General features: G+C 42.8%; 5 protein-coding genes across 6 annotated transcripts in view; 1 reads left to right on the top strand and 4 right to left on the bottom strand.

The window, feature by feature from the left end:
• The window catches only part of LOC109711098 (heat stress transcription factor A-1-like), a 12,744-nt gene extending 10,163 nt beyond the window's left edge, over nucleotides 1-2,581 (bottom strand). Inside the window, exon 1 of one of the 2 annotated variants that reach the window (XM_020233998.1) lies at nucleotides 1,998-2,581. In XM_020233998.1, coding sequence (XP_020089587.1) covers nucleotides 1,998-2,261 — 264 coding nt within the window. In that variant the 5' untranslated portion in view covers nucleotides 2,262-2,581. The remainder of the gene's footprint in view (nucleotides 1-1,997) is intronic. The other variant, XM_020233999.1, reaches the window with a different exon arrangement.
• On the bottom strand, nucleotides 28,554-30,011 carry LOC109710696. Its single transcript, XM_020233432.1, has 3 exons — nucleotides 29,327-30,011; nucleotides 29,039-29,221; nucleotides 28,554-28,912 (listed from the first exon to the last, which is right to left on the bottom strand). Exons 1-3 carry the CDS (start codon nucleotides 30,009-30,011, stop codon nucleotides 28,554-28,556), a joined length of 1,227 nt encoding a protein of 408 aa, XP_020089021.1.
• LOC109709850 (germin-like protein 9-3) lies at nucleotides 59,311-60,727 on the bottom strand. The gene has a single exon (XM_020232200.1). It carries the CDS (start codon nucleotides 60,169-60,171, stop codon nucleotides 59,536-59,538), a length of 636 nt encoding a protein of 211 aa, XP_020087789.1. The 5' UTR covers nucleotides 60,172-60,727; the 3' UTR covers nucleotides 59,311-59,535.
• LOC109709849 (pentatricopeptide repeat-containing protein At4g21065-like) lies at nucleotides 59,962-62,718 on the bottom strand. Its single transcript, XM_020232199.1, has 2 exons — nucleotides 60,734-62,718; nucleotides 59,962-60,092 (listed from the first exon to the last, which is right to left on the bottom strand). Exon 1 carries the CDS (start codon nucleotides 62,685-62,687, stop codon nucleotides 60,810-60,812), a length of 1,878 nt encoding a protein of 625 aa, XP_020087788.1. The 5' UTR covers nucleotides 62,688-62,718; the 3' UTR covers nucleotides 59,962-60,092; nucleotides 60,734-60,809.
• On the top strand, nucleotides 65,387-67,983 carry LOC109710695. The gene is made up of 5 exons (XM_020233431.1): nucleotides 65,387-65,600; nucleotides 66,479-66,570; nucleotides 66,644-66,952; nucleotides 67,066-67,510; nucleotides 67,718-67,983. The coding sequence occupies exons 1-5, from the start codon at nucleotides 65,387-65,389 to the stop codon at nucleotides 67,981-67,983; spliced, it is 1,326 nt and encodes a 441-aa protein (XP_020089020.1).

Genomic DNA, 72,089 nt, shown 5'->3' with positions numbered 1-72,089 from the left:
TCTCGTGTGCGGCATGGTGCTGCGTGCTACGGTACAGAGAGGGTTCCGAGACCCCCCCGTACCGTGCCACCTTCTGCCCCGTGTCGTACGGCATGAGGCGGCACTTTAAACCTTGGTTAGGACTGAATCACTAACTTTCAAGAACTTCAATGATCTACAATAATTAAAAATAGTACCTAGTAGCCTATAATGCAACACTAGAAATGGTAATTAAGCATATTAATAATCTAGTTATTAGAAAGTAATGATTTGAAGCCTGGCAGAGCCACTATAGAGAAGTTAAACAGTGTTATGGCTTGTTGACAACTACAAAGATGTTGCAAGGAACATGAGAGATATCCAGACTACATAACGAGTTACGGGGTAGAGAAGGCATATTAAAGAGTTATAAAACTAGAGAGAAACTTCGGAGAATGTTTCATTTCTATATAGCATTTGTTTAAGTGAAAACACAATACAAACGAAAAAAAAGTTAGGACATGGAGAAAAAACCTTAAATCGCGAGATTACAGGATATATAAAAGTAAAATTAAATACAAAGAGAGCATGTTCTAGTAAGACCTAAAAAGGTATGAAAATTCAAAAAGAATGATAAGCAAGAATTTTCCAAAACATGCTTCAGCATCTTAAATCAGTTAGAAAGACAGGTAGATCGCCGAGAATATAGAATATCAGAATATGGTTATATGAAGGCGTGATCAGAACACTATGAGCTGGAAGCATCTCTCCAAAATTCAATGATAAATTCTATATGATGGTTGTATGACCTACAATGGTCTATGATACTAAATACAAAACATAAAATGCCATATCCATTGGATGGGGCTTCTTCCTATGCCTATGAAGACCATTAGACCTAGAAAAGTAGAAATAAGGAAACAAGCATTTGCAAAGACGGGAATGAGAATTTTCAAAGAGGATAAGAAAAAGACTAAATGACATAGAAGGGTGTGAATACGAAAGACTTACCAGCAAAAGATCAAGGAGAGCAGATAAAACATGATAAATTAGATGATTAACAAAAATTTATTTGATAGACCCACTTGGTTTCCTAAAGCATTCATACAGCGAATCACTCTTAGCGCTAGAATAAAGTTAGGTTGTGGGGAGTTGGTATTTCAGGCCTATAAAGCACCCCTCACACCGCCAAAATTCCAATCCTTCCGCCCCTAGCCCTCTATTAACCATGACATACTTCCTAGTTACTGATCTAACTTGTTCGAGAGGCCCATGAAGAAATCAAACATCACTTTCAATAGAACTTCAAGAAAAATAAATAAACTTCAAAGGAAACTTAACTGAAGACATAAATTTGCAGTCAGTTACACGCCAATGGTCTAAAGTTTTAATTATCATTTAAACTGAATAGTATAGCACCCTTTCCCCAATGACAAGATGGCTTGAAAATAAATAAGAAACCTCATCTACTCACAGTAAGATAATTCTGACTTCTGGCTTATACCGCAAATTAGAAATTTCAGTTCCCATTTCCTTACCAACCATTCACATCAACGTCTGTCCAACAATTCAAATAACAAGAAGCACAAAAGCAGGAGTTCAAAGGTCAAACAATAGTCACTCCAAATTGCTATCGGGTTCCATCCTTGTATTGCGACCGGAATATGCATATGAGGTAGAGGTCATGAAAAGCGCGTTTTCAGTCTTTCTAGCTTCACATATCTGTTGCCCAGTTCATTTAGCTATAACTTCTTTTCCAATTGGCATACTTATACATGCAGTTAATATTACCGCCAAAAAAAAATAAAAAGAAAAAAAGACCACACCAACACAATCTAAGTAATAGCCCTTAATTCACCGTTCAGTCCATAATACAAACCAGCGCACAATCGATATTCAAATCATCAACCTTGTTCTAAATTGCAAACAACGGAACCAGATAAAAACCATCAAATAAGCTAAAAATATTCTGAAACAACCTAACACGGGTAAGAGAAACAGCGGGAAGGGATTCGGTAAGAGGGGGCGTGAGCGCGTACGTAGGTGTTGAGCTGTCGAACGAAGCTGGAGAAGTTATTGTGCTTGAAGTACTTGGGAAGGAGGTCCCGGGCGAACTCGGGGGTGTTCCACACCACGAAGCTGTTGTTTTCGCGGCCCCACGACACGATCGCGTCCGTCGCCGGGTCGTCCACCATGTCGTACGTCTTGCTCAGGAACGGCGGCGGAGCGTTCCCGTTCAGGCTCGGGTTCGGCCCCGCCGCCGCCGACGCCGACGCCGCCGCTCCTCCTCCACCGCGGCCCATCCCGCCGCCCCGGTCGCGAGAGTAATAAGGGCTAGGGTTTTAGGGGGTTGAAGCCGATCTGGATATCTAAGAAGGGATCGGAGGGATTAGGGTTGAGATCATGCGATTCGAGGGCTTTTTTCCCCCGTTTTCTCTCTAGGTGTTTTTGTCAATCAATTTTCTCTTTTAACTTCCGAATTGGACAGATCGGTCTCTTGTTGGAGAACGACGCCGAGAAGAAGGGTTTCATGGATTGCGAGAACGTTGCGCCCCTTCCGGCTAAATGACGCCGAAAGCGTCGGGGGGTAGACAGCAGGGAAAAGTACCCTCGGGGATGGAAAAATATCGAAAGCACCCTTATTCAGCCGGATATAAGTTTTGCGGTGTTGGATGGCTCATTCGATATTTTCTTCAAGTCTAGGGGTTTCTTTGTGTTGGGAAAGTGGGCTTCAGCCCGGTGGACGTCAGATGGCCGAGGGAGTGAAATTACTTTGCTGACCATGAACCGCTATTCACGGCGTCGGATTTTTGGCGGTGAGGTTCGACACAATGAAAGGGGTATTGAAGTCATCTTACAAGGGCATCGCGAGGAATGTGCTCGTGGTACTCATCGTATGCTTCCCATTCCGGACGCGAAGTGTTCGTTAGCAAAATAAGCCGGACGCGCCATAAGCAGCGGTTTACCTAAAAAGAGTAATTTTAGAAAATGTATGCAGACCCTTTACCATTGCATTTTTCTTAATAAATAAACTCTTGAATCTTATTTTGTTTTGGCCAATTTGCACAAAAAATTTACAAGTTTTGACCTTTTGTAAAACTGAACCGCATTTTTAGATTTTACAAATTCGGTCCGAATTTTCAGCGAACTGTCTAAAATACCCTTATACCTTTTTCTCTCTCCTTTTTTTTCTAGCGTTCTTTTCTTTTCTCTCTGAAGAAGGCGGCGGAGGCGGAGGCGGAGGCGGAAGCGGAAACGGCCTGCCTAGCCTCTGCCCCTCACGCCTTTACCCTCGCCCGCGCACCCCGCCCTCCTCGCCTCCGATCCCGCTAAGGCCGACCCTCCTCCACCACCTCCGTAGCCCTCCGCAACGATAACGAGGACAGTACCGCGTCCTCTTCCTCCTCCTTCGCTCTCCACCTCTACTGCAGCAGATTTTTTACTCGCCAAACAAACCCACCATCCCCACCGCCGCCGCAGGCGACGAAGAGGAAGTGCATCTCGGGGCCAAGAAGCAAGCCGGCGAGGGAGGGGAAGAAAAATAGATACATTCCGACGAGAGCGGTAGCTACGATAGAGGGCCAAGGAGAGGTAGTGACAAAACAAAATTATAGAGAAAAAAAAAGAATAATAATAAATAATAAAAAATTCCTATAGAAAGTACCAAAAATCATCGAAGAATGAAAAAGAAAATGAAATTGCACTGTTAAAATAAAGTTATACTGTTTTAAAAAAAATTTACATTATTTTAAATAAAAATTGCACGGTTTGAGACAGAAATTACACTTTTTGGGATGAGAGTTACACTCTTTAGACAAAAGTTGCACTTTTTGGATAAAATTTACACTATTTTTTTACTATTCTTCTTTCTCCTCCTACTTCCACCACTTCTTCACTTCCTCTATCGAAAAAATAACGAAAAAAACATAGAAAGAGTTGCATTTCTCTTTCTCTTCTTCTTCCTTCTCCACCTTCCACCGCTTCTTCACTTCCTCTATTGGAAAAAGAACGAAAAAATAGAGAAAGAGATGATTAAATCAAATATTGAGATAAAAGTGCCAATAACTGTCGAATTGTAAATTACCTTTTGATAGAATAAATCCACCCAACACCATAACAATAAATCCACCCAACACCATTACCTCTAGATGGACCTACTTCTTGCAAGAAGTCAATGACGCCTACACAATCTTGTATATATATATATATGTATGTATATATATATATATGTATGTATAATTATATATGTACTGTTATATAATATATATCTCATGTTATTATATATATAATATATCTTATACTACTATATATATGCTTAAAACAAGGGAATCAAACATTAGGGGAAATTCAACCATTCCGGAGAGCACCACCGCACATGTCTTCTACCATGCTAGGATTTCCAATCAGCCAATTCAATTTTCCGATGACGATTCGTCCGACCAAAGCCCTTAGGAACAAATTTCGCGCAAATCTCTCAATCGGACGCCAGTAACCCTCAACGTATATTCAAAACGAGTTTGTCCTCGCATCGACATTATCCTTCGAATTAAGATCTTCTCTACAGGTCAATTGGTTTCAATCCCTTATAGACAAATAGCCCTAAATATCCAGCCTAGTTTCCCTAATCTCCCAAGAATACTAAAAAAATTTTCTATGTAAACCTCTACTCAATCTTGTTTAGAATGTATCTCAGAAACCCCAAATACACTATTGTTATAGGTTTAATACAAACCCTAACTCCAAATCACAAACCTCACCTTGACCACATAGCTCTCCAGCTAAAGTCCACCATTAGAGAGCTCCAAGCTTCCTCTTCGAGTATTCAAGCTCAATCTCCAATTTTTCTCTCAATTAATTCTCTTTTCGGTGTGGCGCTCGAGTGGTATTACAGGAGAAGGGAGAGATGTGAGCTATAGAGAAAGAGAGAAAGAGAGAGAGAGAGAAGCTCTCTCCAAGCTTCTCTCGGGTTGGATAAAATCAGGGAGAGAGAGTGTGTGGGTTTACATATATAGGCCCCCAAAACACTATTACAATTATCAGTTCAATAGTTCAAAATCTATTCCTTTTCGCCAGAGCCCTTCTAAATGTCCGTTTGCGCTCAAATTTAACAGTTAGGCTCGATTTTACTTAATAAGAAGAACGATATCCTAACTTCTCAGTTTCGACCACTTTTGATCATCGAAAGCTCTACCGACCCAAAATCTCTAGCAGATAGCAGTCGAATTTTATTTTTCATTTTTCAGGTGTCGGAATGACATAAAATTTTAAATCTAGCCTCATAAAAATAATTCCGACATACTCCCACGTTCTCATAATTTTCTGACACTGTGAATTTTTTGCTAAAATGACAGCCCCGTTCCTTACAGAAAATTCTAAATTTTCTGTTTCCGTTCTGATTTCAGCACAAGTCGTTTTCGGCTTATATTTTACTTCTTTAAATCCAATAAAAGTAGTATCTTACACTATTTTTTTATTTACACTTACTTTTATATTAAAATCCGGTACGTTTAACCTAGTGCAGTGCGGTCGCCGGACTCCGCCGACTTTCCCATCAGATCTAATCCAGGCATAAGTAGAAGAAGATAGACAGATAAACAATCGTACATAACTATAAAAGATACTATGCCTCGCTGTAACAAGAAACTACGATGGAACATAATATCAGGATGTCATGATGCATGTCATGTCCGATGGCCATAACCCATCTCTTGGCTAGTACTCCATAGCATGTTAGCTGAATTCACCCAACAAATCCTTATTCAGTTCGGGCAGCTAATTCTCATACAACTCTCCGATGGGACGTCTGCGCGGGAAGCATTGATCCTGCTATTCGCCTAGTTGATGACCAACTCCGAAAGTCTCTCACCGCTCCTGAGGTGAGCGACTACCTTCAAGCACTATCACAATACATGTGCGGTATGATCAGATCCTCGTAACAGTTGAGGTACCATGCCAACTAATGCAATAAACATGCGTGTGTTACCGATTCTCGGTAGCATTCAATGTTCCTAGGTGCTATTCAATATTTTAGTATAATGTCATCATGTTTACTACATTGTCAATTGCTTCACATCTTAGTTATTACATTATAAATGTAACATACCACATCCCTCGTAAATCGTGCCGAGTTTCTTCAAAACGAGCGGGACGCGGAGTGGATCGAGTGGGTATAGGTCCTAAGTGCATTGGAGCCTATATATGGTACAAAGGGACCCGAGAGAGAGTGAATTCAAAATCTCGCTAAGTCCCAGATTTTGTGCTCTCGGAGACCAGGTCCCTGAAGGAGAGACCGGTCCCCGTACGCGTAGCCTGCCAGGAATCCTGAGGCATCCTGGTCCCTGGCTGTGAGACCGGTCCTCAGGAGACCGGTCCCTGAAGGAGAGATCGGTCCCTCGCTGCGCAGCCAGCCAAAAACCGAAAAATTTGGCTAAGTCCTGGAAACCCATCGTTTGGGAACCGGTCCCTGGTCGGGGAGACCAGTCCCCGACAGCGAAAATCGCCCAGTCTGGGCAGTGCACTATGAAACAAGTGGAGGGGCTTAAGTGCAATTGTCACAACACTTTATATAGTTGTCCCCCTCTCTCCCACAACCATTTCTCTCCCCCTCTCTCATTTTCTCTCTTTCTCTCTCTAAAACTCTTGCACTAGAGCTTGGAGAAGAAGAAGAAGAAGAAGAAGCAGGGAGAAGGTGGATTTGGAGGCTTTGGTGGATTCTACAAGCTCTCCTACAAGAAGGATCTTGGAGGAGCTTGGGCTAGAGGTGAGTTTTTGGTATAAATGAGTCTAGGGTTTGGTTTTGATCCCTAAAGATTTGGAGTTTTGGGTTGCTCCTTAGAGGTTTTGGGAACCCTCTTTAAAGAGCCTTGAACTCCAATGGAACCTATGAGAGCTCAAGGTGCTCTCATGGTGGTGAACCCTTGGAAGTTGGGTTAGAAGCCCTAGGATTGGTTCCAAAAGCTTGGAAACCTTATTAGAATGCTTCCTAAATGATTCTAAGCTACCTTTTGCTTAGCAATGAGATCAATCCAAGGGGAAACCTTAAATGGCATTGTTAGAGTTTGGAAATTGGGGCTTTTGCCCTAGGGTTTTTCGTGGACAAATTGACCTCGTAGAAACCTAATTGGAGGTGTTCTAAACGCGTGGGACAACTTCGTTTGACGTAACGAAAATGTTAGAGTATGGGTTATATACAATGGGCCTAATTTGGCTCTATTTTAGGGTTGTGGATCGCGGAGTAGCGATCGGTTGAGCGTGGAAATCATCGGAATAGCTTTCTTATACCTCACAAGGTGGGGGGTGCACGCCGGAATCGTTGGATTCCCTTCTATGTCTATTTTCCTTTTATTGAGCATATATATATGTAACCATTCATGCATAGTAGGGTAGATACATGTGAAACTTGGTTCGATTTCATTTATATGCTTATAACGTAGTTTAACATAGAGAATGGTAGAACCAAAAATGGAACATGTGTGGTAGGACCCTCAAGTTGTGTGAATATGAGGTTTGGACTTGGACAATAGAAAACAAAGAGGACATTGACATAGAAATAAGATTGGCATTGAGAGATGAACTGTTAAACATAGTTTAACCAATTATGGCATCATCACAGGTATAGCCTAGAGGTGGCCAAAATGAATAGGTAAAGACCTATCATGACACCGGCATTGTGACTAGTGGCTATGAATCCTCAAGTGAGGATTGGATCGATACTCACGATACGTCTTGGCTTGAGGGAAGGTCGCTCCCCCTCGGGCGGTGCGCTCCGGAGTTGGTCACCACTGGGCGTGGTAAAGTCCCCCCAGAGGACGGTCCCTTAGGGAGGTTTGAGTCCCCCGTTATTAAGGGATTTTGGGTTGTGAGTTATTCGGGTTAACAAGGTTAACCGGTAAGATTGGGTAATGAGCCAAAGCTTATTTATGATTTGAGCATGCATGCATTTCTATTATAGCATTGAGTATATGTATCCACTGACATTCTTCTGCAGGCATAGTATTAGATGCATTAGTACTGGTTACTTTTCTTTCCTTGAAATACTTATGCCTGGATGGACCTAGTGGGTAAGTCGGCGGGGTCAGATGCCGAACCCACTGGGAACTTTGTTTAGTTCTCACACCACTAACCCTACAGGTCCTAGCACGAGCGGGGCGGCGGAGGACCGAGGCAAGGGTCTAGCGCCGTAGGAAGCGGCCACCAGAGATATTTTGCATTTTGTCGTCATTCCTATATCTACATGTATCAACTTCTTTTGTTGACTTATAGATGTAAAGTTGTAAACAATCATGTAATTGGTGGATGGCTAAATGTAAAAAGATATGATGGATGAATGGAATGTAATAGTTTTACTTACTTGTATTTGGTTTAAATTTAATCAAATATCATGTATGTTGTATATTTAGCTTAGAGCTTTCGCCTCCGTTATTGCTTGCCCTCGTACAAGCCTTGTATTATATATGCAAATCCCTTGTTGATTGCTTATTTATACATGTTGTTAGAGCCTTGGGCGGACAGGGGAGGCTCTGTCCGTTTGGCGTCTGTTGACGTGACCCGAACTCGACCAAATTGGCGGGGATTGGGGCGTGATAATAAAGTTCTCATGTGTGCAAGGTTCCATTCTTAATTCATGTACATTTTTACATTAAAAGCATGCAAGAAGTTCCAACATATTGCCATTTAACCCTACAATGCATCATTCTATACATACGCATACATGATCAATATGGTGACAAAGACATAAAGAGAAATTCGACTATTTCTATAACACACTGAACTTTAGCAAATTGTAAGATTCGGGTGTTTGATTAGTGTTTTGAGCTTTTCCAAGTTTTCTAGAGGGTCGTTGACTATGTTCCGACCCATTACTCGCGTCTTAAGAAGTGAGGATAAGTACTTATGTCACGCCCAGGGACCCAGCCGAAGCCCGCCCGGTGCGTGTCCAGACCCGCCATATGCCTACAACATATAAGGCGTCTACAACAATGCGATAATTAAAGCAACGATAATAAGCATCTAGAGATATCAGAGCAAGATTTCAACTAAATTCTAGCAGCAAGTGGAATAAAAAGAACTAAACCAAGTAAATAAATCATAAAGTGGAACAACATAAGTCCAAGTACAAGTACTAAATATCCAAAAATGGTGGCCTCTACATATAGATACAAAACTCTCATCCTCTCCAAAATAAAACGAAAAGAGAGGTGAGCCACCTAAAGCGGAACTCCTCGCTATCTAGCTCGAAGCGACACCCTTGCCGCAGTCCCGAGCCTCTCCCGGCGTGGAAGGCTCTGAAATAAAACAACAAAACAGAGGGCGTGAGAACTATTAATCAATAGTTCCCAGTGGACACACCGCTGACCTCAGCGAAATACTCCACTAGGCTAAAGAGGCAAAAGAACAATACTAAATAACAAGTATTGAAATACAACAATTAACTTGGCTAAGTTACTATGCCTCATGTTTAGCATGATATTAAGCTTGAAAAGTTACTAATTTATTATGATCGAATACATCCAAGGGGTATACTAGTATGCTCTAAACATAACCATCATGAATATAAATATGCACCAAGCATGGTTCACCAATATACCACTATATCCAACTAGTGTAATAATATGCCCAACCAATACCTACTATCAAGTAGTAAATGTCACTTAGTTATTTCTATGTCATTTTCCATTTTCAATATAGGACCTACACGAGTGTAGTATGGCTTGTGTCGCCTAATGGCCCCGGGTAGTCCAGCATTTTTCTAGGAATGTGACTATCCCACGGTGACCCAGTAGGCCCTCAATCCCGCACGGGCGAGCATATGTCGCGTAGGCCAACTCCGGAGTGCCGGCTTGTGGGGAGCGACCCTCACAAGCATGTGCGAATGAGCACAAATAGCAAACAAGCGTAATCATCATCTCAAGTACTCGGTCATCATATCTCAACATGGTATAATACTAGCAACTCTAAAGGTCTAGTTCTATATCACAATGTAAAGGTTCAACCGTTTACTAATCTAATGCCACTTTATGACATTACGATTCTCTATGGCAATGTATTTTCCAAGTCCAATGCGTCTTCATGACATTATATAATCTCTATGTTTAGCATATGTCTATTGTTCTCAAACATGTAAAAGCTTGTCATTTCAACGCATCTAACATGTTTGCTAACATATCAAGAAAGTGCCACACTCTAGCATGAGTACTACATACACATCTCACTACTACATAGGGAGGAAATGCCATAATACATAGCATATGCATTTTACTCATTCTAAAATTCATTTATGCCCTATCTAGCATAAATATGCATGAATTTTTTTTTTACAACAAAGAATAAAGCATAAGGGGAGTCCACCCATTTCGGTGAGGTCAAACCCACCAAGAACTCCTTGCAACCCTTTCGTTTGTGCGAACGAAGGTGCCCACAAGTCTCCTAGCTCCCTAAAGAAAATTCTAAGGGGGTTAAACGAAACGAATGAACACCCAAAGTATTCATCTTTAACCAACCCAAGAAAATGGCAAAAACTCACCTAAATGTTGGAAAAACCCTCTTAAATCCCAAATGGAGGCTAGAGCATTTCTAATCTAATCTAAGAAGGTTCAAAACCAATCAATTGAGCTCTAAAAGCCCCAAATCAAAAATTCCCAAATAAACTCTAGTTTTTTCATTCTAGGGTTTTATCTCAAAATTCACAAGAAACTTGATCTAAAGGGAAGATCTAAGGTACCAACCTCTTCACAAGCTCCAAACTAAACTTGAAAGGTGCTAGGGTTGAAGATCCTTCCTCTAACAAGCTCCAATCACCAATCCAAAGCTTCTCCAATGGTGGAAATCCAACATGAAGCAAAAAGGAGCAAAGAGAGGAGATCAAACCAAGCAAAATCCTCAAGAAATGAGAGAAAATCAAGGAAGAGGAGCTCTACTTGGGCTCTCCACGGTTTAGGGCTTAAAAGAGCTCTCTAAAGGCTGTTGGGGGGTTAAATAGAATTGCTACAGACTGTGCAAACCCGAGCCTCGGGTTGGCGAACAAATGCACTGGGTACCGGTACTACCCCGATGCAGTACCGGTACCAGGTCCAATTCCGGTACCAGGTCAAGTCAGTACCGGTACTCTGCCCTGCAAAGGCAAACCCGAGAGCAGCCCAATTTCCTGCACTTTAGAGGTTTGGTGTTAAGATTTTAACCTTGCTCCTCGGGATGCAAGTAATAGGTCGGAACATCATCTACGACCCTCCAGAATACCTGGAAAAGCTCAGAATACAGATCAAACACTCGAACCTTGCAATTTGCTAAAGTTCAGTGTGTTACATTCACCGCTCCTAAAAAGGAGTTTCGTCCGCAAAACTAAAAAGCAAAGTACCTCAAGACTCCATCTGAAAAAGATGGGGATAGCGCTCCTGCAGTGTGCTCTCCAACTCCCACGTAGCCTCCCGCTCATCGTGGTTGCTCCAAAGAACCCTCACATACGGAATATCACGATTCCGAAGCTTCTTCACCTCGCTAGCCAAAATCCTTACAGGTTTGTCACGGCCCCGCCCCGAAACCCCTACCTATTTGGCACGGTTCGGGCGCGGTGAACAGACGCCGAACGGACAGGGCCTCCCCTGTGCGCCCAAGGCTCAACAACAGATTGAGTATAAGAATTTACCCAAAAATTTAAATTCTATATATACACAATCACAAGGGCACAAACAGTGCCCACAACATAGAGCAAGAAATCCACAAGATATACGAGTGAAATAAAGAGAGTACTTTACTAACTATTACATCACATTTGCATTCTTTTTACATTTACATATTCCCAAAATGAATACATGTTCATCAAGTACATAACTCTCCAAAGTCCTCACCTACATGAATCTCTCTCAAATACATAGGTGTGCTAATGCAAAAGGAAAGCTACTACTCTACCAATAGTCCTCATTGGTCGGGCGCGATGCCCTTGCCGCGGTCCTCGCCCGGCAAACCTGTACCTAGCCCTGGAAATAGAGTGGGGTGAGAACTATCTTCCATAGTTTCCAGTGGGCTCGGCCGCCGACTTCACCGATCTCCCAACTAGGTCCAAGTGGGCAAAGTAACGACAGATAGATAGATAGATAGATATCTAAAACAGTAAATGACATAATAGGAAAGCTATGCTACTGTGCCCATAATCATGTATAATGAATGCATGCATCATATAGTAAAAGTGTACTATCATGCTAACAAGTTCGATCCATGTTCAATGACAATAACAACTTTTCATTTACCCAATCTGTGGCAAAACCCTTGGGTTTGCCTCCGACTCACATATCCATCCCATTGGGTAAGGAGGCTCCATGTGCCCCCGACCCGGGACTGTCTGCGGACATGAACTCTGTCCTTATCGCTCGACACTCCGGAGTACTCGACGACCAATCCTTTCCATGTGAGGATATGGATGGCTCTACCATCCCAAATAATAGACCATGAGCTTGATCTATCCTCTCCACGTGAGGATACCCTACGAACTAGGGCCAACATTCTCTCGGAACTCATCTATTCCGACATTCATGCATAATTACTTAGCTATACTAAGTTCATTGTTCTCGAGTCATTTATTAGGGAATCCACCTATCCCTAAGCTCAGAAATCTCTAGTGTCAAATACACTACATTAATGCCACATTTTTGTTCTTTAGACATTTAGATGCCACTCTTTATGTCACTAAATAACCATCGCGTTCATCTCTTTCTTTTCGCACTATAGGATCCATGTTCCGACCCAATCCTTACCTATCCATTTCACCAAGTATTCCATGTACACTAGGTTAATATTTAGAAGCATAAGGAAAAGGTACTACAATGCAATCCTACTATGTAACATGCAAGAAATGAGATTATATGTTATTCTAAGACATAGGAAAGAGTTCGGTTGCTTCGGGATGACACCCCCCACCTTTCTCGATGTAGAGGTTCTAGAAATGCTTCTCGCTGAACGTTACGACGAGGTCTTGGCCTCCTTGGTCCAAAACGGTACTTAATCGACTATATTTTGCCGATAGCTTTTTACCCGCTCGACGAATCGTAAATCCGACTTCGCCCCCGTGTTTAGACACCTAGCAATTAGGTTTAGATGCCCTCAAATAAAATCAATCTCATACTTTGTCAAAAACCCCTATTTGGGTCCCCTGAGGTTCACATCTTGCCATTTGCACTAAGGAACCCTAGCCTCTAACTCAAATCCACCACTAATGGTGCTAGAGGTTCATTTGACCTCATCTCAAAAGCCAAAAAACCCAAAAACCCTAGATTTACATGTTAGGGTTTAGTAGCTTACCTCTTGAGCTACACCAAAGAGATGAAGAGGGAGAGAAGAAGGTGATGGAGATGATCTCCTCCAAGCTCTCCTTCTTCTTCTTCTTCTTCTCCTTGCTTTCTTCTCTTCCTTCTTCTCTTTTCTTGCTTTCTTCTCTTCCTTCTTCTCTTTTCTTTCTAGAGAAAGAGAGGGAGAGAATATGGGAGAGTGAGGGAAATGAGAGAGAGAGAGAGAGCTCAGCCCCTCAATATCCTCTAACTAATGCTACAATTGCATTAAAACCCCTCCACTTTACTTTTCTCAAACTGCTCTGCTTGGGCAGTTTTCGCGCAGAGGGACCAGTCTCTCCCTGCCTGGGAGCGGTCCCTTGGGACGTTCCTAAGTTTACGCGTTCGGGAATGGGTCCCTCCAGCCCGGGGGACCGGTTGCCTCGCGCGCTACCACAACCCTCAGTTCGGGGACCGGTCTCTCCCTGCCAGGGACCGGTCCCCGAAAGCAAAATCTGTCAGGTGCAGATTTTCGCGTTTCGTGCTCTCGTGGACTCAACTCCAAAGCACTTTTTGTGTTTTGGACACCTTTAGCTTTTCCAAAGGATACCCTTTCGACAAATAGTCGATTCTGGTCGGAGTACAACTCTCGGATTTCGAGAATTCACTTCCTTACAAGGTTGCTCCTCAAAACTCAATTCATCTCTCAGCTCCACTGGTATAACATCCAAGACATGAGCCGGATCATAGATATACTTCCGAAGGACCGATACATGAAAGACGTTGTGCACTCCCGATAGGTTCGGTGGTAGAGCAAGTCGATACACTACCGGGCCGACCGTTCCAAAATCTCATACGGTCCAATAAAACGGGGGCCCAACTTTCTCCGAATGCCAAATCTTCTAATTCCCTTTGTCGACGAGACCTTCAAGAAGACATGATCTCCAACTTGGAATTTCAAGTCTCGTCGACGTCTATCTGCATAACTCCTTTGTCTACTCTGAGCCGTCAGCAAACGCTCCCGAGCAATGTGAACCTTGTCCTCAGCTTCCTGGAGTACATCGGGGCCTAAAGCAAAACTCTCGCCGACTTCACTTCAATGAAGTGGCGATCTACATTTCCGTCCATATAGTACTTCGAAGGGTGCCATCTTGATGCTTGCTTGATAACTATTATTATAAGCAAACTCCGCCATCAATAAATGCTGTGACCATCCTCCCTGGAAGTCTGTCACGCACGTTCGAAGCATATCCTCTAGAGTCTGTATAGTACGCTCAGATTGCCCATCACTCTAAGGGTAAAAAGCCGTGCTGAAATCCAGACGCGTGCCCAAGGCATTCTGTAGACTCCTCCAAAAAGTGGGATACAAATCTGGGGTCTCGATTAGAAACTATCGAAGTAGGTACCCCGTGAAGCCGCACAATCTCATCAAGATACACTTGTGCGAGCTTCTCACCTGTCCAAGTCGTGTGAATAAATATAAAATGAGCCGATTTCATCAACCTATCCACGATCACCCAAATAGTATCAGGCTCGGCCTGTGAGCGAGGCAACCCCATAACAAAATCCATGGTGATCTTTTTCCACTTCCAAACAGGAATCGATAAACTCTGAAGTTTCCCCGTGGGTAGTCGGTGTTTAGCCTTCACTTGTTGACAAGTTAAACATCGAGCTACAAACTCGCCAACATCATTTTTCATCCCGGGTCACCAATAAAGCAACTTTAAATCCTTGTACATCTTGGTGCCTCCCGGATGTATAGCATAAGGTGCACGGTGTGCTTTAAGAAGGATCACCTCTTTAATTCCCATATCCGCCGGTACACAAATCCGCCGACGGAACCGCAACAACCCTTGGTCATCCACAAGGAAGTCACCGGTGTAACCATCAACCATCTTAGCTCGAATCTTTTGCAACTCCACATCGTAAACTTGTTTTTCTTTAATCCTTTTCAATAATGTTGGTTTCACCACCAAAGTCATCAATCTCAAGGGTGTATCAGAGCCACCATTTCCAACTCTAACCGCTTCATCTGTTCAATCAACGGCGGTTGAGTGACTACAAGCATTGCTAAGTTATCTGTCGATTTTCAACTTAGCGCATCCGCCACCATATTAGCCTTGCCCAGGTGGTAAAGAATAGTCAAATCATAATCCTTGAGTAGCTCCAACCATCTGCGCTGCTGTCACGCCCCGGGACCTAGCGGAAGCCAGCCTGGCGCGAGCCCAGACCCGCCATATGTCTAAAACATATAAGGCGTCTACAACAAGCGATAATAAAGCGTAGTAAAAGAACATCTAGGAGTATCAGAGCGAAGTACATCTAGATTTCTACAACAAGAAAATGGTGAAAGAAGCCAAAACCACTAAATAAAAGTCATAAGTAATACAATAGATATCCCAAAACTAGAGCTAAAAGAGTATATAGGTGGTCTCTATACATGGTACATAAATCTCTCTCTCACCAAAACAAAAAGAGAGTAACCATCTAGGAGCAAAAGCGAGCTCCGCTATCTAGCTATGCGACTCCTTTGCCGCAATCTCTCACCTCCGCTGGTGCCGAAGGCTCTGAAAAAGACATCAAACAGAGAGCGTGAGAACTATTAAATAATAGTTCCCAGTGGGCAATTACTGACTTCAGTGAAATACGCCACTAGGCCCAAAAGCTACAAAAAAGGGGGTAAGTACGAGTATAAGCAAAAGCGATATATACGACAAGTAAATAAATATGACTACTTGCTACCACATAATGTCTCTACTTAGCATGGAATTGCATAAGTAAAAAAAAAAGCTGTTCTATCATGGAAATGCACGAGTGTACAACCATCATAATGCCCACAATGTAATAGTAAAATGTCATTGTTTACTATTCTAGTCAATGTTCACTTGGCATGTTAACTACTTGAAGTTAAATTTTGGAAGACCCGCCCAAAGGCTGTCTAGCCTGTAGACCCACCAGTAGGCTGTCTGGCCGGTGCCGAGCCTAATGGCCCCGTGGTAGTCAACATCGCCACTCTAGGAATGAGCCTTGCCCACGGCAATCCATTTCGGCGCCCAATCCCGCACGGCAAGTATGTATCGCGATGGCTATCTCCGGAGTGCCGGCTTGTAGGGAGCGATCCTCACAAGCATGTACAAATGAGCACAAAGGCAGTAACATATAAGTCTGTTTCAAGTCTCAAGTCATCATGTCTAAAACATAGAAATATAACATATGTCTCAATGGCCTATCACTATGTCGTCGTGTCTAAAATACGGAATATAGTCGATGTCACAATGGCCTATTACTATGTCTCTATATTGCAGTTTTTTCGTTTGCTGGTTCATGTGCCCCTTCATGACATTTGTGTTCACTAAGTCAAAGCATGATAATTATGTTCATGAATACATAATTCTAATCACTTTCCTCACACGAGACATGTAATCAATTCGCAAAGATAAACACTTCCACATGCATGCAGCCTACACATATAGGTCTACTATATAGAGTGAAATTTTCATTATACATGACACATGCATTTTAAGTGTTCTAAAATTCACACAAATCCCATTTAGCATGAATATGCAATCAAATTGACGTTACGACAAGTATAATACAAATAGGGGCCTTTTTGCCCCGATTTCATGAAGTCAAACCCACCAGACTTCTCCAAACCCTTCGTTTGCTCCGACGAAAGTGCCCACCAGTCTCCTAGCACCCTAAAGATGTAGAAACAAGAGTTAAACGAACCTTACGAACATCCCAAGGCTCAAACATTAACCTAACTCAAGTTAAGGTGGAAGAAAACTCAGCTATAGCGTAGAAATCCTCTAAGAAATCCCAAATGGAAGCCAAATCCCTTCCAAAGCAACCTATACCAAGGTTCTAAACCAATTCAATAGAGCTCTAAAAGCTTCTAATTAAAAAGCCCCAAAATAAACCCTAAGATCTCATTTCTAGGGTTTCATCTAGTTCAAAGCTCAAAAACTAGAATTTAGAGGAAGGAAACTAGCTACTTCACCTCTAGGATGCTTCAAACCACACTCAAAGTGCTCTAGGGTTGAAGGTCCTTCCTCCACAAAGCTCCGAACAATAAGCTCCAAGCCTTCCGATGGTGAGAAAAGAGGGAGAGGAGATGTCCAAGTCCTCCAATGCTTACTCTCCTTCTTTCCCATTCTCCTTCTCCTCCTTCATTCTCCTTCTGCTTCTCTTTCTAGGGTGTAAGAGAAAGTATGAGGGAGAGAAATGAGGGAGTGAGGGAAAGGAAATGCCATATAAGCCCTCTAATGTAAACAAAAATCCAAAAAAACCCCTAAACAAAATAACCTATACACTGCCAGGTCTGGGCAGCTTTCGGGTGGAGGGATCGGTCTCTCCCTCCCAGGAGACCGGTCCCTCAGGACCCTCCCGCAGTCACGCATTCGGGAACCGGTCTCCCTGACCAAAGGACCGGTTGCCTCAGCCGACTGTCGCAACCACGCTACGTGGGACCGGTCTCTCCTACCGAGGGACCGGTCCCTGAGAGTGAAACTCCCAGGACTTAGCCAAGAATTCAAAAATTTGAACCATAGGTCGGAACATCGTCTACGACCCTCCACAAAGTGTGGAAAAGCTCGGAACCCAAATCAGGCACTCGAACCTTGCAATTTGCACAGGTCCAGTGTGTTACATTCACCCATCCTAAAAATGAGTTTCGTCGATGAAACTCAAAAGCAACAATATACCTCAAAGCTCCATCCGAAAAAGATGTGGGATAGCGCTCCTGCAAGGCGCTCTCCAGCTCCCATGTGGCCTCCCGCTCCCTCGTAGTTGCTCCAAAGAACCTTCACATACGGAATATCCCGATTCCGAAGTTTTCGCACCTCGCGAGCCAAGATCCTCACTAGTAGCTCCTCGAAGCTCAGATCATCCCGCAACTCTAATGGTGTAGCATCCAACACGTGAGTCGGATCGAAGATGTACTTCCGGAGGACCGATACATGAAAGACGTTGTGCACGCCCGATAGGTTCGGTGGTAGAGCAAGTCGATACGCTACCGGACCTACACGCTCTAAAATCTCATACGGTCCAATGAAACGGGGGCTCAACTTACCCCGAATCTTGAATCTCTTGATCCCTCTAGTCGGCGAGATCTTCAAGAACACATGGTCTCCAACTTGGAATTCCAACTCTCGCCGTCGTCGATCGGCGTAGCTCCTCTGTCTACTCTGCGCCATCAAAAGTCGCTCCCGAGCAATACGAACCTTGTCCTCAGCTTCCTGGAGCACATCAGGGCCTAAAGCGAATCTCTCGCCCACTTCACTCTAATGGAGTGGCGATCTACACTTCCGTCCATAAGTGCCTCGAAGGGTGCCATCTTGATGCTTGCTTGATAACTGTTGTTATAAGCAAACTCCGCCATCAGTAGATGCTGCGACCATCCTCCCTGAAAGTCAATCACACATGCCCGGAGCATATCCTCCAAGGTCTGTATAGTGCGCTCCGATTGCCCATCACTCTGAGGAGAGAAAGCAGTGCTAAAATCTAATCGAGTGCCTAAGGCGTCCTGCAGACTCCTCTAAAAGTGAGACACAAACCGAGTGTCTCGATCAGATACAATCAAAGTAGGTACTCCGTGAAGTCACAAAATCTCATCAAGGTACACTTGTGCGAGCTTCTCTCCAGTCCAAGTAGTATGAATAGGTATGAAGTGCGCCGACTTCGTCAACCTATCCACGATCACCCAAATGGCATCATGCCCGGCCTGAGAGCGGGGCAATCCCATCACGAAATCTATGGTGATCTTCTCCCACTTCCACATGGGGATCGGTAAACTCTGAAGTTTCCCCGCGGGTAATCGATGCTTTGCCTTTACTTGTTGGCAAGTTAGACAACGAGTTACGAACTCACCAACATCCTTTTTCATCCCGGGCCACCAATAGAGTAACTTTAAATCCTTGTACATCTTGGTGTCTCCCGGATGTAGCATAAGGTGCCCGGTGTGCTTCTTGAAGAATGTCTTCTCTAATTCCCGAATACGTTGGTACACATAGCCGTCCGCGAAAACGCATCAACCCTTGGTCATCCACAAGGAAGTCGCCGATGCAACCTTTAACCATCTTCTCTCGAATCTTGTGCAACTCCACATCGGAAGCTTGCTTTTCTTTAATTCTATCCAAAAGAATAGGTTGCACTACCAAGGTCATCAACCTCAAGGGTGTGTCTGGAGTCACCACTTCTAACTCCAACCGCTTCATCTGCTCGATCAACTGCGGTTGAGTAACAACATGCATCGCTAAGTTTTCCGCTGACTTCCTACTTAGCGCATCCGCCACCACGTTAGCCTTGCCCGGGTGGCAAAGAATCGTCAGATCACAATCTTTAAGCAGCTCCAGCCATCTACGCTGTCTCAAATTCAGCTCCTTCTGAGTGAATAAATACTTCAAGCTCTTGTGATCCGTGTATACTTCACACCGCTCGCCATAAAGATAGTGGCGCCATAGCTTCAATGCAAAGACTATGACCGCCAACTCCAAATCATGCGTAGGGTAGTTCCGTTCATACTCCTTCAGTTGGCGAGAAGCATACGCAATCACCTTGCCATTCTGCATCAAAACACAACCCAATCCGTTAAGTGAAGCATCACTATAAACCACATATCCTGCTCCAGCAACCGGCAGGATTAGGATCGGGGCGGTCGTCAATCTTTGCTTCAACTCTTGGAAGCTTCTCTCACACGCATAATTCCAAATGAACTTGACGCCTTTATGCGTGAGCCTCGTGAGGGGAGTAGATAGCTTAGCAAACCCCTCGACAAATCTCCAGTAATAACCGGCCAGTCCAAGGAACCTCCGTATCTCCGTGACGCTTGTCGGTCTCGGCCAATCCTTAATAGCCTCAATCTTCTTAGGATCCACGACAATACCCGATCCCGAAATCAAATGTCCAAGAAAGGCTACCTCTCGAAGCCAAAACTCGCACTTTTTCAACTTGGCATAAAGCTCCCTTTTCCCGAAGTATTTGAAGTACAAGTCTCAAATGTTTCTCGTGATCCGTATCACTTCGGGAATAAACCAAGATGTCGTCGATGAACACCACGACGAATCTGTCTAGATAAGGCTTAAAAACACGGTTCATTAGATCCATAAAAGCTGCCGGGGGGTTAGTAAGCCTGAACGGCATAACAGTGAACTCATAATGTCCATACCGTGTTCTAAAAGCCATCTTCGATACATCCTCGGATTTGATCTTTAATTGGTGGTATCCCGACTGCAAGTCTATCTTGGAATACACACACGATCCCTGAAGTTGATCAAACAAGTCATCAATCCTCGGCAATGGATACTTATTCTTGATCGTGACTTTATTAAGTTCACGATAATCCACGCATAGGCGCAAAGATCCGTCCTTCTTCTTGACGAACAAAACTGGAGCTCCCTAAGGCGAGACGCTCGGTCGAATGAAGCCTTTATCCAGAAGATCCTGCAGCTGTGCCCTCAGCTCCCTCAGCTCTGCCGGTGCCATCCTATAGGGCGCTTTCAAGATTGGTGTAGTCCTCGGGACGAGATCTACCACAAACTCAATCTCCCTATTAGGGGGCATACCCGGTAGCTTAGCTGGAAACACGTCCTGAAACTCCCGCACCACCGAGATATCCTCAATCCTAGGGGTGTCATCATCGCCCCTCAGCACAACACTAGCCAAATAGGCTACACAACCTCTGCTGATCAGCTGCCTAGCTCGAGACGAGCTGATCGTCATCGTGAAAAGCGAACTCCGGCATCCACTAAACACCACCTCAGTTTGCCCCGGTTCACTAAAAGTAACCGTGCGATTCTTACAATCGATCGAGGCATAATACTTGGTTAACCAATCCATGCATAAGACCACATCAAATTTCCCCAACTTGCGCAAAGCTAGCAAATCCACAGGCATAATCCAGTCTCCTATCCGAACAGGGCAACTGGGGCAATACTCTCTAATATCCACAATGTGGTGGGGTACAACAACATGTCCCGGATGCAACAAAAAAATCAATGGGATGCCATGCAACTCGGCAAACAGCCGATCTATGAATGAATGCGGTGCACCGGTATCAAATAATGCACGAACTCTAATTCCATCAAGTAAAATAATAGCTGCAACCACATCCTCGGCTGCTGCCGCCTCCTCGGTCTGAGCGGCATACATGCGCCCACTTGGGGCCTGTCGAGATCCCTCGCTCTGTCGCTGGATGGATGACCGCCCAGGCTGGTACTGTGCCAATGGAGTCCCTGGCTGGCGGCTGGTAGAGCCGGTGCCGATGCAGTCGATGGTGCCGGTGACGAGCCTCTCGGGCACTTAATCTGGATGTGGCCCTCCTGGCCACACTGGTAGCACCTGCCCGCCCGTTGTGGACACTGCGGCGGGTAGTGAGGACCACTGCAGATCACACACTGGGAAGGCCGGCTACGATCAGTACCTCCTCGCTGCGATGCCGAGCTGCGCCCACGCTGCTGGCTCCTAGGGTGCTTCGGCGGCCTCCTAGAGTGCGTCTGGCTTATACCCTCAGCCGCAAGTCTCTTGGCCTTACCCTTGTCCATGGCCTCTCGCCGCTCCTGAACATCCGCCGCGCCGCTCTCCATTATGAGCGCGCGATCCACCACCTCTCGGTAGGTTTGGAGGTTAGAGGATTGCACGAACCGGAAATTCGACGGCCGCAACCCTCGCTCGAAGATGCGGGCCTTATCCTCATCGTCCCGCACTACAAAAGGCACATAGTGTAGAAGCCTAGAAAACTCCCTCTCGTACTCGGCCACGGTCTGGTCTCCCTGGCGCAAGTTGCGCAAGTCCTGCTCCATCTTCCTCTTGACGCTGGTCGGGAAGTAGTACGCCAATAGAAGCTCCTTGAACCTCTTCCAAGAAATGGCCGCCAAGTGGGTGCTGGGGTTCTCCTGAAGATCCAAAATAGTCGCAAAAGACCCCGTCTCTCACGTTCCTAGTCCTGATTGTTCAACTGGCCTAAGGTTTACTAGGTCCACTAAGACTCAACCCTAGGCTCTAATACCACTATAATCTATCACGTCCTTGATTTCAGCAGAAGCTCACCAGTCGCGTGCACAGACTCGCCGTGTACACCGCAACTCAAGTATACACTAGGCGTCTACAATCAATATAGTAAAAGCATTCGATTCTAACCAGGTAATCAAAGCAAAACTTAAAAATTTAACTTATACAACCCAAAACCTTATTACAAAGATAAGAACAAAGTACAATTTACATGATCTTAATATACATCACTGGACTAAACTACATAACTGATAAAGGTTGTCTAGAAAACGTCCAGAAGGCTCTAGCTAGCTGCTGACCCCTCGCCAGGAACCCTAGCCTTTCCCACTGTGGAAGGCTCTGTAAAAACAACAACAAAGAGGGTGTGAGAACTATTAAACAATAGTTCCAAGTAGGTAAGCCGCCGAGAGTGGCGAAGTACACCACTAGGTCAACTATGGCATGAGTAAATAGCAATAAATAAGCAAATAAATGCAACATGTATGAAAGTAAACCAATCATGCTATTTGCTCAAAAATAAACATATATCAATAGGTGTAGGTACTAGTTTATGATGATAGATTCTACCATTCATGTTAGTTAACAATTTAACTAGTCATATGCCAAAAGATATGCGAGATAATTCATTGTTGCCGAATAACTGATGATATCATGTTACTATTTCCTACACTAGTAAAAGTGTAATGTACTGTTACTATGTTATTAACTAATCAAGATGTCAACTTTCTAGCTTGTTCAACAATAAGTTCACTTGACCAATGACATAAAGTAACTTTACTACTATGTCCAGCTAGGGTTAAAGTAACTTATCATAACCCAATTTACAATAGACTTACACAAGGTAAAGTCATAGCCGCGCCGTGCCTAATGGTCCCGTGGTAGTATACACTCCCCACGGCAATCCACTTCGGCGCTCATTTCGTACATAAGCGAGCAATCTGTCGCTAAGCTACTCCGGAGTGCTAGCTTGGGGGGCGCGACCCCCACAAGCGTGTGCCAAAGAGCACAATGGCATGCAAGCTGTAATCCACGGCACAAATATCACAACGTCATCATGTCTCTGACATGGAATCTCAACTCGACCCAAGGTCGACACTGTAGTGCCTAATCGTAAGTCACTATCAACAACTTGTTGACATGATTCTACCCATAGCTAGTATAACTTAATAAGTTTAAGCTTTACATCATGCTAGTGATTCTATCAGGCTACACCTGGACACTCACTCATAATCCCCTAACTACTCATACATAAGGAAAGTGGTTTACTAAAGTCATACTCAAGGACTCATGGCACATATCCTGTAGTTCAATGTAAACCTCCACTATTTGGAGTAAACAAATACTATGCAATTACATCTACTTGATTATACAAGTATGTTAACATATCCAAATTTAGTTATTGACTAGAGTACATTCAGTTGTATAACATTCGAGTTATGCCATAATACTAAATTCTAGTTACCTGACTAGATCATACAATATAACGTGAAGTTCTAACCAATCTATCAGGTGAAGGTAGAAACCAACTAATTAATATAAGTAGGTAAGATAATCGATGAAATACTTTTCACATAATCTCTATACAGTTCATTCTATACTATGAATGTACACTCAAGCCGATTCATCTGCACAATCTATTCAAGTATAGCCATCATTCTTATAGTGTAAAATTACATAGTGTAATCCCAAGTACATCGTTCCCTTTGCTATTCAACTGAGCTAAATGGTACATTCATGATTTAACAGTTATATCCTTTTGAATGAACTCAAGCTTACTTGCTTATGCAAATTAGGAATACCATGAATGCATAATAATCCAATAAGTGACTATTGAAATAAGCAAGTCATAAGTCTTTCCTTACTGTTTAGAGATGCTATCACATCCGATATGATCTACACATTAACGCATGTCTCAATTCCTTGCACTGTACATATATTCATGAATATGTAATAACTTCAACTGATAATGTCAAAGGAGACAGAGGGAATTCACCCATTTCGGGAAGGTCAGACCCACCAATAGTCAACGACTCTCGTCGAGTTCACACTAATAAGCGATCCGGGTATTCGGGCTTCTCAGGTTTACACTTCACTTCAGGTAAAGGCTCCCAATGCTCAGTTTAAACCAGCTCGAATGTGTCCTCAAGTTTAGCCTCCAAAAGCTCTCATATATCAGCCGGAGATAATCCGAAAGTCAATCGCAACCTCGCCCTGGTTGGAACACCTTCTAAACCAGCTCCCAAGGTCACAAACTCAGCTCAAATTAATATGGAAACCTGCTATGAACAAACATCCCAAAACCGCATCACTACTTCGTCAACATCATCGTTTTCACCATCAAAATAAAGAAAAAGGTCATTGTTTACCTCCAGGGCTTTAAATCTGACTTTGGGGTGAGGAATTACAGCAAAACCACTCCTCAAATGTTGCTCTAAACTATCCCAATCCAGCTGGTAGCAATAATCAAGAACCAACATCAAAAGCTATCACTAATCTCAAACTAGAGAGAAAACTAGTTAGTTTACCTCACTAGACTTCAACTCAACTTCCCTGTGAGTTGGAGCTGCGAAAATACCTCCCCTGCGAGTCCTTTCCACCCACTCGTAGCTGCTCCAAAGTCCGCAACCCAGCTAGCGCAAAGAACGGCGAGAAATAGGCGCAAATCGGCGATTTTCTACTCAAAGAGAGAGAAATCATAGAGAGAAAAAGTGAGGAAGGTGGAAAACCTCTTCTCTAAGTTCTAATACCTTCCAAAGAGCTCCAGGGGTCGTGCTGGGTAGATAAGGATAGGCATTAGATGTGAAATTACCGAAATAGCCTTGCTGCCACATATCTGCCACTGTGTACCGGTACACGATGATGGCTGTACCGTTACACAATGCAGAATTTCGCCAGAAATGCACTTTCTTGCTTCCGGCCGTTTGATCACTTTTCTAACTTGTCCAAAAACTTGTCTAAACCCTTTAGAAGGTGTAGGGTAGTTCCATTTATCATTCTCCACACTCGAACTTCGTAATTAACCGATTTCAGAGTATTGCAATAGAATAATGCATTTGCGATGCACTTTTTCATTTTCAGTTATCTGCTTGCTCCAGTAATTTACTGAAGCCTCTCAACAATCCTTCAAAAGTTATAGAAGAGTTCCAATCACCTATTTCACCCTCATGTTCGCAGTTTGCCAAAGTTCAGGTGTATTACAGTTGCTATCACAGAGTAGACACTGCCAACTTATTCATGCATCACCGACGACCTATTCGGATACATACACCCCTTGGTTAGTGGCCAAACCAACCTGGTGTCTAGAATATACAGTGCTGTGACTAAATCATGCTGATATGCTCAAAATGAAAACCGGCAAAAAGAGACCGGTGCCATGGCCAAAGCCAGGTGCAAGGGCGTACAATGCCGAACAAAACACACGACAAAGGAGTCGATGTGTTGCCTAGACCCAAGGTCCACAGAGATACAATATATATGCAACCTGCTCTACATGTCTATCCACAACTATCCAAATGCAATCAATGAGATACGATAAACAAACGATAAATAATCAACTGACATGTAGAGACTATGATGCTGATATGAAAGAACAGAGGAAGGGTGAAATGATCTCACCGACTACAAGCTCGAAGCACCCACCTGTCACTGTCGCATCGGAACACTGAGTGCGCACGGAGCCTACTGGACCTAAGAAGATCAACTAAGTCAGTATCCAAACCACTAACCTGAAGTACACAACTCACAAACCCCCATACAAGTCCCCAAAATCGATTTTCCAAAACCGATCACCGTAACTCGCCGGAAGTCCCAAAAATCACACCGGGACGCCATCGGGACCCACTAAGTGTCCCGAAACTCACCGACTCGTGTCACGAGTCACCCGCTGCCACAAGACACTCCAATTTGGATGTCTTGGCAGCAAACACGAGGTAACACCACTACACAATTATCACCGGATAAATGTACGAATCTGGGTTCCCGAAAGTGTCTATTTCGACACCGGAACCCACCGTCGCTCACCCGTCATCAACGAACCCACAATATGATGATGGTGACCAGCCAACAAGGCTCAGCGACAATTCACAGGGCAACCAAACATTGTCAGAAGAAATCCGAACCGAAACCGCGTTCTTTCGGCGAATTTCGCCGAAAAACGCATCGAAATCGACTTTCGATTTTCCGCGAAGGCTATCGGATCATGGACAATCAGTCCAGAGGTCACCAAACACATACACACTGCCCAGTAGCCACAAGGTGCACAATTGCATAAAAGTCCCTCAAATTACATAAAATCCTATCATTTTATGTGATTTGAGCGATCAAATGGCTAGTTCACGCAAACTGAGGACTTCCAAGGTCTGCCGAGACACGTATAGCTTGGTCTCGACGTACCGGAGGCCGTGCTCATGGTCCAGAGCACAACGGCTCACTGTGGGAAGCGCGGGAGCAACCCGAAGGTTCAGCGAAAAGCGCGCAGTCAAGGGAGATCGCGCCGAACAGGACTAACCGGACACAGCTGATCCAAAATAAGGTGAGCACCGTGATCAGCACTGACCAGCGGTCACCGTGCTCACCTCCGGAGGCATCGGAACAGCCTCGGATCGCCGAAAAAGCACGCACAAATACAGAACAACAGCCAAAAAGGCTCCATAGGGTCGACACCTCAAAAACAGCGGAACGGGGCCTTCCCGACAGAAACCAAGGTGAGCACGATGATCAGAAACTTGCCAGGATCATCATGCTCCCTTCCGTAGAGATCGGAGAGGCTCGAGAATCTCGGAGCAGTAAACCATCCCAACTAAGACCTATTTCGGGCTTGGCCAGAGCAAGCTTGCTCCGGCCGGCTTCCGGCGGCACGACGGCGCGCGCGGAGGCCAGGGATGGATGCGGGGGAGGTGAGGAGTGAGGTGCTCACCTCAGTCGGCGGCTGGAAGCGGCGGCGGCGGCGGCGACAAGAGGCAAGCCCACACGAGCTAAAAGCTCGGGGTCTTAGACAGCTGCGGGCCACGCGCTGGGCCGGGGTGGGGGGGGGGCGGGTCGCTTGAGGTCGACGAGAGGCGGGCACGGGTGCCCGGCGGCGGCAACGCGATAAAAGGAGATGCAAAGGTATGCTCTCCGAGGCGACTGGGGGTGAGAGCTGGCGAGGCAGGCAGCAGGTCTGGCGGCGGCGGTGACGGCCGGAGTGGTCGCCTAGGCTCGGAAATGTGGCCGGGATGGTCTCAGGCGCGCGATGCGGGGAAAGGAGATGGCAGTTACTCGGTTGGTCGCCTAGCTAGCTACAGGGGATGCTATTAGCAAGCACAGCGGCGGCGTTTGCGAAGCGCGACGCAGTCGGCGGGGAGGGAGCTGGGCTCCGGAAACGACTGCGGCGATTAGGGTAGGAGCATAAGCCTCGGGGCTCTTCTCAACCTGAGAGAAAGGGCAGAGAGAGAGTGGAGACGGGAGAGGAGGGTGGTGGCGCGGCTGCTGGCTTGCGTGCGGCGGGCCATGTAGGCAGGCGGACCGGCGCGTGCGCGGCGGGCAGTTAGGAACAGAGGTAAGGTGGCAAGGTGTGGCTTAGGCGCTGGGGGCTCAAACTTAGTGTTAGGGCTTCCAAGAAATAAACCTAGAAAACACACCAATATACAAGTTGCGCTAAATGCAATAGTCACTCCAGAGATGGTTTACATTGCAACCAAGCCTTTACAGTGCGGAGTAATGCGAATAACGCTCCACAATCAAATTCACAGCAATAACGGTGCATAAAATGTTGTAACTTTTGCGAAAATACCGTTTCTCCCTCACCGACCTCTCCTCTATCAACACGCGATCCCCGCAAATCCGTCTGTCAGATTTGTGAACGGATCGCACCAGTGCGATCAGCACGACGGAGACAACAAGCCTACGATTTCGGTTCACCTTGATCGATCACGGATTCGCAACGAAATCGGCTTTCTCTCTCCAACAGAAAGAAACAAGCACAAATACATATAAAACATGTATTTTCGGATTTCCTCAAAATCCGTGCGTCAAACTCAAAATCCGTCAGCGCCATTAGTTCCAGAACAGTTGAACCGATCGAAACGAGCTATTGGACTGCTATGAACGGAGTCCGGTACGAGCCAGAAGCCAACTTCACATCGTGGCTTCTCCGAAAAACCGAGTTACTATTCACTTTAAGTGAAACTTGGAGATCGCGTAAAATCTCCGTTCTAACTCGTTTTCTCCCAAAACTTGACGAGTGCTTTTGTAATTAAATTACACACAAAAACATCGTCAACTGAGAGTTTAGCTACACCGCAAAAATCTCAGTCCTTACAGATGCCCTGTATGAGATGTAATAGGCGCAGGTCCCTAAACATCAGTATGAATAAGAGCCAAAGGAACATATGTTTTATTATGCGTTAGTGGAAAGGAAAGTTGGAAAATTTTACCTAATTGACAAGAAGCACAAACATAAGGAACATGATTTTTATAGAAGGAACACTTTGAAATACGCTGAATAATTGGAAAAGCAGGGTGACCCAATTGTTGATGCCAAAGAATGCTTGATTGAGACATGGTCAGGAAGGCATGAGCTATGGAAAGGCGCCGATCCCTGGGTTGTAAGCAGTAGAGGCCATCCTTAAGTGTGCCGCGTAGAAGCTCCTGGCGCGTGCGAAGATCCTTAATGGAAAAATGATGCGGATGCAGTTCAAAGAAGCATGAGTTATCTTGAACAAATTTATGAACAGATAATAAATTTTTTAAGATATTAGGAGTGTACAAAATATTTTGTAAAGTGAAAGAGTGGGTAGGTGTTTTGAGATTGGAATAGCCAGATGTAAGAACTGGCAAACCTGAACCATCACCAATGTGGAGTTGATCAGTACTAGGATGATCCGCTTGAATATTGAGATTGGCTAAGTCCGCTGTGACGTGATGAGTGGCACCCGAGTCAATATACCAGTCTAAGTCGTGATCATTAGAGCGAGTTCCGTGAGCAGTGTTTGTCTGGGCATGAGATGGCTCAGCGTGAAATCCTTGGGGAAGAGAATAACAATGTATAGCACTATGTCCAAGGCGTTGGCATAGTTGGCAACGAACAGAGTTATTTGGGTTGCACCTGCCATGATTTGGATAAGAACCTTGCGTCGGGCCTCCTTTGTAAATGGGCCTATGCTGATTGAATAAACTCATTTGATTAGGAAATCCGTCTCCATTTGGGTTAAAAAATCCAGTTGAGTTGAGAGGGGAACTGCCATAATTAGGATTTCCTCTCCCTTTGTTTTGACCCCGATAATGTCCTCCATGCCCCGAGGCGCCGCGACTGCTATTCGATCGACCCTTTCCCTCAACAAAGTTTGCAGTAGCTGGGGTAGGTCCGAGCAAGCCCGAGAGAGGAGGTGTCATCTCGATTGATGTAGCATATTTACAGCGAGCCTCTTGATTGAGCAAAAGAGCAGACATATCATTAGTGCTCATGGTGCTTAGAGATGGAGCGAGAGCTCGGATAAGAGGTTCCCAGTCATTACCCAAACCAGTGGTGATTCTCCGATTCAACTGTAGTGGCATAATTGGTTTCCCAATTAGAGAAAATTGCGTCGCCAGTTGCTTCACATTCTTGAGATACTCAATCATAGGTGTGTCTCCTTTTTTGATGTCGCGCCATTGTTGCTCGATGAAGTCCTCTTGGGCAATTGTGTGGGAGTCAAAGAGGGTTGCCAATGTTGCCCATACTTGATGAGAGGATGTAAGGCCGACAAGATTACAACCAACTTCTTGCGATACTGACAGGATCAGAATAGTAAGGGCAATCTGATCCTGAACCATCCACGTTTCATATTCAGGAATGGATATTTCGACTTGGTTGTCTCCTGCAATAGTTTCTGGAGGGGATGCTAAGGTACCGTCGACATAACTTAGGAGTCGGTATGCCTTGAGGATAGGTATCATGATGCTTTTCTAGTAATAATAGTTGCTTCCGTCTAGTTTGACAGGAATGTTAGGTAGACTAGATAGAATCGTTGATTGGGATGCAGCCATGAGAGATGATTGAAGAATAGTCTGAAAGAGATATTGGATAAAAGATATGTGCCCAAGATTAATGCTCTGATACCATAATAGAACGAGAGAGAGTGGGTGAAGAGGAATTAGTTGTAACCTCCTTGATTATAGAGGAGGAGTTCATTTCTATATATAATATAGGATACAATCAGTTACAACTAATTGTAGGTAATACAACTAATTACAGCTGGATAGTAGTTCAAATATTTAATCCTAGGTGTAATAGTTATCCTTGGTTATTAATCATGTAATCATCAACCATTTGGTAGGTGTTTAGATTTATTTGAGTGTGTCCAACGGTGCATGCCAAAAATTATTGCGCTATGAACCAAATGCGAGGCGATGCTTACCTGATCAAGTTGTTGACCAAGTTGGGCGTTCCCTTGGGATCTTAAACGGCTCCTGAACCAACCCTCGAATGCACCACTATTGAATCAAGCGATTCGGTTAAGAGGTAATCGGCTCAAGCAGATTTTTTTGCCAACTACTTTCAAATGAACAGAAAAGCAAGCTCGGTTGAAAGAACCGAGCTATTTATATTGATTGAAAAAGTGCGATTACAAGAACTATAAGGGAGTAAGATCTACTCCTAAGAAAACTAAAAAAGTTTGCTAACTAAGCTCTTAAAGAAAGAAACAAAACTCTTAGTGAAAAGCAGTAAACTATCCCTAGAAAGCTTTAGATGCTGGAATTGAGAGAAAATTGATAGTCTTGTAGTCTTTTTTTCGTGTGAAGGACCCCGATTACAGGCACGTTTTCTTCTATTTATAGTAGTATGTGTTCCCGCCTGCAATTATTGGGTTTTCTCATCGTAGAGTTTTTTGTCACCCAAGTTCTTCTTCTTTCTTGCTGCCACGATATTCTCTCTCCACTTCTCCAACTATTTCTACTCAAATTTTGCTTATATTTACGCATTTCTTTATTAACTTCTGGTGCATCACATGTCACTTTCTATTTTGTCCACGCCAACGGGTTGTGTGGACCAAGCTGCCTACCACGTGGCGCTACTTTTCTAGTGCTAACAGATATAAAGAGCAATTTTCCAAGTTCAAGGTAGTAAAATATAAGCTGAATTGAACCTCACATGAAACCTTAGCTTAGTATTAACCAATTTATTTTAGATGGTGCATTATTCTAAAAACTAGGACATCCACATTGATTGCAGCTTAATCTTATCATCATTTACAAACTCTATACTCATACCTATTGAATCGAAATGGTCTTTCTCTCAACATCCTTTATTCTACCCATAGTAAGTGTTATCAAGGAATCATTTACAGTTATAATCCCATTAATTAGATGAGTTCTAAGCTCATAGCAACATTATTTAGCAAATTCATGGTATGAAATTGCCTAAACTCCTAGCTTACAAAGAAACATGTTATGCTCTTATTTCAAACTCAAAAGTCTTTCCAGTTCAGTAATCACAATTTATCGAGATGGAACTCATACTTGCTTGCAAATAAGAAGCAAGTATAAAATTTGTGAAATGAAATGAGATTCTTTACTCCTATCCACTATGTGAAAGGCGCGCATGAGGCCCGCACCTCAGCGCCTCAGCAATAGTGAGGCACAATGCTATTGCTAAGGTGTGCGCCTAGGCCCTGAGGAAGCACAACTTAGGTGAGGCGCGAGGTGCGCGTAAGGCACACGCCTTGCATTATTTAATAATATAGGGTTTTGGATTCAAACTTTTGGGTTATCGGGTTTCGAGTTTAAATTTTATACTTTAATCCAATAAGATAGTTAAAAATTCCTAAAAGAAATCTAGAAAAACCCTAGAGAAACCCTTTCGTCCGCCCTCTCCTCTCCCTCTCGTGTTCCCACATCCTCTCTCTGTCTATGGGCATCCAACAGTAGCATCGGCCATCGGTAGCTGTAGGAACAAGCAAGCAACAACAACAGTAGCAACGAAACAAGAGCAGCAACAGTTTTCAAGCAATAATAGCAGCAGGAATAGCAATAGCAACAACAAGAAGGCAAAAACAAGTAGCAACAGCAACTCTCAAGTAAGTTTTGTCTCTATACTCCAATGTTTTTCTTTTGAACCTATTTTTTAGTTATTATTTATGGAATTTGATGGATTTGTGAGGTTTTTTTTCTTTTTTTCCATATGTTTCTACTTTTTTTTGTTTCCATTGCATATTTGTTGATTTATTGTTAAATATTTGATTGTTGATTTATTGTAGCTTGATTGAATGGATCATGAAGGATACAAAAAGGATCCTGTATGAAAATATGTGTTTGAAGGCTCTCTGTCACACCCCAATCCCCGCCAACGTGATCGGGTTCGGGTCACGTCAACGGACGCCGAACGGACAGAGCCTCCCCTGTCCGTCCAAGGCTCTAACAACATGTATAAATAGGCAATCAACAAGAGAATTGCATATATAATACAAGGCTTGCACGAGGGCAAGCAACAACGGAAGCGAAAGCTCTAAGCTAATATACAACATACATGGTACTTGATTTCATTTGAACCAAATACAAGTAAATAAAACTATTACATTTGCATTCAAACATCATTTCCTCTTTACATTTAGCCATCCACCAAAATTACACGATTGTTTACAACTGTACATCTCTAAATCAACAAAAGAAGTTGATGCATGTATAACAAGAGGGAAATGGCTACAAACTGTATGAGTCCCGGTGGCCGCTATCTACGGCGCTTTACCCTTGCCTCGGTCCTCCGCCGCCCCGCTCGTGTTAGGACCTGTAGGGTTAGTGGTGTGAAAACTACAACAAAGTTCCCAGTGGGCTCGGCATCCGACCTCGTCGACTTACCCACTAGGTCTATCCAGGCATAAGTATTTCAAAGGAGAGAAAGTAACCATTACTAATGCAACTAATACTATGCCTGCAAGAAAGAGTCAGTGGATATATAATTCAATGCGATAATGGAAATGCATGCATGCTTCAATCATAATTAAGCTTTGGCTCTTACCCAATCTTGCCGGTTAACTCTGTTAACCCCAATAACTCATAACCCAAATCCCATCATAACAGGGGGCCTCGAACCACCCCTAGGGACCGTCATCAGGGACCTCGCTCCCAAGGTGACTATTTCCGGAAACTCACCGCTTGAGGGGGAGCTACCACCCTCAAGCCAAGACGTGTCATGAGTATCGATCGAACCCCCAATTTGAGGATGCTCAGCCAATAGTTACCATGCCACTTTTATGCTAGGTTCTCTACCTATTTGTTCATATCACTCGCTAACCATTTTGTCCCAATGTAACTTTGGTTAAACCTACGCTTAACACTTGTCAATGCCAACCCATCTCTCTATGGTCAGTGTCATAGCTATTTACCATTGCCAAGTCCAAGCCTCTCAATCATGCAATCTCTAGGGTCCAACAAAACATGTCCTTCATGGTTCCATATCTTTCTACTTTCCAAAAACATTAGAGAAGACATAATGAAACAACCAATAATTCACATGTAAATTAACCCTAATATGCATGAGTGACTATACAACCATATGTTCAAGAAATAGAGAAACAGACATAAAAGGGAATCCAACGATTCCGGCGTGCACCCCCCACCTCTATTGGTCGTGTGGGTGTAGAATATGAAGGCTCCCGCACTTTACGATAGCCGATTCCGCGCCCTATAATCAAAATAGTGCCATATTAGGCCCCTTTGTACATGAACTATACTCTAATATTTTCGCAATGTTAAACGGAGTTGTCCAACGTATTGAGGACACCCCTAATTAGGTTTCTACGAGGTCAATTTGTCCCCGAAAAATCCTAGGGCAAAAGCCCCAATTTTCAAGCCCTAACATGGTCATTTAGGGTTTCCCCATGAATCGATCCCAACCCTAAGCAAACAATAGTTTAGGATCATCTAAGAAGCATCCTAGTAAGGTTTCTAGACCCTTGGAACCAACCCTAGAGCTCCTAACACCACTTTCAAGGATTCACTATGAGAGCACCTTGAGCTCTCATGGGTTTCATGGTGTTCATGGCTCAAAAGAGCCTCTAAAGCCACTAAGGAGCACAAAGCTCCAAAACTTAGGGATCAAAACCAAGCCCTAGACTCATTTCTACCAAAAACTCACCTTAGCCCAAGCTCCTCCAAGTCCTTCTTGTAGGAGAGCTTGTAGAACCCACCAAAGCCTCCAAATCCTCCTTCCCTTCACTCCTTCTTCTTCTTCTCTAAGCCCTAGAGCTAGGATTCTAGAGAGAGAAAGAGTGGAAATGAGAGGAGAGGAGAGAAATAGATGTGGAAGAGAGGGGATGGATCATATATAGTGTTGTAATAATTGCACTTAAGCCCCTCCACTTGTTTCCTATTGATCTGCCCAGACTGGGCATTTTTCGCCTTCGGGGACCGGTCTCCCCGACCAGGGACCTGTTCCCGAACGTGGGTTTTCCAGGACTTAACCAAATTTTTGGGTTTTTCAGCTGCTGCGCAGCGAGGGACCGGTCTGCCCTTCAGGGACCGGTCTCCCGAGGACCGGTCTCACCACCAGGGACCGGATGCCTCAGGATTCCTGGCAGGCTACGCGTAAGGGGACCGGTCTCTCCTTCAGGGACCGGTCTCTGAGAGCACAAAATCTGGGACTTAGCCAGATTTCCAGATTTACTCTCTCGGGTCCCTTTTAGCTCCACTTGTGGACTCTAATGAACTTAGGGTCCATTCAAACTCATTCAACTCCGCGTTCCGCTCGTTTTGACGGAACTCGGCACGATTTGCGAGGGATGTGGTATGTTACACTCTCGGCAATAGAAACGATGTAATATGTAATTTTTATGAAAAATAACAAAAGAAGGCATTTATAGAGCCAAACAACATATTATTGGTGGCTTTCGAAATGCAAAAGAATGCTCAAGATATCTACCTCATGTCCGCCAGGAAATTAGGGAGTTTATGGTTAAGAAAGAAGCGACAAAGGAGAGAAATCCTTTGAGGTTGATTTTGATGAAGTAGAGGGCTTTGGTGATGATAAGGATGAAGATAATATTGAAGAATTTAAATCTCTTGGAAAAAGATGTCGAAGTAGTGGAAGTATTGGAGTTAGCAAGTCAATAGGAAAAAAAAAACGCAGTGAAAAGGATCCTATAGATGTATATTTCACTCGTGATGTAGAGAAGGTAGTCAAGAAAGAAAGGAAGGAAAGATGAAGCAAACCACAATAAATAATGCATATAAAAAAGAGTTGAGAGAGAAAGCTTGCAGAGACTTTGCCTAATGGATGTACGACGCTGGGATGCCTTTTGATGCCATTAATTATGATAGTTTTCGAGTAGCAATTGAGTTTATTGAGCAATATGGCAATGGCATGAAACCACCATCTGCATATGAGTTACAAGTTCTTTTTTTGAAGGAGGTTGAGAGGACAAGAAATATTTTAAAGTCTCATAAAGAGGAATGGACGAGGACTGGTTGCTTTTTAATGTCAGATGCATGGAAGGAAAGGCGAGAGGCCCTTACTAAATTTTCTTGTGAACTCTCCGATGGGTACAGTGTTTTTTGGATCAATTGATGCTTCTAATTATGTTAAAATGGAGAAAGAATGTTTAAATTATTGGACAATATGATAGAGGCCATTAGGAAAGTAAATATTGTTCAAGTTGTTACTGATAATGAATCGGCTAATGTAGTAGCCGGTAAAATTTCTCTCTTTTAGTTTTTAACTTCTTTTTTTTAATTCCTTGTGTGTAATATTTATATAACTAATAGTTATATTCTTTTTTCATTCAATTTTTTCAGGGAGATTGTTAGAAGCCAAAAGACCAAATTTGTTTTGGACCTATGTGCTACCCATTGCATTGACTTGATGTTCAAGAATATCGCAAAGATGTAGATAGTACATAGGCCCATGCAAAGAGCCGTGATTTTAAATAGCTATATTTATAATAGCACAGGTGCAATGAATATGATGAGACGTTTCACGGGCCAAAAGATGTTGCTTAGGCCTGACATATTGTAGAGTACCGAGTCTTCGGTGCGCTAAAACCGAACTTTCGTCAAATTGACCGAAGTGTGGTATTGGACGCTTTAGAGAGGTCCGTTGAGTATTCTGAGTGATCGGAATGACTTATAAGGGTATAAGGGACTAAAAGGGACCTTGGAGAGCAAGATTTGAGATTTTCGAAAATTTTTGTATTAGGAATGCTCTCGGGGTCCGGACCCTGCATGTAGGGTCCAGACCACGTGCATGGAAAAACGTGAAGTTTGTGCAAAGTGTCATTTATGGGAGGGGTTGTGTGCATTTGTGCATTGAGAGTGTATATAGATGGGTTTTACTCTATTTGTCTCATTTCCCCTCCACTTGAACCAACATAAGAGATTCTCTTTCTCTCTCTAAACCTCTTTCTCTCTCCCTCTGTCTCCTAGGGTTTGCTCCAAAAGGTGGAGTTGGTGGAGGAGAGCTTGCTTGGTGATAAAGCTATCATCTTCTTCACCTTTGGGCTTGGGAAGAAGCTTAAGTTGAGGTGAGCCTCATTGGTTTTTGAGGTTGTTGTGTTAGGGTTTTGTATAATCCCTTAGAAATGAGTTGTTTTGGAACCCTAGGTAATCCTAAGCTAGACTATTGCATGAATCATGAGGTGTTATGTGTATTCTTGCAATAATGGGTTTTTAGGGTTTCATATAAGGGTTTGTGGTTATGATGGGTTTTGATCTAAATTGACCCATTGCAAACCTAATTGAAGGTAAAACCAACACGGTGGGTAACTCGAATCGAAGTTCCTATGGGTGTGCGGTGAGTCGTTGAAGAAAAGTACAGTTTTCGGTTCGTTTGGGTGGGGTCGAGCCAAAACGACGTTCATAAATTGCGAGGCTCGGGTTCTCGCATCTCGGCATCACCAAGAGGTGGGGGGTGCTATCCGAAACAATCGAATTTTCTTTTATGTCTAAGTTGTTATTGTTGAGCATCTACATTTATATGTGATATCATGCATTATAGGATATGTGGTTAAATGTAATTCAATTCCTTGCATGCTTCCATGGTAGAAATGGAATTGTGAGTTGGACACGTGATCTAGCGGATGCATGAGGATTGGGTCTTGACATGGAATCCTATAGTGCCGAGAACAAGTGGTGAACTTGAACAATGTAATGACATAAAAGTGTGGCATTTGGAACTAGTGTAGTGATGACACTTAAAACATGAATATTGGGATAAATGGATTCCCGAGTTTGTTATTATCCCTAGTTGGTAGGGTATTCTCGAGTTCGGAGAATTTGATCATACTCACTTAGTCTGTTTTAGCTTGACGGTGGTCGCTCCACCCAAGCAGTGAGCTCCGGAGTTGTCACAAAATGGGTTAATGTACCTACCCAGCAGACGGTCTCGAGTGTGCGCAGTGAAGAGTCTCCTCACCTATGGGATTTGGTTGTGAGTTGGGGCTTAACCTTATGGTTAGCCAAGAAGATTGAGTGACAAGCATATGAATGGCATGCATCCTGAGCATAGTGGATACTTCATTCATATCATATTGTTGAGGCATAGTAACTTGTTAGTAGATTTCATTATTATGTTTATATCTCTACTTATGCCTGCTTAGACCTAGTGAAAAAATCGGCGGGGGTCGGCGGCCGAACCCATTGGGAACTTTTGTTAGTTCTCATCCCACTTTGTTGCAGGGCCTAACATGAGCGCAGCGGTCGAGAATCGCGGTAAGGGCATAGCGCCCTAGATAGTAGCCTCCTGTGCATTAGAGTACCATGTATTTATGTTGGACATGAGGTATTTTGGTGAGGTTACTTGTGGATGTATATGTATTATGAGCCAAATGTATGTATTTTGGTGGATGAATGTAAATAAAATTTGTAAGCCTTGTATTTGACCCAAAGAGATCAAGATACAATGTATGGATGTAATAGCTAGTTACTCTCACTTGCTTGACTGTTGTTTGCCCTCGTGCAAGCCATGTATATTGCCATTATTCCTGGGCAAATGCCTTATACATGCTATATTGTTGTGGAGCCTTGGGCGAACAGGGGAGATTCTGTCCGTTCGGCGTCTGTAGACGTACCTGAACCGACCAAATCGGTGGTCGCGGGGAGTGACACATATAACAAGATTTGTCACTGCTTTTCTCACCCTTCAATGCTTACATCATTAGAAAAGTACCTTGAGGAAGATATTCACATTTGAAGATTGGACCAAGAGTAAATAGGCAAAACAACAATCAAGCAAAAGAATTACTAGCATAGATATGATGCACACATTTTGGACCAATATAACATATACTCTTAAAGTTTTCGGTCTACTTGTTCGTGTTCTAAAATTAGTTGTTGGTCAAAAGCGAACTTCAATGGTATGCATCTATGAGACCATGGATAGAGCAAAGGAAGCCATTGCAAAATCATTCAACAAGGAGGATAAACATAATGAAGTTTTCAAAATAATTGATAAGAGGTGGGAATGTCAACTCCATTGCTCATTGTATGCCGCTGGCTTTATTTGAATTCCGCATATTTTTACTCAAATCCAAATATTGAACAAGATGAAAAGGTTATGTCGGGGCTATACAAGACGCTGTAACGATTGTTCCAAGTTATGTCGGGGCTATACAAGACGCTGCAATGATAGTTCAAAGTATTGAGAAACAAGACGAAATAAGTGACCAATTAAGCATATATCGTAGAGCATTTGGCCTCTTTGGACATGGCTTAGCAATATGGCATTGAAATTCAAAGTCACTAGGTATACTATTACTTGCAGATTATTAGTTTTCTTAAGGCTAAATTACAGAAAACCCCCTTGTAATAACTCGCTTTTTCACTTTCCCCCTTGACATTTAAAAACCTACACTTTGCCCCCCTATAAAATAAAAAATGTGCACTTCACCCCCTACCGTTAGGGTTCCGACAGGGTTCCGTTAAAAAATATATTTTTATGCCAAAAATACCCCTCCGCCATCTCCCTGTTGCTTCGACTCCCTCCCGCTCGCCACCTCGCCGCTGCCTCGCCGCCGTCGCCGCCTCGCCGCCTCGCCGTCCTCTACTGCCTCGCCCTTCACCCACATCCCCTTTCGCCATCCTCCGTCGCCTCGCCTTCGCCTTCGCCTTCTTTGCCCTTCTCCTACTGTTGCCCACCTCGATTTTCTCCTACTGTCGCCGAAATTGAGGGCGGCGAGGGTGTAGGAGGAGAAGGAGAGCAGGTGGAGAAGGAAATTGAGAGAAATCGCGGCCGATTGAGGTGGGAATCGCGGCCGAACGAAGGGGTTGCTGAGGAAGATGGGGAAGAAGACGACAATGGCGAGGGGCAAAATGGTCATTTTACACACCGTAACCCCCCTGTGAACATTTTTCATTTTACACGGGGGCAAAGTGTAGGTTTTTAAATGCCAGGGGGGGGGGGAGTGAAAAAACGGATTATTACAGGGGGGTTTTCTGTAATTTAGCCTTTTCTTAATTCTAAATTTCTAAATTCTAATAGAATTATGGAAAGCATAATTTGACTATTAATTTATTGTTATATTCTATATTAACAGCTGAGTGGTGGAGATTGTACAGATCTTCTATACCGAACTTGCAAAAATTTGCTGTTCGAATTCTTAGTCTCACTTTTAGTGCATCTGGGTACGAATGAAATTGGAGTGTGTTTGAACATGTAAGTTGTAAAATCAATGCATAGGGCGCTAAGTTCAAATGATTTATTTTCTTATGACTGCAATATAAATTTAAAAATAATATGCTTATTCATTGATTTCATTTTTTTACAGCTTCATAGAAAAAAAGAAACAGACTTGAGCAACAATGTTTGAATGATTTGGTATATGTTATGTAATATACCGAACTTTTACGGTTATGAAGTTTTGGTGGAAACTAGATTCGGGGTATCGGAACTGTCCGAGTATTGGTACGTAGTTCTATAAAATGCAGATTTTGAAAGATGTTTTAGTAAAATCAAGTATAAATAAAAATAGCGTGAGATACTATTTTTATTGATGTAGAAAAAGTAGAAGATAATTTGGAGATTATTTGTGGTGAAATTAGAATAGAAACAGAAGATTTATAATTTTCTGTAAGAAGTGGGGCTGATCTTTTAGCAGAAAATTCACAGTGTCAGAAAATTATGAAAACTTGGGAATATGTTGGAATTATTTTTATGAGGCTAGATTTAAAATTTCATGTCATTTTGACACCCGGAAAGTGAAAAATAAAATCTAACTGCTATCTGCTAGAGATTCTAGTCGGTAGACGGTGACAAAAAATGGTCCAAACTGAAAAGTTAAGATATCTTTCTTCTTATTAGTTTAAACCGAGCCTGACTGTCAAATTTGAGTGCAAACAGACATTCAGAAGGGCTCTGGGGAAAAACTTCAGTTTCTGAACTGCTAAACTAAAATTATGTTAATGTTGAGGGGTGTTGACTATAAAAGGAGAAGAAAATTATGTTAATGTTGAGGGGTGTTGACTATAAAAAGGGGCTTCTTTCCCTTTCCTTCTTCCTCCTCAGCCGAACACACACACCCCACACACACACGTATGGTAAGGGTGAGAAAGAAACCCTCCATTTCTCTCTCTAGATATCTCCCTACGCTCTTTATCTCCCTCTTCCAAATTCAGAGGCTTGGCGAAGAGCGGGCTTGGGAACGCGTGTGAGCGACGGATCGAGCCTTCGTGCGCCCTGTTGAGCGGCGTGCTTCCGACTCGACGTTCGCATTTTGGTAAGTGTTTGGGATTTGGTTTAATCCTTAATGCTTAGTGTTCTAATAGCCTCTAAAGTGTCTCTAGCATGTTTTCTCCATGAATACTTGGAGTATAAGAGCAAGCTAGGGCTTGGAATGGGGGTTTTGGGTTTGTTGGGGTTTTGATCTATTTTAACCCCATATTTCTCTAATTGGAGGTTAGAGAAGGACCCTTGGTGACTCTAAGTTGAGGCTCGAGAAAGTGTTCGGTGATCGTTTGCGCAGTACGAGCTGACAGATTATGGTGGTGCCGCCGGTAGCCCGATTGCAAGTGATACAAGCATCGAGAGAATATTAGGTAAGGTTGGTGCTCTACGAAAGCTGATTAGGTCGCTTCCATGCTAAGGGGATTTGGAATCGGATAAGATTTTGTAGAATTGAAATCAGAGGTAGTGGCTGTTTTGAGTTTTCCTGAAGTGTGATTATTTTTTTGTTGTTTGTTTTGACGTAACTTGTACCGCTGAATGTTAAATTCAATCACTTTTGTTGTTTGTTTTGATGTAACTTGGTGCTGGTAAAATTAGTTTTTTGAGTTCCGTTGTTTGTTTTGATATAAGTAAGTGGATCTTATTATCTCCTAAATATAGTAGTAAATTTACCACTATAAAATTTAATCTATTATATAATTAATTTTTTTATTATTATTTAAAGATAATCCTAATTTATTATAAATAAGGTAATTCTAACCCATTATAAAGGAAGTAGAGTTTAGGTTTTACTGTTTAATAAATTTTTTAGAGGAGGTTGAGTGTAGTGAAAGTCGAGTTCGGCACTTTAGAGGAGGAAGTCGAGAGTAGGTGAAGTGGAGCTCTAACGTAACTTGAGTTACATTATATTGTTCACTTACATCAAAACAAATAACGGAAGTGATGGAACTTGAGTTCCATCACTCCACTTACCAAAACAAACGGGTCTAAGCTGAAGTGTGTTTCATTAATTAATGATGTAAGATAGTTAAATGCTAAAGTGAATGAATGAGTTATGATTTAATGTATAATGCATAAGTGTTATGCTAAATGAATGTGTAGATATTGCTAATAAATGCATGAGAAGGTATGCTAATATAAATGAATTTAATTGCATGAGCTAGACGTTATATATGTCGATGACTTAGATATGATCATGATTGAAAATGCTATAAAGAATTGCATAAAGCTATATGCTATAGCGAATGTATGATCTAGATGCTAAGAAATAGCTAGTGAGATGATGCTTAAAGAATAGTGAGTATATATGCTAAAAGATCATGATTGGGAAAGGGGGATGAGGATGCTATTGTAATGCTAAAATGTATGGTGCCTAAATTGAATGCAATGAGTTAAATGCTATAAGTGATGAGGGTAATATGTCAGTAGAATGCTATGAGTTTGTGGGCTAATGTATATTGCTACGTTTGATAGACATGATGCAGTGCTGCATGAATGCTAAAGTAACACATGTAGTGTGGATAATGTGAGAATTGCTAGTTCATATGAGGGTAACTTGGGCGACTAACTCTAGTGTGATAGAGAATTGACATTGGAAAGCAAGGACATGTAAAATTTAATCTAGGTATATGGATAACATGAAAAATGAGTAATTGAGTGGCATGTAATTTATAATCCTAAGTGGAATAATAGGATGATAAGTATTGTGTAATGGCATTGAACTAGTGCACTTCGAGAGTAGACCAAAATATCGTCGATGAACACCACGATGAACCTGTCTAGATAAGGCTTGAAAACACGGATCAGATCCATAAAAGCTGCCGGGGCATTAGTAAGCCCAAACGGCATAACTGTGAACTCGTAATGTCCATACCGTGTTCTAAAAGCCGTCTTCGATACATCCTCGGGCTTGATCTTCAACTGGTGGTATCCCGACTGTAAGTCTATCTTGGAATACACACACAATCCCTGAAGCTGATCAAACAAGTCGTCGATCCTCGGCAACGGATACTTGTTCTTGATCGTGACTTTATTAAGTTCACGATAATCCACGCAAAGGCGAAGTGATCCGTCCTTCTTCTTGACGAACAAAACTGGTGCTCCCCAAGGTGACACGCTCGGTCGAATGAAGCCTTTGTCCAACAAATCTTGCAGCTGTGCCCTCAGCTCCCCCAGCTCTGCCAGTGCCATCCTATAGGGCGCCTTTGAGATTGGGGTAGTCCCAGGGACGAGATCTACCACAAACTCAATCTCCCTATCAGGAGGCATGCCCGGTAGCTCAGCTGGAAACACATCCTGGAACTCCCGCACCACCGGAATATCCTCGATCCTAGGGGTGTCATCCTCGCCCCTCAGCACAACACTAGCCAAATAGGCTACACAACCTCTGCAGATCAGCTACCTAGCTCGAGACGAGCTAATCGTCATCGCAAACAGCGAACTCCGGCATCCACTAAATATCACCTCAGTTTGCCCCGGTTCTCTAAAAGTAACCGTGCGATTCTTGCAATCTATCGTGGCATAATACTTGGTCAACCAATCCATGCCCAAGACCACATCAAAATCTCCCAGCTTGCGCAAAGCTAGCAAATCTATAGGTATAATCCAATCTCCTACCCGGATAGGGCAACTGGGGCTATACTCTCTAATATCCAAAATATGGTCGGGTACAACAACATGTCCCGTATGCAACAAAGAAACCAACGGGATGCCATGCAACTCGGCAAACAGCCGATCTATAAATGAATGCGATGCACCGGTATCAAATAAAGCACGAACTCTAATGCCATCAAGTAAAATGATACCTGCAACCACATCCTCGGCTGCTGCCGCCTCCTCGGTCTGAGCGGCGTACATGCGCCCACTCGGGGCCTGTCGAGATCCCTCGCTCTGGCGCTGGACGGGTGGCCGCCCAGGTTGGTACTGTGCCGATGGAGTCCCGTGGCTGACGGCTGGTAGAGCCGGTGCCGATGCAGTTGACGGTGCCGGTAAAGAACCTCTCGGGCACTCGGTACGCACGTGGCCCTCCTGGCCACACTGGAAGCACCTGCCCGCCCGCTGTGGACACTGCGGTGGGTAATGGGGACCACCGCAGATCACACACGGGGAAGGCCGGCGCCGATCGGATCCTCCTCGAGGTGCTGCTGAGCCGCGTCCACGCTGCTGGCTTCTCGGATGCTTCGGCGGCCTCCTAGAGTGCGTCTGACTCGCACCCTCAGCCGCAGGCCTCTTGGCCTTACCCTTGTCCCTAGCCTCACGCTGCTCCTGGACCTCTGTCGCGCCGCTCTCCACGATGAGCGCGCGATCCACCACCTCCCGGTAGGTTTGGAGGTTAGAGGATTGCACAAACCGGAAGATCGACGGTCGCAACCCTCGCTCGAAGATGCGGGCCTTGTCCTCGTCGTCCCGCACGACGAAGGGCACGCAATGCAGAAGCCGAGAAAACTCCCTCTTATACTCGGCCACGGTCCGGTCGCCTTGGCGCAAGCTGCGCAAATCCTGCTCCATCTTCCTCTTGACACTGGTTGGGAAGTAGTGCGCCAGAAAAAGCTCCTTGAACCTCGTCCAAGTAATAGATGCCAAGTCAGTGCTGGGGTGCTCCTGAAAATCCAACCACCAGCGGTAGGCCTCGCCGTCCAAGTGGTGAGTGGCGAGCCAAACTCTGTCCCTCTTCTCCACGAAGGTGTCGCGAAAGAGCTTCTCCATATGCATCAACCACTTCTCCACGATCCAGTGGTCGACCTTCTCGCCATCGAAGACTCGGGGACTGCACCTCCTGAACTCATTGAGGCGCTCCATCAGTCTGTCTCGCTCCGCCCCCTCCACCAAAGTAGGGAATGCAGCTCCAATCGGGGGCCTCTGCACAGGTGGTGCCGCCAAAACCTCCTCCTGGGGTGCGGCCGCAGGCGCCGCACGCGAAGAACTAGGCGCGGGGGACGGCGCTCTCGGTGCAACGTCCACAACTGGTGCTGGCGGTGTAGGGGCCTGAGTCTCCCTAGAAGCTGCCGCCTGCTGCAATAGTAGGTCCTCCAGACGCTTCATCCGCGCCTCCTGTCGGCGCGCCGCCTCGGTCTGCTGTCGGGCCGCCTCCGCCTGCTGAGTGACCAAATGAGTGAGGGCCGCAAGCTGGCCCCTCAACTCACGGACCTCGCTGGATCCGGAGGTAGCGGAGGTCTCGACCTCCTCGAAGTTTGCCGCATTGTCCGCCCCGGCAGATTGGGAGCGAGTAATCGGCATCGTCACTACAACATCATAAAAGCGTAAGTTAGAAATACTCACGCTATCGCATCCCAACTCAAAAGACAAACCCAAATCATGTGAAAGTAAGGAAGTGTTATCCACAACTAACTCCCGATGTTACGTTGTCGGCCGCCAACGTAACCCTCCGCGAAGTTAGAAGTCAAACACTCCGATCAACTCTAACTTTTTAGAGTTATCATAATACCCAATCATGATACTTTCGCTCACAAGTCGAATAGACCTCGTCTCTCACGAGCCTATTTCCTATAGTCCAACCGGCCTAAGGTTTGCTAGGTCCCCTAAGACTCAACCCTAGGCTCTGATACCAAATTAATCTGTCACGCCCCGGAACCTAGCGGAAGCCCGCCCGGCACGTGCCCAGCCCCGCCATACGTCTAAAACGTATAAGGCGTCTAGAAACAACAATAATAAAAGCAATAATAAAAGACATCTAGGAGTATCAGAGCATAATAAATGTCTAAATGCTACAACAAGGGATAAGGATAAAGCTATAAATCCACTACATAAAACATAAAGTGTTATAAGGAAATCTCAGATACAAGTGCTATAGGTAGATACATAGGTGGTCTCTATACATGGATACAAAACCTCTCACACTCTCAACTACAAAAAGAAGGAGTAAACCACCTAGGCAAAGAACCGCTCCTCGCTAGCTAGCTAAGCAATCCCCTTACCGCGATCCCGTGCCTCCGCCGGTGCCGAAGGCTCTGAAAAGGAAACCATAAAACAGGGGAGTGAGAACTATTAAAAATAGTTCCCAGTAGGCAATTACTGACTTCAGTGAATGCACTACAAGGCCCAAAGCTACAAAAGATGTCAGTGAGAGTAACAATAGAAAAGCGAAAGGTAAGTAAAAATAATGTAACCTACTACCACATGATATCTCTACTTAGCGTAATTAGCATAAGTATGAAGCAATTATGCATGAAGTAAAAGTCTCCAACTATCATAATGTTCACAATGCGAAATAGTAAAGTTCCGTTGTTTACTATTCTAGTTAATGTCCAAGTAATACTCTAAGTCATCATCTGTCCACATGTCATAACGAATACTCAAGTCAAATCTGAAGAGACCCACCCAGAAGGCTGTCTATGGCCCTGAGACCCACCCGAAGGCTGTCTGGCCGGTGCCGAGCCTAATGGCCCCGTGCTAGTCATCATCCCCACCCTAGGAATGAGCCTGTCCCACGACAATCCACTTCGGCGCCCAATCCCGCACGGCGAATATGTATCGCGATGGCTATCTCCGGAGTGCCGGCTTGTAGGGAGCGACCCTCACAAGCATGTGCGAATGAGCACAATGGCAAGTAGACAAACGATCTGTCGCAAGTACCAAGTCCTCATGTCTAATAACATGGAATGTATCGAATAGTCCCAAAGGCCTATCCCTATGTCATCATGTCTCTAAGTTGCATTTTATAGTTTACTAATTCCAAGTGCCTCTTTATGACACTTTTGTTCAACGAGTCCCAAGCATGGCATTAATATGTTCATGATGCATAGTTCACTCAATTCTAGCATGGAGACATGTTCTCAACTTGCAAAACCAAGCACTATCCACAATGCATGCAATCTACACATATAGCTCTACTATATGGAGTACAAATTTTACGATACATGATGCATGCATGTTAAGTGTTCTAAAATTCATATAAATCATGTTTAGCATGAATTTGCATTCAAAAATACTTTACAAAAGTTTAGAAGGCATAGGGGCCGATTTTGCCCCATTTTCATGAAGTCAAACCCACCAAAAGAATCGACTTCTTCGTTTCGCCGAACGAAGATATCCACAAGCTCCCTAGTACCCTAGAAACATAAAAAATAGGGTCACCCAAACGAAACGAAGAGTGAATAGCTCAATCATTAAGCTCCTCAAGCTAGGGTTGGAGAAAACTTACCGATTGCGAAGAAGGCTCTCACGATCTCCAAATGGGAGTTAGAGTCCTTCCAATCTAACCTAAACAAAGGTTCTAAACCCATCAATTTGGTTCCAAAGCCCCCAAATTCAAAAACCCCCAAAATAAACCCTAAATCCCAAATCTAGGGTTTCATCTAGGAAAACCAAGGAAAGCATGTAACAAATGGGGATTACAAGCTACCAACCTCAAGGATAAGCCCCAATCCAAGCTCAAAACCAAGTAGGGTTGAAGTTTGATCCTCCACAAAGCTCCAACCGCAAGCTCCAAGCCTCAAAGGTGGGAAATGAGGAAGAAGATGGTGCTCCAAGGCCTCCAAGCAAGCTCTTCTCCTCTCCCACTCCTTCTTCTCCTTCCCTTTCTCTCTCTAGAAGTGTAGGAAGAGTGTGAGGGAGAGAAAATGAGAGTGAGAGGGGAGGAGAGGCTGCTTATAGCCTCTAAAGTAACAAAATCCACATAGGCCCCTCAAAAACTCAAATTTACATTAGCCCGGACTGGGCAGTTTTCGCCCAGAGGGACCGGTCTCCCCGACCTGGGACCGGTCTCTCAGCCTGTCCCCGAAAATCCAACGTTCGGGAACCGGTCTCTCCCTGCACGGGACCGGTCTCTCCCCGCGCAGACGCGCTCGGGGACCGGTCTCAACTGCCAGGGACCGGTTGCCTCGCCGGCTACGCAGCACTGTTCACTGGAGGGACCGGTCTCTCCTATCAGGGACCGGTCCCCGAGAGTAAAAACTCTCAGGACTCAGCCAAAACTCTCGAGATCGAACTTTTAGGCCGGTATACCATCGACGGCCCTCCACCAAGTGTGGAAAAGTTCGGAATACCAATCGAACACTCGAACCCCGCAATTTGCAAAGGCAGGTGTTAGCTTGGACTAATAGGTCCGAATTACCAGGTGATATGTTGACAGCCTTGAGCTATGCTAAAGTAGAATTTTTTTAATTTTTTCGGAATCCCAGATTTGTGGAGCTCGATAGTTCTTGGCCGCGGGTGCATGTGGCGTGTTCCTCTCCCACCGGAAGAACTTCGAGGCTTGTTAATGAGCAAGAATAATGAGCGCTAGGGTGCATGTGGCATGTTCCTCTCCCTATCGGGGATCTCGGCTGCGGGTGTATGCGGCATGTTCCTCTCCCACCGGGGGATCCCTGACCACGGGTGTACGCAGCTCTGGGCGACCCGTTGGGCGATGTGGTTTGTGATTGAAGGCTGAGGTGTATGTGAGAGTTCCTTCACCTCGAGCCGGACAGAGCGCGGACTATCCGCAGTTGATTGACTCAAGACCGAGTCGAGTGGCATAGTTGGCTAAGGTAACCTTAGGAAAGAGTGATAATTGAGAAAGACTTGTTAATGTTATAAAGAATGGCAAAAGTGTATAATGCGCCTAAGGTGCGAGTGCCCTTAGTAAAGGATAAAGAACAAAGAATAAAGCATAAAGAATAAAGCATAAAGAATAAAGAATGACTAATGATAGAGAATTGCATATTCTAAAGAAAGGCTAATGGCAAAGAATGACTAAGAGTTGCATAATTTGTATATTTGTGAGGCATGAACATGTATTGCATGATGTTATATGTATATATATCTGTTGGACTAACATGTTGCAGTGCCTCCTTTGGACCTGGTGGGTTGAGCTTTTCACTTGGGTGGCTGTACCCACTGACGACTATGGACAATAGTCTCACCCCCGTGTTGTTGTTTTTGGGGGTACAGGTTCACACGCGAGCGGCGCGGCGGCGCGAGGAAAGGGCGTAGCTCCGTAGTTAGCGCCCTACCACAGAGACCAGATAGCAGCACCCTGAGTCGGCTTCTTAGGGGTATAAGAAAAGAAAAGAAAAGAAAAGAATCGATGTTGTAATAATATGTTTAGAAATCGATTGTATATTTGGAAGTTGAGGATCAATGTAATGAAAAATGCGATGTAAAATGATGTGATGAATGATTGTAATAACATAGGATGTGTTATGTTGTTTGATACCTTCCTTATGAAATCGTTGTTGAAAATTATTCCTGTTTGGAACCCCTTGTACTTGTATTGATTGCGACGCCTTGAACGTACAGGGGAGACTCTGTCCGCGTGCAGAGGAAACCCTGTCCGTTCGGCGGTCTGTTGGCGTGCCCGAATCCGACCAAAGAGGCGGGCTCGGGGCGTGACAGATAAGATATAATAGAGCACTAACTCGTTAGTTACAATTTGCAATGGATACATTAAATCCATTATTACTAATAATATTGAATTGATAGTAATTAATGGTTGACTTTGAGTGAGATGGATAGCTGGATGGAGAGGATAATAAGAAATGACTTGTTGGTGAAGAGGATATTTTGACTATGGGTGTAATGTGTTAGAGGCTAGCTAAGGGTTTAATGAGCCTGGCCTATCATACACGGTTTACACTATAATGAAAGGCACTTGAAAATGAAAAAGAAATGAAAAGCGAAAGAAAATAGAAAAAAGAAAGGGATTAATAAAAAAGAAAAAGGATAAGTTTGTTCGTCATCTCGACTGTCTTTATCCATTGATGAAGAGCAGAATGGTTGACTTTGAGGATACAGAAGAAGAAGAGGAATATTGACAGATGAAAAATTTAAAGAAGAAGAGGAAGAAGAAGAAGAAGATTATGGTGAGCAGAACGATGCAGGCGATTGAGCGATTAGGTATGAGAAATAATACGTTGAAGCAACAGACCAAATGAGAACAATTGGATCACATCACATTTTAAGTTTTAGTTTGAACAGTTGGGATATATATAATTATTAAATATATATTATAGAGAGAGAGAGAGAGAGAGAGAGAGAGAGAGAAGAGACTGTGATACTATCTGCATAGCCACAAGGTGTTTTTGGTGCTATCTAGTTTTCTACCGTTAGATTTAATTCTGTGATTATTTTTACCGTTAGATTATATTATTCAACCCGCCACTCACTCAACCCTAGGGGGCCCACATCATCCTAACCACACCTTTTTCAATCCAAGGGCTAAAATACTAATAGCACCAATAGCTTGATGCTATTAATAGTATTCTAACCTAGTTTTATATATATATATATATAGAAAGAGAGAAAGAGAGAGAGAGAGAGAGAGAGAGAGTCCAGCTACTATACTCTTATGAGTACGATCGCCCTCGTACTCATAAGTTGTTTTCGATGATAGAACTTCCGAATCGACGATCCATACCGTTAAACGTTATTTAGAGCATTTAAAACTTCTAGAAATCAAATTTTATAATTTTTTGACATCATTTACCTTACGATCGAAATTTCGCAAAATTGACAATTTTAACGGCCGGTATGGGACACTTGCTAGTTTAACGGTGTAAAAGAATCAGAATCGGTTGAATTTTTGATAGAAAATTCTATTCACTACCTAGGTAAAGATTAATAACTCCAATTTTAAATTGTAGGATCCGATCATCCATTTTTAGGATGTTGTTCGATTTTGACCGTTCATTTTATGCCTGCTTGATGGACTTTATTATGATTTCGAAAAATTAAGAAATTTATTTTCTAGAAGTTTCAAATACTCTAGATCACATTTAATGGAGTGGATCGTCGATTCGGAAGCTCCATCATTGGAAACAACTTATGAGTACGAGGGCTCCAATACTCATAATAGTATAGTAGCCATGGCCATATATATATATATATATAGGATATAATACTATATATATTATATATTTATATATAGTATATATAGTATATATAAATATAGAGAGAGAGAGAGAGAGAAGGAGAGAGAGGAGAGGAGAGAGAAGCAAGAGAGAGAAAGAGAGAGGAAGTCGCGGCTGAGGATATCTATTCTTCGGCTATCGAGTTTTCCGCCGTTAGATTTAACTCCTTTGATATATTTTATGTGTTAGATTATACTATTCAACCAGACCACACACCCACCAACCCTAGGGGCCACATCATCATACCGCACATTTCTATCCAAGAAATAAAAAACTAATAACCCAATAGCCATGCTATTGATAGTATTCCAGCCTATTCATATACTATATAGAGAAAGAGAGAACGTCTGTCTGATGGTGGCGCTTTGAAGGAAGTTAGTGCTTACGAGAATTTTGTTTCACTCGCGTTAGATCATACAAATTAATCATTTTCATCCTGTAGTGTTCCAGAGGTTTGGATAGGATTGGCTACAGTATTAGTGACTGGTCGACACATCTGGAGAGTGTCGGGCTGAATCGGAGTCGTTTTTGCACGAAATGGATGCAGAAATGGACTTGGCGCACTCAAAAGAGCAAAACTGAAGTTTTGTCAGTTTCGGGCGCCCAGAACAGGGTTTGGGCCGCCCAGAACTCGAGTGCTGAACTGGAAGCCAATTCGGATCTTAGTTTCGAGCGCCCAGAAGAGGGTCCAAAAGTTTATTTCGTGAATATTGTTTGCGCTGGCACGTGGCTGGTGGTAGGTGAGGTCTGCCGGACCAGGATATGGGCGCAGCACAATGCTGGTGGAGGAACCGAAGAGGAGCAATTGTGTAGCGTGGAGGTTTCGGAAGCCCAGAAAGGGGTTCTGGGCGCCTAAAAGTGGCTGTTTCTGCTGGGACAGCAGGCTAGTGTCATTTGTTCTTGGGGCTTATCTGACTCTTCCACCTCCTTATAAATAGGTAGTGTTCGACCCCAGTGAGCTCTTTTCACCTCTCTTCACAGTGAACCCATATTTTGCATTCCAACCCCTCTAAACTCCTTAAATTACTCCAAATTTCACAATTTGAAGCTTGAGAGGTGCAGTTTTAGCAGATTCCAGCAGCGACCTTTGGCGTTTTGGCTCGTGTGCGACGTAGGAAAGTCGGATTGCTGTGAAACTTGGTTTTGGTGGTTAGTTGACTTCCTGAAAATTTCGTGGAACTCTGTTTGACAAAAATTGATTGAGGTTTGTATAGTCAATTTCGTATTTTACTGAGCTGCTGGTGTTTTGGTCCTGAAAGTGAGTTTTCTTTGATTGTTTTTGGACCAATTCTTAGAGAGAACTGGATTTTCGACCAGAGGAAGTTGCTCCACCTTTCCTTACTGGTTTTGAGAGTATTCTTCACCAGAATTGTGGATTTGGGGATTGATAGGTGAGTTTTGACATTGGAATTGAAGGTTTAAGCTTAAGTGCTGAAATTTGGGAGTTATAATGCAAGTTTTTGTGTTTTCGATGTTTAGATCATTGGAGTGGTTTGGTTGCTGGTTCTGGGGGATTTCGATTGGTCTCGGCAGAGTTTCCAGCGACTTCGTGACCTCGGGTTGCCGTGGATTAGCGCTAGAGGTGGGTTAATGATGCTTGCCGGAATTTGCGGATTAACCTCCTAAGCCTAGTTATTGTCGACATGTATCTTGGTCTTGTTTATCCTGTTAATTAGCTCGAATTCATTGATTTGCATAGATTTCTTGAAATCTGAATTTAGAGCAATGTTAGTATTTTAGCTAAATTATACATGTTGGACTTGGAATTGAATTATGAGAAAACTATCGATTCTACACCGTCATATTCTGAAATTACCAGATTTAGCTCTAAGAGCCGTAGTTTGTTTGTATCGCCGCAGTTTGTAGGCGGTGGATACCCAGAATAGTGTAGAATGCATTTACGCTCGTGCTCGGATGATGCTGAGCTTATTTTTACAGCAGTGTCTAGGCTGTTTCGGATTGTCGTGCCGTTGGAGTTGACGGTGGACCCAGATTGCCACTTTTGCATCAGATTGTGCCGAGGGCAGTGAGTTGGATTGTTAGACCCTGTTTACTTGACTATAGCCTGTGAGAGCCTGATTGAGCTCGACAGAGACACGCTTGCATACTCAGTTGGGTAGCGCCCATGAGTGCCACTCCGGAGTCGGGCTTAGTGCTTTTGCGTTGATGTCGGTTTGTCCTGGTTAGACTTGCTCTCCGCTGATGACCTAGCATGGTGGCAGTTAGTGTAGATTTGACAGGCGGGATGGGTTATTCACAGTCCCTAGGTGAGATTGGGTCAGAGTTTGCATTATTCTATAAATAGTTAGTATTGAAGCATGATAGTATACTGACATATAGCTGTAGATTGTTTCTAGTTATTTACTATCATTGAGCATTCATTTTGTAGACTTAGTGGGTGAGCCATTGAGGTCGGTAGTGGTACACACTATGGACTACTTCTTTTTGCAGTAGTTCTCACACTCAGTTGGTGACTTTTGCAGAGCCTACTGTTGCGGCTGCTGCTACTGCTACTGCTGAGACTGACCGTGGAAAGGGAGTCGCGAGTTAGATCTTTTCCCGGGTTGCTGCTGAGCTAGAGATTTACCCACTACAGGTAGTATCAGTTTTTGGAGTTCTTATACATACTGATCGATATTGTAGCTCGCTAGAGCGAGTGTTTTTGTTATACCTGGATACTATGTATGTATTGTGGACTCTTGTTATTATATATATTTTATTTAGCAGCTCTATACTACTGGTTGTAATTTTGTATGATTACAGGTACAGGTACAGCTTTCGCTTCGTATACAGAAAAAATTTCTATGTATACGGCGGGTCTGTTAGCGTGCCCAGGGAACGAGTCCTGGGTGTGACATGCCCCCCCTCTCTCTCCCCTCTTTTCTCTCCTTCCCCCCCTTGGCTTTGTTGGACTTCTCTCTCTCTCTCTTCCTCTCTCTCTCTCTCTCTCTCTCTTCTCTTCCCGATTCTCACGAGTCTTCTCTTTCCCGGATTCCACGCGGATCCGCCGAGATCGCGCCGGCGATCTTCACCGGGTACGGCCTCACTTTTCGACGTTACCTTCTCGTCTCTCCCTCCAAAATGTGTGCAGATCTCTCGGCCGCCGGTCCGCGTGCTCTCTCCGAAGCCTCCCGCCGGGGATCCCGGCACGATCTTCGCAGTGGAGGATTTCGATTCCCCTGTTCTCTCTTTTACTTTTCCGCCTTTCTCCTTCGATCTTATTCAAATACTCTCTCGTCTCTCCGTCGGGGAATCTGGGCGGCGCGGATTTCGCGGTGGGGATCTGGCGAGGATCTTCTTCTCCTCTCCCCCTCCATCGTCGCGCCCTTGCAAGCCCCGCACTCTCTTCATTCCGCCAGTCCCTGTTCGACAAATGCCTGAGCTGATCGCGAGGCGCTCAGGGCATCGGTTTTTATGTGCTTGTTTTATGTCGCTTGGAAGGAAGACGGAAAGGAAGGGGGTCAAATTCGGCCATATCTATATGAAGATTTATACTCGGCATCTTGAGTGAGAGTTTTCAAGAGGTGGGTTAGTGTGTGCTCTATTTCTTTTATCTTATTTAAAAAAAATAAATTTTCATAGTAAGATGTCTATGAGTCTTATTTGTGGCATTGCGCATGATATTGTTCTAGCTTTTGATTTGTATCTTGTAACTGTATAGAAATTTCAAATCAATCATCAGCTAAATTTAATTATTTTAGATCCATAAATTGTAAATGATATTTAATTGTTTAAACTCATACACAGATCCTGAACCCTGTATCAGTACAATAGCATCGCAGAGATTGGTAGAAACCTGAAGCAAGAAGGGATGTGTGATGAGATTAAAAAACTACGTCAACTTACTAAGTTATTTTGACAAGAGAACAATATTTTTCTTTGAGAATGCACCCATGTTGTCACAGCAGCAACAGCCAAATTACTAAGTTTAATTACTAAGGTCTCAAATACTGCTTTTTGCATGTCTGTTTCTTTGAACATGTAGTTAGATTTGTCAAATATAATTATTCTTAAGTTTAATTTACTAAGTTTCATGACTACTCCCTTCTTTCTAGCTCTTCTTTGAGGCGATGATGATAAGTAACGAAAAATGTGAATAGTGGCTATTGTTCATGTGCTTAACACTTTAGTTGTTTTTGGTACTTTTATTACGAGTAAAATTAGCTGTTAATTGAAGGTTTCTTTTATTTCTCATGATAGTTTAGTGAGAATTTGTGGTGATCAATGTGCGTGAATCTTAGATTTCTTTTTTGCAGGGTAAATCAGTTGGTTTTTTTATAATTATGTATGGTATAATTAGCAATTAATTGAGTGTTTCTTCTATAACTAATGAAAATTTGGGTTTATTATTTACTCTCGCTTAAACGCTAATTCGTTTGAAGAAGGCGCGAGCGGGTGCGGGCGGGCAACCCACTCCTTTCTCTCTTTTTCATTCTTTTTTTCTTCTCAGTGGCGTCGGCGGCGACACCATGGATGTGAGCTCCGAGCGGTGGGAGGAGGGAGACGATGCGCGAGACGAGAAGAGGAAGGGGATTTCTCTCGGTGTAATAGATGCGTGTGTCACAGGTGTGCAGCCCTCGTGATCACGTGGCGAGTTGCGATTTCGATGAACCAGGTTCACCACGTCATCTTTGGACCACAATAAAAAGAGAATTAAAAAAGTGCTAATAAAATTTATGAAAAATTAAAATTAAAATTCAAAAATGTTGAAGTTTAAAATTTAAAATTAGATTTGAAAATTAAAAAATTTAAATTTAAATTTAAAAATTTAAATGATAACAACGGAAACATAGAAATATATTCTTATATGCTTTTACCCCAACTTTGGTAAATAATATTGAATAGTTTATTCAAAATATTTTAAAAATTGCGAAAATTTACCGCCAAGAAGCGCGGGTCTTCACTAGTCTTTTTAATTTGGGGGTGTGGGCCCCACTGAGAAGGTGAACCATCATCTTCTTAGTTTGGGAATGTGGGCCCCACCAATTTTTTAATTATTTTTTTCAAATTGGTTGGGTGTTTTTTTTTTTTTCTTTATTTACTTTTTTTTTTATTGACTGAAGATGGACTATCATCGCCATGAAATAAAAATTTCATCTCTCTCTATTTTTTTACTATATCTTTCGCTCTATTCCTTTCTTCTTCTCTCACCTCTAATTCCTTCAGCTTTCTTTCTCTCCGCTTTCTTTCTTTCTCCCATCTCTTTAACTTCCCTCTATCTCCCAAACAGACAACAGGCATCTCTCCCTCTCCCCTCATCTCACCTATGTCCGCAGCAATTTTGGTGAAGAAGCGGAGATTTTCCCACGAGAGCGCTTGATGATCAAATTCCTCCACAAAGATATCTTCTTTTTTTTGGCTCTAATCTCCTTTTTTATTTCGATTGATTGATCCATCTATATCTCCTATTTTTGTTTCTTCTTTAACTCAAATTGATTTGGGGTGATCGATCTGTCAATGATGCAATGTATAGCGAGATACTGAAGTTGGCGGAGGGGGAGGAGCCAAAGCTGCTGCCGCAGGATGAGGACCTTCCAGGGATGGGGCAGTTCAATTGCGTCCACTGCGAGTAAGATTTGAAATTGAGGTGATTTGATTCGAAAAGTTTTTAAGTTTTATGGTGTTTGGAAGTCGGGATGATTCAATTTGATGATTTGATTCAGAAAGTTTTGATTTTGATGGGTTTCTTTTGGTGTATCAGCCGATATTTTGCGAAGGGCAATGTTAGGGAGGAGCATTTCCGGTTGAAGCGCCACAACAAATGGTGAGCTCTCTTTTTTTTGGCGCAGTTGGATCATTACTATCAAGTCTTGAGCTCTTCCTACCAACAATGCCTGTCATCCTCTACCCATCTACACATAATTTTATTTTTTCTCTCTTTATTTAATTATTTTAAAAATTATAAAATATGTTATTATAGTGGTTTGAGTTTTTTTTTTATGAAAAGAGTAAAAAAAAAATGGTATGAGAAATTCATTATAGTAGCTTGAGTTTTTAGAAAAAACAAAATACTTTGAAAACTTTTATATTGATCATAATATGTAATTTACTTTATTCATAATAGACAAGGTATATCATTTCATCAACGACATATGAAAATAATATTCCTTGCCGATTTTTTTTATTATTTTTTTTTTGTTGGATTTTTTTTTCTCTATATTCTTTCCTGTTGACTGAAGATGGACCATCATCGCCATGAATGTTGCCCGATGCATTATCATTTCCGCCATTTCTTCCATGAATGTTTGCTATTGCCCGATGCATTGTTGTTTTTGCCATTTCTTTCACCCTTCCTTCCTTCTCTGTAATTTAATATTGTAAATTTCCAAACAGTAGAGATCAGAATATTGATCGAATTTATGCATCAAGTAAGAATATTATTTTTTTATTTTATTTTCTATTTGTTTAGTAGATGACTTATCTTTAGTTTTACAATAACACCTACTCACTATAAAATTTCTGTCACTACACTATATCAACTAAATAAATTTGAAGAGGATATGTCTCTAATCCCTTCTCTTTTTTATAGTATTGTAGTATATTATGTTGAATTCTCACTTTATAAATATCTATTCGCTTAACGTGCGGGCTACTATAGTAGTTTATTATGAATCCACAATCCAAGTTAAAATAGAGTTAAACAGTAGTTAATTGAAATAACAGTTATTTTCAACTAATATTCATAGGATAAAATAATAATTCATGTTGTTTTCTATTTTTTATTTAAGATATATATACATATATAGAGTTGAGCTAGAACACCGTTGAACATGATCTATACCACTTGAAGTATTTAGAAATCAAATTTCAAATCTTTTCGACATCATTTGCCTAATGATCAAAATATTTCAAAATTTGTAATTTTAATGGTCGATATGATACGTTTTTCCGTTTAACAGCGTAAAGATATCCAAATTAATTGAATTTTTGTTAGAAAATTCTTTAAACTATTTAAAACAAGATCTATACTCTTGATCTTGATTACAAGACTCCTATCATCAGTTTTTAAAGAATATTCATTTTCAACCGTTCATTTTTGTGTCTACTCAATGGATAAGAGAACAATATCGAAAATGTATGAAATTTGATTTCTAAACACTTCAAGTGGTATAGATCATGTTCAATGATGCCAATCGTCGATTTGGATGCTCCATCATCGAAAATAAATGGGTGACAACGGAGCTCGTTTGCTATCGACAGTATTCTAGCTCAACTATATATATATATATATATATATATATTTATAGATTATAGTATGATTTTTTAATTTCTTATTAAGTAGGAGATTTATCACTTTTGTTTGTTAAGTCTATGTTACTTTTCAGATGACAAGTTTAATAATGTTTTAGCTTATTAGGGGGTAAAACAGAATTTTATGAATAATCTATTCAATTTACGTTAATTTCGACTAATAAAGGGTTTCTGAGGGAATTGCTGATGTTAACGAGGATATTGGTGATTTTTTAAAAAAATTTGAAGAGACATAAATGAAATTGCAATCCAATAGAAGGACATTCAGCACACTATTCTTTCATTTTTTAATACTAAAATCTCAAAAGGAGCTGTTTAAACTTTGGGATGGAGGATTCTAATTAGATCTACGTAGGAGGATCATTAGATGCTCCGATTTCATGAATGAATTCAATACATAACTGTAGTCATCTCTTGATTGATTTTATCAGACGTTTCTTTAATTTCTAGAGAGACATCTTCCTCTTCCTCTAAGCCCTTAGTATGAACAGATGGATTGATAGGCCGGCATGCAAGACTTTTGTCAAATCAAGCCTATCACGAAGATGGCAATTTGATTTAACTGTACTGGATCAATCCTATCACGAACACGTAGACGACGATTCGATGAAAGCAAACCCAAGTCTACCTTATTACAAGTATGACGATTTGGTTTAACCAAACCCAAATTGAGTCTATCACGAAAACAGCAATTTGATTTAAGTCGGATCAAGCCTATTATAAAATCAGCGATTCGGTGAAAGCAAATCCAAATCAAGCATATCAAGAAAACGACAATTTGATTTAAGCTGAATCAGATCAAGCCTATTATAAAGATGACGATTCGTGACAAATAATTATTATTCCATTTTATTTTATTTATTTATTATTTAATTATTTTAATTTTATTTATTTAAATGAGTATTTGACCGTGTTGAACCTATCGCGAAGATGACCGCACAATCAAACAAGTTAGATAACTATTGTCGCGCCGTTCACGTGCCCGCGTTGATCTATCGTAGTCACGGCAACGGAAGTGAGATTAGAGAGACTGACGCGTAGTGAATACACGCGCACGATATAGTAACAATCCAATGCCTGATTCTACTAGTCGAGCATGTCAGGAAGACGGTCATGTGATCAAACCGACAAGAGAATCGCTACTATGCTGGTTGCTCCGATACACCAATCTGTTGTCCTCATGATGGCGGAGTAGTCATGATGGGGGAGTAGTCTTGGAGTCGTCGTTGTCGCCAGCGATGAAGAAGAAAGAAGAGGCTGTGAGGCCTCCTTACGAATTGTTACGAATTGTTATCATCGTCGGAGAAGAAGGGGCGGGCAGATTGCACAACCTTGAGAGAAAGGTTATTTATTCCTAAAAATTATCTTTTATGTATTATCTTTGATATAATTCTGACAGTCCTAAATTTCACACAGAAAAAAAAGATAAATTTATTGAAAGAGGCAATTCTGGTAACAACCAAAAAATTGCACTTTATGAATACACGTCCAAATGTAGTTATCACAACACACTAATGCTATTTTATTTTTGTAACTTAAACATAGGTAATGATTTCCTATGTGTAGTCCACACTCGTACTATATATTATGCACTCTAATAATCCCACACTCAGCACTTGTTTGCTGCAAGCCCCTCCTTCAACTTCTGAATTGTACCAACATCCGCTTTGAAGGACTTGGCAAGGATTCCATCATCAATATTACTCGTAAAAACACTTCCAGGGACAGAAACAAGCCCCGCGCTCGCACTTCCGAAAGCAGAAAATGCGACAGCGGGCTTCGGCCCGGTGCAGTACTGAAAGTGAACAAGCCCTTTCGGGAACACAAACATATCACCCGGTTGCATTTTCTGAGTGTATAGCTTATTTGTAGTATCAACGAATCCGACTTCGAGATAACCCTCAACAAGGAATAAGAGCTCCGCAGACCGAGGGTGAGTGTGCGGTGGGTTCACGCTGCCAGGCGGGTACATTAAGACGGCAAAAGAGACACTCTGGCCATTTAGGGCGGGAAATTCTGCCATTGTCACCTTGGAGACGGTGAAGTTTGTCGGTGGGGGCAACGTGAGTAAGGGACGAAGTCCAGTGAAGGTGAAGAAGGTGCCGTTCACGAGCGAGTTGTTCAAGTTTGGCGGGATAATGAAGTCTGAGGTGATGTCGGGATCCCCTGCTAGGACAAGAACATGAGAGGCTGACAGTGAGAGAAGTATAATGAGCAAGGCATGAGAGAAAATGTTAAATCCCATCTTCTATCACCAGAAAGTGTTTCTAGAACGATTGGGTTGTTGGTGATTGTTTTTTTGCCTGTTCTTCTAAGCATTGCAATAATGTTGTGTATTTATAGGTAATTTTATGGCTCGCAATCCTGTTTGTTGTCTGGCTATGTTATTGATACAGCTGTCAGATGGAGGAAATAACAATAGCAGTTTGCTTGTTCTTTAGATTCATGTGGAGTGATTACTAACCCAAAATGGCAACAACTAGGAGGCTTGGCAAACAAGAAGAAGAGAATCAGATACTTTGGCATCTTCGGAATTTCCAAAGCCAAATACAGTCCATGAAGTATGACCCAGATTTCAATATTAGCAATATAGTCCATGAAGTATTACCCAGATTTCAGTTTTGCCATAAAATTTCACCTTCAAAAAAGCAAAGTTTGGTGATGTGCTAACGTGGAACCTTTTTCAGATGATTGACTAATAGGACTTGAATGTTGAGCATACTTCAGGGACCGATTTGTTACGACTGAAACTATGAGGATACACTTGAATCTAAGGACAAACTTAAGCGATTAAAACTGTAACTAACCCCGAAAATGTCATCTGGATTCATATGGCAACACAGATAGGAGAGGACTGCAAAAGACCTTAGCAAATCCCATTTGTCACCAATAGTCTCGACAAGAGCAAGAACCATCTTTAAAGTGATGAAACCTATTTGCATCTCGGACAACAATCTCCCTATGCATGATTGCCGAAACCATCTTAGTAAATGTGTGGCAATCACCGCAAACTCGAAGATTCTTAGTTATTCGTATCGTACTGCCCTCTGTTGTAGCAATCAAACCGAATGCGATCGCCAGCTTCTCACTGTGAGAGTATAAGAACTCTGCTTTGAGTTCCTCATCCACATCATGAAGCACAAAATTCGTATCAGGAAGGTATCCAGCCAATTCTAACTTCTCTCTAAGAGTCTTTAACATTTCGTATATCTCCTTCGATTGTGGGTGGGTTTTATCACCAACTTTGAATTTATAATTTTTATTATTGATCTCAATCACCGTCGATCCTGGAATTTTCTTCAATGTTCTATCATTCATCTGCTCCCTCACGTTGGCGACATCTTCCCATCTGCCTGCATTGGCATATATATTTGAAAGCAAAACATAATACCCCGGATTTCTTGGGCCAAGCTGAAGAAGGTTTTGGGCAGCTTTTTCTGCTAATTCTATATTCCCATGGATCCTACAAGCACCCAGTAATGCGCCCCAAATTCCTTCGTCTTTCTCGACTTCCATTTTGTGGGTCAATTCCAATGCCTCATCAAGTTTACCAGCTCGGCCAAGAAGATCGAGCATGCAAGTGTAGTGTTTGACATCAGGTTGGATCAAATAATCCCTCTTCATCATATGAAAATATTTCCGGCCCTCATCGACTAACCCTGCATGACTGCAAGCTGATAATAAGGACACGAAGGTAATTTCGTTAGGCTGAACCCTAGATTGCAACATCTTAGTGAACAGATCAAGAGCCTCCTTGCCACGGCCGTGAATTCCATACGCTGATATCATTGAGCTCCATGTAATGACATTTCTCTCACGCATTTCATCGAATATTTCACGGGCATCATCGACACTTCCGCACTTCGCATACATATCAATCATCGCTGTACCCAAGAACACATTCAATGAAAATTTCATTCTTGATATATAATCACGGATTAACCTCGCCTTATGCATAGCGCCCAGCTTCGCACATGCGAACACAGCTGCGACCATGGTGACCTTATCGGGTACAATTCCTTCCTCCTCCATCTTATCAAACAAGATCAACGACTCTTCGGGATTCCCACACTCCGCATACCCAGCAATCATGACCGTCCAAGCCACCATGTCCCTCAGCGGCATTCTATCAAACACCTTCCGAGCATCTTCGATGCACCCACACTTCGCATACATATCGACTACCGCCGCAGATACAAACACATCGGAATGAAGCCCGGACTTGTAAACAAGATGGTGGATTTCCATGCCCCACCGAATCGACTTCAAATCCCGACATGCCCGCAAAGCAAAGGGCAGAGTGAAGTTGTCGATCCGAGAGCCGGATCGAAGAAACTCCTTGAAAATCCCCAAACAGCTACCGAGATCTCCGATCTTCGCAAACCCACCGATCATCACGCTCCACGACACATTGTCTCGCTCGGCCATGCAGGAGAAGAGCGCGTGGGCCTCGGATACAGCTTTGTGCTGGGCATATATGTAAACCAATTTGTTCGCGACGCCGAGGTTTTCGATCATGGCGGCGGAGACCGCCAAGGCGTGGACTTGTTCGACATGTGCGACGGTGCGACATTGCACGAGGGCGGAGACGAAGGATCGGGGATCGAGAGAGATGGGGAAGAAGCGGGTTTCTAGGGTTTGGGGTGGGGGAGGTGGAATTGTAGATGAAGGAGCTGATGAGTGGTAGGAGAAACGGAGGGCCTTTCGAGCTCTGAGGAAGCGGAGGGAGAGTGCCGAGAAATTGCATTTATTTTTAAACATGAGAATAGAATACAAGTCGTCGGGAGTTGAGAAAAAGCCTTACGTTATATTTATAAGTTAAAAATTACATCAAAATCACACGAAATTTCGCTCATTTTAAAGATAGCCAACTAAACTTCAAAAAGTTAATTTAATGTATGCTGCTTAGACTTTCCATCTTGGCAATTAATTAATCATCTTGAGTCATATTTCATCATTTCAAGCCACTAACGGTAGCCAAATCTTTAGGCCATATTTAAAAGTCAGAATTTCAGTAAAAAAATATTCAAGCATGATAGTAAAAAAAAATATTTAATTATATATATATATTTTTGATAGGTTTCGATATTTATGATTTAGTAGAATAATATATTTTAACTATATAATTTGTTTATTCCAGAAAATGATCAATTTGAAGGTCGGATACAATTTTCAATTCTAAATATTTGATCACTTTCAATATCTAATAATATATAAATTTCTCAAATAAATCATGAAAATATATCGAATAAGAGATAATAGGGCTAAAATTCTTAATCTAATTATAGTATTTTGGGTGATGAATAGGTACAAAAGGTTAAGAAAGTTTAAGAGTACTAGGATGGAAGCTAGATAGTTGGTATTTTTTTTATTATGGCCTAAAGCTAGATGGTTGGTAAAATATCTAAATGGAATACCATAAATGGCTTTTAAGTTACTTTTGTTTAAAATAAAATGAATTATCTCATAGATGAATTTATCTATCATATACCAAATCATGAACATCAAAACTTTGGAAGAAAAAAATTAAACTACCAATTATTTTACTGAATAATAATAATTTATTGTAGGATTAATTTCATACCCAGCCTTCCTGCAATCTTGAATTATATTGATTTTCATACCCAGCCCTCCTGCAATCTTGAATTACATTGATACCCATTTAAAAGCATCAATATTGAAAAAAGCCTGTTGGAGCCGAAAATCTCCGATCCTTGACCAGGTCAAAGGTCCTTCTCAAGGAGCGTGTCGGGATGGAAGCGGCTCTTGATACTGACTCTCGAAGTTTGCACCCTTCAATCGATCAAGCGATTCGGCTGATGAGGGATCCGATCAGCCGGGTTCGGAACTCTACACTAAATTCGGTTCGGCTAGATGAGCCGAATGTACGGGCAAAGCAAGAACTGAAGTCGGCCGAGGAGCCAAATGACTATAGAGCAAAGGAATGGATCGGCTTGAAAAGCCGAATGCCTTTATATTCACTGATAAGAAGTGCAGGGTTCAAGTGTGCCGGATGACATGCAGACTCGGTTGATCTACTTAAAACTACTCCTAGGAAGAATAGTAAATGTGGGAAAGAGAAATTACAAGTAGACTACTCCTAAAGAATACAAAAAATTGCGAGGAATTAAGGGTGGTCTTTTGTTCACAGGGGAAAGACCTCTTTTTAGGGCGTTATTGACCTATTTATAGATCGCCTCTTGATCAGTTATTGTTTTTACACGATCGGCCACTATCTCCTAATATTTTGGATCACCTCCAGCCGATCGAAACAGCTTGCAACTTCTTGCGGTTACTGTAACTTCTCTCAAGTCGTGCAGTTTAATATTTTTCCGTTGCTCCTAGTGTACTACAAATCAATACAACTAAATGGAGTACTGGTGTACTATATGTTCGCGCCTTATTGGCTCAACAATTGCCCCCTCGGCAGCTTTCGAAGTAACGCTTCGGTAGCTGGTGTAATTCGAGGCGCGATCACTCCTCAATCTCTCGGTACGGTTTCGCCTCAACCGTCCACTTTTTCTACTACCGAAAATCCTGCCATCGCTTCAATAACAAGCACAATCCGAGGCGTGGTTCTCGATCCAATCAAATTCAAATTCTCTGTACGAGTGACTGACGTAATCCGAGGCGTGATCCTCTGTACGGTTCAATCTTGGCCTTCAATTTCTTTTCTACGGCTCCGATCTCGCCCTCTATTTTTGTCACTTCTGCGGCATTAATTAGGTCATCTTAATTACCGCCGTCTATTCATCATTATAGCCGACCTTGAAACTCGCTTCAATGCGACGATTCGACGGCCTTTTCTTCTTCACCAAGCTTCGCATTCCTTTTGTCATTTCTGTTCCTTTTTTGTTTCTTCCTTGTTTTCTCCGATGAAACCCCTCCTTCGCTTCTCTTTACTTCTTCTCCGTCTTCTCCGATTTCTTTTAATCTCCATCTTTGTTCCCGGCTTCTTTTCTCTTCGAGTAATGGTGCCGCTTCCGCCTTTATCTACTCGTCCTTCACTGGACTATACCCTGCTCAAATAGTATCTTGAGACAGACCCTACTAGATTAATCCTGAGTCCCTCCTTTACTGAAGACCCGCCTGCTGATGACTTCCCTTATTCTAGCGACGGTCTTCTATTAGTGGCCAAATCCATACATCTCCATTCCTGGTACCCTTCGGCTTCAACAGGAAAAAGTCTTCGAACTTGGCCTAGTGTTTTGGACGCTTACTTGGCTTGGTTAGACCGGGTGGAAGCTGCTTATGGTGATTTCTTGCGAGAAGTTGGGATTTATGAAACCATTCAGCTATCTCGGAAACCTCCTGTAGCCAACAATCTTCTTTTGGCTTCTGCTCTCTTTTTCGAGTCCCCTGTTTCTAATGTTTTTCTTTTTAAAGGATGACCTCTTACTCTGACTCTCTTGAACGTAGCTGCCATTCTTGGTCTAAGGCCACATGGTGTTACCCTCTCTATGGCCTACAATTCTGATGGCGTATCCGACTTTGAGGCTCACCTTGACCTCTCTGACCTTGCTTATTCCAAGTTTCTTCGTAAATTCACAGGGGAATCCCCTGCTCCTGTTACCAGGAAGGAACACACAGCGTTCCTTTTATATTGGTTATGTCATAATCTCTTCTATACTTGTTTGCAGAAAATTAATCGGGACTTCGTCCCAATCGCCGTTGGTTTGACTAACGGCAACAAGCTAGCTCTCGGGCCTTATTTTCTTGCCTTTGTTTATAGAAAAATTTTGATTCTATCAAACTACTACCCTCTGGAAATAGTGTAACAATCAGTTAAGGTTGTGGTGCTTTTTGATTTTTGCAGAGATTTTTACAGATTTACTTCCCTAACTTGTGCCGAACTCCTTTAGATAAGGATTCGGCTGCTCATTTTGATTCTTACGGGCTGGCTCTTGGCTGTCCTCCGTCGCTAACATTAGGCCGCCCTTCTGATTTTCTTTTTTATTTTAAAATGTTTTATGAATCTTGTCCTCACTTCTCTATCCATTGGTTTTCATTTGCTGACCGTGTCACCGGCCCGTCTTGGTTCCTAGCAAGATACGAAGCTCTTCAAGGCGAACTTGCTTCTTCTCGCGCCGGCGGGTAGCAGGTGTTTGGTATTAATTTTTGGCGGCAAGGGATTTGCATGTCGGCATGAAATCGCGCTCGAAACTGTTGCTTAGCACTGAGGTTTATTCTCCTTAATTCGTGGCGCATCAATTTGGGTTCACTCAAGCAATCCCTGCTCCAGCCAAGTTCTTCTTGGCCAATACTGCCGTTAACCGACCCCCTACTAAGAGTATAGCCGATGCTGATCGGATCTCGGCTATGGAGAATCGCCTTCGGCGGTTCTTCAAATTAGTAAGCTTCAGGCCGAATTACACAGGGGTGGTAGGTTTTCGTTATACTGTCACCTGGCATCACTTTGCCGATCGTACTTTCAATTGATCAGTATTACAGGCGTTCCGCCAAACTATTCTCCCGTTTGGTACACCTCTTTGCTCATAGTCATTTTTCTTTCATTTTAAAATCTATTAATTCTTTGCTGACTTATCTCTCAGATACAGCAGTACCTATCCCAATTGATCCCGCTGCTTCATTTCTGCCAAAAGAAGAACTAGAAGAAATTTCTGAAATCCCACATCATTTTTCTGTAATACACTATGCTTTTCTTTGGACTTTTCTTTTCTCATTATGCCCAATGCTTATTTTGCCTTTATCCGCAGTCAATTCCAATTTCTCCATCGGCCCCCGCTTCAGAGAAAAAGTCGATTGAAACCACACAATCCACCCTTCCGCCGCCTCTAAAGCGGCGTAAGTCGGTTGTCAAGAGACCACATTCATATTCCCAACAAACCGAAGGTGCTTCTTTAGCTGACGTTTTAAAGAAAGGGGCCGAAGATGTACCTTCGGTTGCAATTCGAGAAAGAAGAACCGAAGAAACACCTTCGACTGATGTTCCAAAAGAAAGAACTGAAGAATCTTCTTCGGCTGCTGAACAAAGCTTTGTTTCGAACGAGCCGATTGAGATTGAGGTAAACCAATTTAGTTATCCGTACTCAATCCTTTTGTTTCTTCATTTATTTATTCTTTTCTCCTAATAAAACAATCCTCTCCTGAAAGAGTCCATTTTGCGCCTTCTTTGAAGACGCAGATGGATAGACAACTCCGCCGTGAAGCTCGCCTAAAAAAGAAGCAGGAAGCAGAGAAGAAGAGGGCAACTCAGGAAAAGAACCAAGAGTTGCCAACAAGAGGTGCAGTATCACCTCTTTCAATTCCAATGCCAACAACAGAAGGAGAAAATGCAAACACACCTTTGGAAGAAAGCGCTGAAAGAGCACAAACAGAGCCGGACTTGACTCTTGAAGCTTCATCGGCTATTCCAGAAGACCCCCTGTCTGCAACTCTCCACTCTCTTCTTGTTTCGAGCCCAAATTCTAATAAGGGAGATGATTCATCAACCATTATCATATCATCAGACACTCAACATAAATTTAATGAGTGTCTCAAATTATATAGTAATGGTCTCCCTTCTTTGGCTCAGAATCCAGAGCAATTTGATCGGTTATACGCTCTCTTGCTTGACTTATCCGGTTAACCCGATATTTCTTCTGCTCGCAAATGCTTTGTGGAAATCTTATCATCTCAACTTTCTTCTTTTTTGTCTCGGCAACAATCTTTAAGTGCCGAGCTTTTATCCCTTGATCAACATTTTCACCAAGTTGATCATTCTAAGAAAACTATACCTGAGGTAGCGGCTCCTATTACTAAAGTAAGTCGTGAAGACCAAACTTTAGCAGGTCAGGAGTTGGCTTTGCAGCAGCGAATTTCAACTCTCAAGAAAGAATTAGCTGCAGCCGAATCAACTCTAGCTCGTACCTCTGAGTGTCGGCTCCTCCTACAGGATCAGTTGAAGACGAAGCAGGATGAATGGGTAAAGCTTCAAGACAAGCTTATCCAACTTTACAAAATGAATCCTTTAATAAAGTGTAGGAGAAAAGCAGCCGAGACTGCCCAAGCTAACTTGATAGCCGAATGGAACCAACTCAAGGATTTGCTATCTTGATTCGGCTTGTAATCCTTTAACTCTGACTTTGATTATTCTCCCACATGGATGGGTAATACTTTTTCAAATATTTTCCATTAATTGGTTTTTTGTTTTCTGACCCATCTATGTTTTTTAGATAATATGCATTGCCCCTTGTAACTCTACTAATTTGAAATGGTCCTTCCCATCCTGGAGACCATTTCCCATATACTCGGTCTTTTTGACCGATTGGTAATATCAACCTGAGAACCAAGTCTCCAACTGCAAAAGTTTTAGCTTCAACTTTTGTATTGTATGCATTGCGTACTCGGCTCTGATAAGCTTGTAAATGATTCAATGCTATTAACCGAGTTTCATGTACTTCTTCCATTTCTTTCTTCATCAAATCGTTATATTCATCAGCCGACAATTCCTTTTGTTTTTCCACTTTTAAAGAAGGAACTGTTATTTCGGCTGGTAACACGGCCTCATGGCCATATACTAGCTGTAATGGAGTCATTCCTGTTGATGTTTTTACTGAAGTTTGGCATGCCCATAATACTTCAGAAAGTTTTTCATTTCATTTTCTTGGATACTTTCCGATATGTCGCTTCATAAGATTTATAATCACCTTATTTGCTGCCTCAGCCTATCCATTTGCTTGAGCATAATAAGGAGACGGATGAAGTAACATTATCTTTCGAGACTCGATGAACAGAATGAACTGTCCTCCTGCGAACATTGTTCCTTGATCGGTTATAATTGTCTCGGGAATCCCGAAACGATGAATTATGTAATCTTCGACAAATCAATGATCTCTTTTTGAGTGACCAACCGAGCGGGTTTTACTTCTACTCACTTAGTAAAATAGTCGACAGCCACTATTAAAAATTTATGACCAGCCGAAGAGTTCGGCTGAATTTCTCCGATCAAACTCATGGCTCAACCTCAAAAAGGCCAATGTTTAATTATAGCATACATCTCAGAAGCAGGAATTCTCTGTACCAATCTATGAAATTGACAATCTTGGCAACCCTTAGCATATTCTATACAATCTTGATGCATAGTCGGCCAATAATATCCTAAGTGCCGAATTGTCCGTCTTAATCTTTTTCCTGCTAAATGGGCTCCACATAAACCCTCATGTGTTTCTCCCATCACCAATATAGCTTCTTCAGGCCCTAAATATTTTAATAATATTTCTTCGGCTGTTCTCTTGTAGAGTTGTCCATCTAATAGACAGTAGCCGAGTGCTCTTCTTCGAATATTATAGTCGACCTTTTTGTTGGGGTCTTCTAAGTATTCGATTATGGATTTTCTCCAATCATCTTTCACCTCTATGGGAGCAATAATCGGTTCTCGGACATGAACCGAAGGCAGTAGTCTTTTTTCTATTTCTATTAAACCTCGTTTCGGCTCTCTATACCCTGAAGCCGATTGGGGTAATTCATTTGCTTCCTTATTTTTCTCTCTCGTCAAATGCTCAAATTCAACTTCTCCGAAGCTGCAAAGCAATTCCACTGTTTTTTCTTAAATAATTTTGTAAATTCTGATTTTCGCATCGGTATTCTCCACTAACTTGTTTGATCACCAATTGTGAATCACTGATGACCTTGAGTAACTTAACTTTTAATTCTTGTAAAATTTCAAGTCCAGTTATTAAACCCTCATATTCGGCTTGATTGTTAGAACAGCCGAAATCTAATTCAAAAGTAAACCGACAGCTATACCCCTCAGGAGACTGTACAACTATTCCAGCTCCTGCTGACTCGGCTATTCTTGAACCGTCAAAGTAAAGTATCCAAGGTTGACAACCGACTAAATTTTGTTTCAGCTCTTTAATTTCAACACATGGATGATCAGCCAAAAAGTTGGCTATCGCTTGTCCTTTAACAGCTTTTGCCGGAACATACTTGAGAGAGAATTCGGATAGTGCTAACATCCACCTTCCAATTCGTCCTCTCAATACTTGTAACAACCCAGCCCACTAGTAACAATAACTCGTTGGGCCCAACCACTGGCCCAAAATGCTTAAGCCCAGTTATTATTACTAGTGTCTAAGTCTCATATAAACCCAATGACAACTCCATTCCCATCCGATGTGGGAATTGGGGTGTCACAGACTCCCCACATTAAGGCCCTGACGTCCTCGTCAGTCCTCACACACACAGCCCAAGATCACCAGGCTATGTGAGACTCGTCTCGCTAGCCCGTTATCCAGACCCTGGCTCAGCCGAGACTCGCCACACATGTCAGCTGGTGAACAGGCTCTGATACCAAATGTAACAACCCAGCCCACTAGCAACAATAACTCGTTGGGCCCAACCACTGGCCCAAAATGCTTAAGCCCAGTTATTATTACTAGTGTCTAAGTCTCATATAAACCCAATGACAACCCCATTCCCATTCGATGTGGGAATTGGGGTGTCATCTGTCACGTCCCGGGGTCCCTTTTAGTTTAAAAGGGTAGCGGAAAAGCGTCTGAAAATTTTTTTTAAAAATCTGACACCAGAGTGTGCCAGATCCGCCACAAACATAGGAGTTCCACTGTTCACACGGACAGAGTCTCCCCTGTATTTGCACGGCGTCGCACAAGTACAAGAGTTCAATCATACAACAACCACAACCAGATGAATATACAAACAACCACAGATATACATTCATACACCATTCACCACAGATTCACAAATTTACATTCGCTATTTAAATATAAATCCACATCTATCAGTTAAAATGTTTGCAACCACAGAAACAGGTTTTGAAATACTAAGATACAAAATCCACAGAAAATCTTTTGAAAACTGTTCCCTACACAGGAACTTTTAACTTTTCAAAACGCTACCACGAGGGGTAGAAAACCATTTCCATTTCAAGAAAACACAAATTCCTTTATTACATTCCAAAACAAACTGAAAACTCAGATATCCAAATAGTAAAATAAAACTGAACCATAATATGTCTAAGTTAGTTATTTATTTAATTATGAAGAGTAAGAGTAGATAAACCAAACCACGGGACGGAAAGCTCTATCGTATGCTAGACCCGTTCCTCACCAGCTGTCCCACTCGGACCGGCTACGTCACCTGTAATGGGGGCGGGGGGTGAGAACATGTAAACATGTCTCCCCTCCTAGTGGGTACCGCAAGCCGAAGAAGGCAAGGGGTACTCACTAGTCACGGAGATAAACAAATATATGGATAATCGTAGTACAGTAGCTAAAATAAACAAATACTGAAGTGTATATAAATGAACAACTACAGCTACTATATGTATGCATCAACGGGACAATCAGTCCAAAAGTACCCAATCTGAACCCAATGCTCTCTTGGTCAGCACCGCAGACCTCAAGCCAATGCCACTACTACTCTCCAGTGCATATAACCCCTCTAGGGCTCACGGGTTGTCACCATTCAACCACTTTTCCGGAAAAGAACACTCCTTGCGGTGGATCAGACTGCCAGTGTTCGTGAAATGCGACGAGTATCGGGCGATCAATGCAATCTGCTCAACGATCAACCATCGGCAACTAGCCGACAATCCTGCCCCCCCCCCCCCAGGACCCATCGACCGCATGGGTCATCATGTAACCGAATCGACCAACCAGGTCACAAATAGGGAGTATGAAACTCGACCAACCAGGTCACAAGTACGGAGTATGAAACTCGACCAACCAGGTCACAAGTATGGAGTATGAAACTCGACCAACCAGGTCATAGATACAACAAAGGAAAATCAACCAACCAGATCACAGATATCATATGCTGAAGAAATCTACTCTACTCCTACACAAGATACTGAGCATGGAAACAACCGAGTAGAGTAATACGAGGATAATATGATAAGCAATGTATATGATAAGCAATGTAAACAGGAAGGGTGGAAGGAACGTCACCGAGCGTGCACCAGAACCCTTCTCTATTCATTGGTTCATCCGGAAAACTGGAGTTACTATTCACTTAAGTCATCGGTTCGGGTCGCGTAACTTCTCCATTTTAGCTCATTTTCTCCTGAAATTTGACGAGTGCTTTAGTAATTATATTACACACAAAAGCATCGTCAACCAAGGGTTTAATTTTATTTTTTCAAAAATTTCAGTTATTACATTATTCCCGCCTTACAAAAAGTTTCGTCCCCGAAACTTAAAT

The sequence above is a fragment of the Ananas comosus genome, linkage group 5 (genome assembly GCF_001540865.1).
Source record: "Ananas comosus cultivar F153 linkage group 5, ASM154086v1, whole genome shotgun sequence".
NCBI lineage: Eukaryota > Viridiplantae > Streptophyta > Magnoliopsida > Poales > Bromeliaceae > Ananas > Ananas comosus.
This window is presented reverse-complemented; position numbering and strand designations above follow the sequence as displayed.

Bases quoted from the DNA above. Each gene is read 5' to 3' on its own strand.
- LOC109710696 (XM_020233432.1), bottom strand. From the start codon at position 30,011: ATGGTTCAGGATCAGATTGCCCTTACTATTCTGATCCTGTCAGTATCG. The intron at 29,222-29,326 runs GTTCTTATCCAA...CTCTTCCCCAAG, and splicing joins CAAAGGAGGCCCGACGCAAG to GATTTCACGCTGAGCCATCT. The intron at 28,913-29,038 runs GTTTGCCAGTTC...AATTTGTTCAAG, and splicing joins CCACATTGGTGATGGTTCAG to ATAACTCATGCTTCTTTGAA.
- LOC109710695 (XM_020233431.1), top strand. From the start codon at position 65,387: ATGGCCTACAATTCTGATGGCGTATCCGACTTTGAGGCTCACCTTGAC. The intron at 65,601-66,478 runs GTTTGACTAACG...CTTATCTCTCAG, and splicing joins CTTCGTCCCAATCGCCGTTG to ATACAGCAGTACCTATCCCA. The intron at 67,511-67,717 runs GTTAACCCGATA...AAACTTTAGCAG, and splicing joins TCTCTTGCTTGACTTATCCG to GTCAGGAGTTGGCTTTGCAG.
- LOC109709850 (XM_020232200.1), bottom strand. From the start codon at position 60,171: ATGGGATTTAACATTTTCTCTCATGCCTTGCTCATTATACTTCTCTCA.
- LOC109709849 (XM_020232199.1), bottom strand. From the start codon at position 62,687: ATGTTTAAAAATAAATGCAATTTCTCGGCACTCTCCCTCCGCTTCCTC.